The sequence below is a fragment of the Schistosoma haematobium genome (assembly GCF_000699445.3).
Source record: "Schistosoma haematobium chromosome Unknown HiC_scaffold_285, whole genome shotgun sequence".
In the NCBI taxonomy this organism is placed as follows: Eukaryota; Metazoa; Platyhelminthes; class Trematoda; order Strigeidida; family Schistosomatidae; genus Schistosoma; species Schistosoma haematobium.
In genome coordinates, this window is record NW_026137073.1 from 2,295 (window position 1) to 74,383 (window position 72,089).

A 72,089-nucleotide genomic window follows, 5' to 3' on the forward strand; every position below is an offset into this window, starting at 1 on the left:
GCTTGCCAACCAATCAGGATTTAGAATAGTTCTCTCTACCCCGATCGAACTCACGCGTATTAGACTCAAGGTTAAGCCACTCAGCCTAACGCGTCAAGGTCATAATTTAGACTAGACAGACCAAGGTCAAGTCATAACAAGTATCACGGGGTAAAAGCGATTCAAGGTCATAACAACTGGCGACGAAGAATTTTGTTTTTTCTTTCCTATATTGATTGATCCAGTACAAAATGCCTGTATCATTGGACGACCTTAAAACTATTCTTCAAATGCAGCAAGCACAAAATGATGCAAATCAGACGAAGCTTTTGGATGCATTGGCACGAATGTTCTCATTACAGTCGTCTTCAGCTTGTCAATCAGATAAGCATGAAAGCATCATAAATTCTATTTCTGAATTCCAGTATGATCCCGAAGCTAATGTCATTTTCAGTTCGTGGTTTCACCGTTGTGAAGATATTTTCCGCGTTGAATGCTCGCATCTTGATGACGCAGCGAAAGTCCACTTACTCTTAAGAAGACTGGGAACACAGGAATATAATAAATATGTGAATTTTATCTTACCGCAAAATCCAAGAGAGGTATCATTCAAAGACACAGTTCAGATTCTATCTGATATTTTCGATGAACAGTCCTCATTATTTAATACTCGCTATAAATGCTTCCAAATAACGAAATCTCCAGAGGACGATTATCTCACGTATGCCGGGAAGGTAAATCGACAGTGCGAACGCTTCAAAATAAACGAAATCACAGCGGACCATTTAAATGCTTGATTTTCATGTGGTCTAAAGAATGAAGAAGATGCAGATGTCCGTACCAGAATGTTGACACGCATTGAACAAGAACCAAATATGACATTACAAATGGTCACAACCGAATGTCAGCGGTTACTTCATCTCAAGCATGACACTGCGATGGTGCAACAGAGGGTTAAACCTTCCGGTTCTGATTCAATTAATGCGCTCCGATCCGTAAAATCATCGAAACAAAACTGTACAAGCATGAAACAACCTGCCAACCCCCCATCACCATGCTGGTTCTGTGGAGCATGGCATTTTGCAAAATTCTGTCCGTTTAAGAATCATAAATGCCGCAAATGTCATCGCATTGGCCACAAAGAAGGTCATTGTTCGTTAAATAAACGCAAGACTAAACATCGTAGTGAAAATTCAAAGCAACGATCAAACAGTCAAATTAAAACCACGTTTGCAACCTTTAAAGTTGAATTTAAAAGTAGGCGGAAATTTGTAAATTTATTAGTAAATGAAAAACTTATACGACTTCAGTTGGACACTGCTTCTGATGTCACGTTGATTTCAAAAACACATGGTACAAGTTAGGATGCCCATCCATCCGACCGACAGAACATGTCGCCCGAAATGCGTCAGGAGACATAGTAAAGTTGACAGGAGAGGTTCTATGCAATGTTCAACTTATGGGAAGTAAATTTACATATGTTTGTTATCTAACAAATCGACACGATTTAGATCTATTGGGATTAGATTGGATTGCACATGTTGATACTTTGAATAAATTATTAGATGAGGTATGTTCTCATGTTTCCTATGAGTCTATCCAAATCCCTAATGATATTTCTAAATCAAATGCCTCCGACGAATCATCCTCTCTGGATATTAACGAATTAAATGCTTCTGATGAAACATGTTCTTATGATCTTTCTGAGTCAAACAATTCAAATGTTATGTGTTCTCACCATGTCAAATCAAATCCCGCCGATTCATTACCTTCTCATAAAATTTCCAAATCGAATACTTCAGACAAAGTATGCGATGGTGAAACTTCGGAATCTCATGTACTTCTTTCTAATGTTATGTCTACATCAAAGTCTTCTGCTTCCTCTCAATTGTCGTCCGTATCTTACATAAATCATCTTCGACAAAAACATGCATGTGTATTTCAAAACAAACTGGGCTGTTGTAAATTCACCAAAGTATCCTTATCACTAAAGGAAAATGCAAAGCCCATTTTCAGACCGAAACGACCAGTGCCTTATGCTGCTCTGTCAGTCGTTGACCAAGAATTGGACAGGTTAGAAGCACTAGGTGTTATTGAGCCAGTAAATTGTTCATCGTGGGCTGCACCCATAGTGGTCGTGAGAAAAGCAAATGGGACTGTTCGCATATGTGCTGATTTTTCCACTGGTCTAAATAATGCTCTAGAAGATCACACGTATCCACTTCCCATACAGGAAGATTTATTCATCAAACTAAATGGAGGAAAGTATTTTGCTAAAATTGACCTGGCTGACGCATATCTCCAGATAGAAGTTGATCCAGCCTCCCAACCATTACTGACGATTAACACCCACAGAGGTCTTTACCAATATAAGCGTTTACCTTTTGGTGTGAAACCAGCACCAGCTATCTTTCAACAAATAATGGACACTATGTTGGCTAATTTGCCAGGAGTCGCTGTCTATTTGGATGATGTAATCGTTACAGGTTCCAGTAAGTCCGAGTTATTCAATCGACTCGATACTGTTTTAACCAAAATATCTGAGTGTGGATTCTATCTAAAAGAAGAGAAGTGTACATTTTTCATGAACTCGGTGAAATATCTTGGTTTTGTTTTCGACAAGAATGGACGACGCCCGGATCCGGAAAATGTACGAGCTATCCAAAATATGCCTCCCCCATCGAATGTAGCAACTCTGCGTTCCTTCCTTGGTCTTATCAGTTATTACAGTAATTTCTTGCCACAATTGCATCGCCTCCGGGCACCCATGAACCAATTATTATCCAGTAATGTAAAATGGAATTGGTCCACTAAGTGTCAAAAATGTTTTGACGAAGTGAAGTCATTATTAACGTCGGATCTACTTCTTACATATTTTGATCCCTCGCTGGAAATCGTTGTTGCTGCAGATGCTTCTGACTATGGTATCGGTGCCGTCATATCCCATAAGTTTCCAGATGGAAAAGAAAAGGCTATCGCACATGCTTCCAGAACATTGACTTCAGCAGAACGCAAGTACAGTCAAATTGAGAAAGAAGGATTGGCATTAATTTTCGCAGTAAAAAGTTTCACAAGATGCTGCATGGCAGAAAATTTACCTTAATCACTGATCATAAACCCTTATTATCAATTTTCGGATCTAAGAAAGGTATACCAGTTTATACCGCAAACCGCCTCCAACGATGGGCTACAATGCTATTGGGTTATGATTTCGTTATCAAATACAAATCTACCTCTGATTTTGGCCATGCTGATGCATTATCGCGCTTAATAAGCAATCATAAGCTTGAAAACGAAGATACTGTTATCGCTTCTATATCAGTGGAAGAAGATGTAAGCAGAATGTTGTTTAATTCAACACAAATTCTTCCAGTGACAGCTGCTCGAATCGCTGAACACACTCGCCGCGATCCTATCTTAAGACGATTATCTACATTTATCCAGCGTGGTTGACCCCACGTATAACATCTCATGAACTGAAACAGTATTATCAACGACGCCAATCTTTATCCATCGTAAATGACTGTATTATGGTTGCTGATCGCGTAGTGGTTCCGTATAACTTACGCTCACTCGTCCTGAAACAACTGCATACAGCCCATCCAGGTACTGGAAGAATGAAAGCTATTGCTCGAAGTTATGTATATTGGCCTAATATCGATGAATACATCGAAGATTTCGTGCGTGCGTGCGTGCAGAAAATGTGCTGAGGTTTCTAAGTGTCCACGAAAAGCTGAACTACATTCCTGGCCATCTCCAGAAGAACCTTGGTCGCGTATACATGTTGATTTTGCTGGCCCATTCCAGGGTACGTACTTTCTCGTTTGTGTTGATGCTTATTCAAAATGGCCGGAGATTTTTCCTATAAATCAAATCACTTCACAACAGACTATCATGAAGCTACGGCAGTTATTCTCCCGTTTTGGAGTTCCAGATGTTCTCGTGACAGATAACGGCACTCAGTTTATTTCTTCCATCTTCTCAGATTTCTGCAAGAGGTTTGGAGTCAAACATGTCCGTTCACCTCCGTACCATCCACAATCGAATGGTCAGGCCGAAAGGTTTGTAGATACTTTCAAAAGAGCGCTACTGAAGGCAAAAGGGGGGAAGATAGAGGAGATTCTTGATGACTTTCTCTTGGTCTATAGAACAACTCCAAACCCATCAACACCAAACCAAATGTCCCCAGCAGAAATTATGTTTGGTAGAAAAGTAAGAACTGCTCTCGATGCCATAAAACCACAGCAAATAGACATCGGAAAAGAAACAGAAAGATGGAAAACCAATTTGATCGCCATCATGGGGCAAAACGCAGAATTTTCCAAAGAAATCAAAAAGTATACGTCCGCGATTTCCGATATTCACCTCCACAATGGACCAGTGGACGCATACTTAAGAGACAAGGGAACGTAATGTATGTGGTGGAAGTTGAAGGACAGAAGTGGACACGCCATGTCAACCACATACTGGAAAATGCTGGCACTTCACAGAAAACCGAGAAATTAGACTCAATGTGGAGAATCATTCTGGACAGTTTCGACATAAAATGCTCAGCAACTCAGAAGACTGCGCAACATGAACAAGGTCCTATTAGGAAAGCATCACGGAAACGCAGAAGACCAGATATTCTACAGGTAGACCCAAAGAGGAGAACATACGTTTCCGAAGGAAGATATCAATGATGATATCTCAGCACTTACCTGTATATAGTAACTAACCATATTTTTTTTCTTTTTTTTAAAGGGGGAAGGTGTTATGAACGGGGAATTAAGAAGCCCAGACAATTACGAAAGCTATTTTCTTGGGACGTTATTGCATTTCATTCAAAACCTGTAAAACACTTATATTTATTTTTGTCCCTATCTTATTCTACATAACACGAGCTTTCGTTCTATGTATCATTCACTAGCATACCCTTTTTTGTTCCAAAATATTGTAATTTAAACATTATATTTTGCACTATATTTTCTACCCTAATTCCCTGTTTCGGGCATAACTGTATTTTTCCAAATTATCGTACGTCGTGGTCAAGATATGCACTTATTTATTCATGTACATTTTTGTAGTAATCGGAATTCAGAGAATCCAGAGTTTAGTGTTCCAACTGTCTTGTCTTCTTTCACTTGCGTGCTTGCCAACCAATCAGGATTTAGAATAGTTCTCTCTACCCCGATCGAACTCACGCGTATTAGACTCAAGGTTAAGCCACTCAGCCTAACGCGTCAAGGTCATAATTTAGACTAGACAGACCAAGGTCAAGTCATAACAAGTATCACGGGGTAAAAGCGATTCAAGGTCATAACAACTGGCGACGAAGAATTTTGTTTTTTCTTTCCTATATTGATTGATCCAGTACAAAATGCCTGTATCATTGGACGACCTTAAAACTATTCTTCAAATGCAGCAAGCACAAAATGATGCAAATCAGACGAAGCTTTTGGATGCATTGGCACGAATGTTCTCATTACAGTCGTCTTCAGCTTGTCAATCAGATAAGCATGAAAGCATCATAAATTCTATTTCTGAATTCCAGTATGATCCCGAAGCTAATGTCATTTTCAGTTCGTGGTTTCACCGTTGTGAAGATATTTTCCGCGTTGAATGCTCGCATCTTGATGACGCAGCGAAAGTCCACTTACTCTTAAGAAGACTGGGAACACAGGAATATAATAAATATGTGAATTTTATCTTACCGCAAAATCCAAGAGAGGTATCATTCAAAGACACAGTTCAGATTCTATCTGATATTTTCGATGAACAGTCCTCATTATTTAATACTCGCTATAAATGCTTCCAAATAACGAAATCTCCAGAGGACGATTATCTCACGTATGCCGGGAAGGTAAATCGACAGTGCGAACGCTTCAAAATAAACGAAATCACAGCGGACCAATTTAAATGCTTGATTTTCATGTGGTCTAAAGAATGAAGAAGATGCAGATGTCCGTACCAGAATGTTGGCACGCATTGAACAAGAACCAAATATGACATTACAAATGGTCACAACCGAATGTCAGCGGTTACTTAATCTCAAGCATGACACTGCGATGGTGCAACAGAGGTTAAACCTTCCGGTTCTGATTCAATTAATGCGCTCCGATCCGTAAAATCATCGAAACAAAACTGTACAAGCATGAAACAACCTGCCAACCCCCATCACCATGCTGGTTCTGTGGAGCATGGCATTTTGCAAAATTCTGTCCGTTTAAGAATCATAAATGCCGCAAATGTCATCGCATTGGCCACAAAGAAGGTCATTGTTCGTTAAATAAACGCAAGACTAAACATCGTAGTGAAAATTCAAAGCAACGATCAAACAGTCAAATTAAAACCACGTTTGCAACCTTTAAAGTTGAATTTAAAAGTAGGCGGAAATTTGTAAATTTATTAGTAAATGAAAAACTTATACGACTTCAGTTGGACACTGCTTCTGATGTCACGTTGATTTCAAAAAACACATGGTACAAGTTAGGATGCCCATCCATCCGACCGACGGAACATGTCGCCCGAAATGCGTCAGGAGACATAGTAAAGTTGACAGGAGAGGTTCTATGCAATGTTCAACTTATGGGAAGTAAATTTACAGATGTTTGTTATCTAACAAATCGACACGATTTAGATCTATTGGGATTAGATTGGATTGCACATGTTGATACTTTGAATAAATTATTAGATGAGGTATGTTCTCATGTTTCCTATGAGTCTATCCAAATCCCTAATGATATTTCTAAATCAAATGCCTCCGACGAATCATCCTCTCTGGATATTAACGAATTAAATGCTTCTGATGAAACATGTTCTTATGATCTTTCTGAGTCAAACAATTCAAATGTTATGTGTTCTCACCATGTCAAATCAAATACCGCCGATTCATTACCTTCTCATAAAATTTCCAAATCGAATACTTCAGACAAAGTATGCGATGGTGAAACTTCGGAATCTCATGTACTTCTTTCTAATGTTATGTCTACATCAAAGTCTTCTGCTTCCTCTCAATTGTCGTCCGTATCTTACATAAATCATCTTCGACAAAAACATGCATGTGTATTTCAAAACAAACTGGGCTGTTGTAAATTCACCAAAGTATCCTTATCACTAAAGGAAAATGCAAAGCCCATTTTCAGACCGAAACGACCAGTGCCTTATGCTGCTCTGTCAGTCGTTGACCAAGAATTGGACAGGTTAGAAGCACTAGGTGTTATTGAGCCAGTAAATTGTTCATCGTGGGCTGCACCCATAGTGGTCGTGAGAAAAGCAAATGGGACTGTTCGCATATGTGCTGATTTTTCCACTGGTCTAAATAATGCTCTAGAAGATCACACGTATCCACTTCCCATACAGGAAGATTTATTCATCAAACTAAATGGAGGAAAGTATTTTGCTAAAATTGACCTGGCTGACGCATATCTCCAGATAGAAGTTGATCCAGCCTCCCAACCATTACTGACGATTAACACCCACAGAGGTCTTTACCAATATAAGCGTTTACCTTTTGGTGTGAAACCAGCACCAGCTATCTTTCAACAAATAATGGACACTATGTCGGCTAATTTGCCAGGAGTCGCTGTCTATTTGGATGATGTAATCGTTACAGGTTCCAGTAAGTCCGAGTTATTCAATCGACTCGATACTGTTTTAACCAAAATATCTGAGTGTGGATTCTATCTAAAAGAAGAGAAGTGTACATTTTTCATGAACTCGGTGAAATATCTTGGTTTTGTTTTCGACAAGAATGGACGACGCCCGGATCCGGAAAATGTACGAGCTATCCAAAATATGCCTCCCCCATCGAATGTAGCAACTCTGCGTTCCTTCCTTGGTCTTATCAGTTATTACAGTAATTTCTTGCCACAATTGCATCGCCTCCGGGCACCCATGAACCAATTATTATCCAGTAATGTAAAATGGAATTGGTCCACTAAGTGTCAAAAATGTTTTGACGAAGTGAAGTCATTATTAACGTCGGATCTACTTCTTACATATTTTGATCCCTCGCTGGAAATCGTTGTTGCTGCAGATGCTTCTGACTATGGTATCGGTGCCGTCATATCCCATAAGTTTCCAGATGGAAAAGAAAAGGCTATCGCACATGCTTCCAGAACATTGACTTCAGCAGAACGCAAGTACAGTCAAATTGAGAAAGAAGGATTGGCATTAATTTTCGCAGTAAAAAGTTTCACAAGATGCTGCATGGCAGAAAATTTACCTTAATCACTGATCATAAACCCTTATTATCAATTTTCGGATCTAAGAAAGGTATACCAGTTTATACCGCAAACCGCCTCCAACGATGGGCTACAATGCTATTGGGTTATGATTTCGTTATCAAATACAAATCTACCTCTGATTTTGGCCATGCTGATGCATTATCGCGCTTAATAAGCAATCATAAGCTTGAAAACGAAGATACTGTTATCGCTTCTATATCAGTGGAAGAAGATGTAAGCAGAATGTTGTTTAATTCAACACAAATTCTTCCAGTGACAGCTGCTCGAATCGCTGAACACACTCGCCGCGATCCTATCTTAAGACGATTATCTACATTTATCCAGCGTGGTTGACCCCACGTATAACATCTCATGAACTGAAACAGTATTATCAACGACGCCAATCTTTATCCATCGTAAATGACTGTATTATGGTTGCTGATCGCGTAGTGGTTCCGTATAACTTACGCTCACTCGTCCTGAAACAACTGCATACAGCCCATCCAGGTACTGGAAGAATGAAAGCTATTGCTCGAAGTTATGTATATTGGCCTAATATCGATGAATACATCGAAGATTTCGTGCGTGCGTGCGTGCGTGCAGAAAATGTGCTGAGGTTTCTAAGTGTCCACGAAAAGCTGAACTACATTCCTGGCCATCTCCAGAAGAACCTTGGTCGCGTATACATGTTGATTTTGCTGGCCCATTCCAGGGTACGTACTTTCTCGTTTGTGTTGATGCTTATTCAAAATGGCCGGAGATTTTTCCTATAAATCAAATCACTTCACAACAGACTATCATGAAGCTACGGCAGTTATTCTCCCGTTTTGGAGTTCCAGATGTTCTCGTGACAGATAACGGCACTCAGTTTATTTCTTCCATCTTCTCAGATTTCTGCAAGAGGTTTGGAGTCAAACATGTCCGTTCACCTCCGTACCATCCACAATCGAATGGTCAGGCCGAAAGGTTTGTAGATACTTTCAAAAGAGCACTACTGAAGGCAAAAGGGGAGGGGAAGATAGAGGAGATTCTTGATGACTTTCTCTTGGTCTATAGAACAACTCCAAACCCATCAACACCAAACCAAATGTCCCCAGCAGAAATTATGTTTGGTAGAAAAGTAAGAACTGCTCTCGATGCCATAAAACCACAGCAAATAGACATCGGAAAAAGAAACAGAAAGATGGAAAACCAATTTGATCGCCATCATGGGGCAAAACGCAGAATTTTCCAAAGAAATCAAAAAGTATACGTCCGCGATTTCCGATATTCACCTCCACAATGGACCAGTGGACGCATACTTAAGAGACAAGGGAACGTAATGTATGTGGTGGAAGTTGAAGGACAGAAGTGGACACGCCATGTCAACCACATACTGGAAAATGCTGGCACTTCACAGAAAACCGAGAAATTAGACTCAATGTGGAGAATCATTCTGGACAGTTTCGACATAAAATGCTCAGCAACTCAGAAGACTGCGCAACATGAACAAGGTCCTATTAGGAAAGCATCACGGAAACGCAGAAGACCAGATATTCTACAGGTAGACCCAAAGAGGAGAACATACGTTTCCGAAGGAAGATATCAATGATGATATCTCAGCACTTACCTGTATATAGTAAGTAACCATATATTTTTTTTTTTTTTTAAAGGGGAAGGTGTTATGAACGGGGAATTAAGAAGCCCAGACAATTACGAAAGCTATTTTCTTGGGACGTTATTGCATTTCATTCAAAACCTGTAAAACACTTATATTTATTTTTGTCCCTATCTTATTCTACATAACACGAGCTTTCGCTCTATGTATCATTCACTAGCATACCCTTTTTTGTTCCAAAAATATTGTAATTTAAACATTATATTTTGCACTATATTTTCTACCCTAATTCCCTGTTTCGGGCATAACTGTATTTTTCCAAATTATCGTACGTCGTGGTCAAGATATGCACTTATTTATTCATGTACATTTTTGTAGTAATCGGAATTCAGAGAATCCAGAGTTTAGTGTTCCAACTGTCTTGTCTTCTTTCACTTGCGTGCTTGCCAACCAATCAGGATTTAGAATAGTTCTCTCTACCCCGATCGAACTCACGCGTATTAGACTCAAGGTTAAGCCACTCAGCCTAACGCGTCAAGGTCATAATTTAGACTAGACAGACCAAGGTCAAGTCATAACAAGTATCACGGGGTAAAAGCGATTCAAGGTCATAACAACTGGCGACGAAGAATTTTGTTTTTTCTTTCCTATATTGATTGATCCAGTACAAAATGCCTGTATCATTGGACGACCTTAAAACTATTCTTCAAATGCAGCAAGCACAAAATGATGCAAATCAGACGAAGCTTTTGGATGCATTGGCACGAATGTTCTCATTACAGTCGTCTTCAGCTTGTCAATCAGATAAGCATGAAAGCATCATAAATTCTATTTCTGAATTCCAGTATGATCCCGAAGCTAATGTCATTTTCAGTTCGTGGTTTCACCGTTGTGAAGATATTTTCCGCGTTGAATGCTCGCATCTTGATGACCCAGCGAAAGTCCGCTTACTCTTAAGAAGACTGGGAACACAGGAATATAATAAATATGTGAATTTTATCTTACCGCAAAATCCAAGAGAGGTATCATTCAAAGACACAGTTCAGATTCTATCTGATATTTTCGATGAACAGTCCTCATTATTTAATACTCGCTATAAATGCTTCCAAATAACGAAATCTCCAGAGGACGATTATCTCACGTATGCCGGGAAGGTAAATCGACAGTGCGAACGCTTCAAAATAAACGAAATCACAGCGGACCAATTTAAATGCTTGATTTTCATGTGGTCTAAAGAATGAAGAAGATGCAGATGTCCGTACCAGAATGTTGGCACGCATTGAACAAGAACCAAATATGACATTACAAATGGTCACAACCGAATGTCAGCGGTTACTTAATCTCAAGCATGACACTGCGATGGTGCAACAGAGGGTTAAACCTTCCGGTTCTGATTCAATTAATGCGCTCCGATCCGTAAAATCATCGAAACAAAACTGTACAAGCATGAAACAACCTGCCAACCCCCCATCACCATGCTGGTTCTGTGGAGCATGGCATTTTGCAAAATTCTGTCCGTTTAAGAATCATAAATGCCGCAAATGTCATCGCATTGGCCACAAAGAAGGTCATTGTTCGTTAAATAAACGCAAGACTAAACATCGTAGTGAAAATTCAAAGCAACGATCAAACAGTCAAATTAAAACCACGTTTGCAACCTTTAAAGTTGAATTTAAAAGTAGGCGGAAATTTGTAAATTTATTAGTAAATGAAAAACTTATACGACTTCAGTTGGACACTGCTTCTGATGTCACGTTGATTTCAAAAAACACATGGTACAAGTTAGGATGCCCATCCATCCGACCGACGGAACATGTCGCCCGAAATGCGTCAGGAGACATAGTAAAGTTGACAGGAGAGGTTCTATGCAATGTTCAACTTATGGGAAGTAAATTTACAGATGTTTGTTATCTAACAAATCGACACGATTTAGATCTATTGGGATTAGATTGGATTGCACATGTTGATACTTTGAATAAATTATTAGATGAGGTATGTTCTCATGTTTCCTATGAGTCTATCCAAATCCCTAATGATATTTCTAAATCAAATGCCTCCGACGAATCATCCTCTCTGGATATTAACGAATTAAATGCTTCTGATGAAACATGTTCTTATGATCTTTCTGAGTCAAACAATTCAAATGTTATGTGTTCTCACCATGTCAAATCAAATACCGCCGATTCATTACCTTCTCATAAAATTTCCAAATCGAATACTTCAGACAAAGTATGCGATGGTGAAACTTCGGAATCTCATGTACTTCTTTCTAATGTTATGTCTACATCAAAGTCTTCTGCTTCCTCTCAATTGTCGTCCGTATCTTACATAAATCATCTTCGACAAAAACATGCATGTGTATTTCAAAACAAACTGGGCTGTTGTAAATTCACCAAAGTATCCTTATCACTAAAGGAAAATGCAAAGCCCATTTTCAGACCGAAACGACCAGTGCCTTATGCTGCTCTGTCAGTCGTTGACCAAGAATTGGACAGGTTAGAAGCACTAGGTGTTATTGAGCCAGTAAATTGTTCATCGTGGGCTGCACCCATAGTGGTCGTGAGAAAAGCAAATGGGACTGTTCGCATATGTGCTGATTTTTCCACTGGTCTAAATAATGCTCTAGAAGATCACACGTATCCACTTCCCATACAGGAAGATTTATTCATCAAACTAAATGGAGGAAAGTATTTTGCTAAAATTGACCTGGCTGACGCATATCTCCAGATAGAAGTTGATCCAGCCTCCCAACCATTACTGACGATTAACACCCACAGAGGTCTTTACCAATATAAGCGTTTACCTTTTGGTGTGAAACCAGCACCAGCTATCTTTCAACAAATAATGGACACTATGTCGGCTAATTTGCCAGGAGTCGCTGTCTATTTGGATGATGTAATCGTTACAGGTTCCAGTAAGTCCGAGTTATTCAATCGACTCGATACTGTTTTAACCAAAATATCTGAGTGTGGATTCTATCTAAAAGAAGAGAAGTGTACATTTTTCATGAACTCGGTGAAATATCTTGGTTTTGTTTTCGACAAGAATGGACGACGCCCGGATCCGGAAAATGTACGAGCTATCCAAAATATGCCTCCCCCATCGAATGTAGCAACTCTGCGTTCCTTCCTTGGTCTTATCAGTTATTACAGTAATTTCTTGCCACAATTGCATCGCCTCCGGGCACCCATGAACCAATTATTATCCAGTAATGTAAAATGGAATTGGTCCACTAAGTGTCAAAAATGTTTTGACGAAGTGAAGTCATTATTAACGTCGGATCTACTTCTTACATATTTTGATCCCTCGCTGGAAATCGTTGTTGCTGCAGATGCTTCTGACTATGGTATCGGTGCCGTCATATCCCATAAGTTTCCAGATGGAAAAGAAAAGGCTATCGCACATGCTTCCAGAACATTGACTTCAGCAGAACGCAAGTACAGTCAAATTGAGAAAGAAGGATTGGCATTAATTTTCGCAGTAAAAAAGTTTCACAAGATGCTGCATGGCAGAAAATTTACCTTAATCACTGATCATAAACCCTTATTATCAATTTTCGGATCTAAGAAAGGTATACCAGTTTATACCGCAAACCGCCTCCAACGATGGGCTACAATGCTATTGGGTTATGATTTCGTTATCAAATACAAATCTACCTCTGATTTTGGCCATGCTGATGCATTATCGCGCTTAATAAGCAATCATAAGCTTGAAAACGAAGATACTGTTATCGCTTCTATATCAGTGGAAGAAGATGTAAGCAGAATGTTGTTTAATTCAACACAAATTCTTCCAGTGACAGCTGCTCGAATCGCTGAACACACTCGCCGCGATCCTATCTTAAGACGATTATCTACATTTATCCAGCGTGGTTGACCCCCACGTATAACATCTCATGAACTGAAACAGTATTATCAACGACGCCAATCTTTATCCATCGTAAATGACTGTATTATGGTTGCTGATCGCGTAGTGGTTCCGTATAACTTACGCTCACTCGTCCTGAAACAACTGCATACAGCCCATCCAGGTACTGGAAGAATGAAAGCTATTGCTCGAAGTTATGTATATTGGCCTAATATCGATGAATACATCGAAGATTTCGTGCGTGCGTGCGTGCGTGCAGAAAATGTGCTAAGGTTTCTAAGTGTCCACGAAAAGCTGAACTACATTCCTGGCCATCTCCAGAAGAACCTTGGTCGCGTATACATGTTGATTTTGCTGGCCCATTCCAGGGTACGTACTTTCTCGTTTGTGTTGATGCTTATTCAAAATGGCCGGAGATTTTTCCTATAAATCAAATCACTTCACAACAGACTATCATGAAGCTACGGCAGTTATTCTCCCGTTTTGGAGTTCCAGATGTTCTCGTGACAGATAACGGCACTCAGTTTATTTCTTCCATCTTCTCAGATTTCTGCAAGAGGTTTGGAGTCAAACATGTCCGTTCACCTCCGTACCATCCACAATCGAATGGTCAGGCCGAAAGGTTTGTAGATACTTTCAAAAGAGCGCTACTGAAGGCAAAAGGGGAGGGGAAGATAGAGGAGATTCTTGATGACTTTCTCTTGGTCTATAGAACAACTCCAAACCCATCAACACCAAACCAAATGTCCCCAGCAGAAATTATGTTTGGTAGAAAAGTAAGAACTGCTCTCGATGCCATAAAACCACAGCAAATAGACATCGGAAAAAGAAACAGAAAGATGGAAAACCAATTTGATCGCCATCATGGGGCAAAACGCAGAATTTTCCAAAGAAATCAAAAAGTATACGTCCGCGATTTCCGATATTCACCTCCACAATGGACCAGTGGACGCATACTTAAGAGACAAGGGAACGTAATGTATGTGGTGGAAGTTGAAGGACAGAAGTGGACACGCCATGTCAACCACATACTGGAAAATGCTGGCACTTCACAGAAAACCGAGAAATTAGACTCAATGTGGAGAATCATTCTGGACAGTTTCGACATAAAATGCTCAGCAACTCAGAAGACTGCGCAACATGAACAAGGTCCTATTAGGAAAGCATCACGGAAACGCAGAAGACCAGATATTCTACAGGTAGACCCAAAGAGGAGAACATACGTTTCCGAAGGAAGATATCAATGATGATATCTCAGCACTTACCTGTATATAGTAAGTAACCATATATTTTTTTTTTTTTTAAAGGGGGAAGGTGTTATGAACGGGGAATTAAGAAGCCCAGACAATTACGAAAGCTATTTTCTTGGGACGTTATTGCATTTCATTCAAAACCTGTAAAACACTTATATTTATTTTTGTCCCTATCTTATTCTACATAACACGAGCTTTCGCTCTATGTATCATTCACTAGCATACCCTTTTTTGTTCCAAAAATATTGTAATTTAAACATTATATTTTGCACTATATTTTCTACCCTAATTCCCTGTTTCGGGCATAACTGTATTTTTCCAAATTATCGTACGTCATGGTCAAGATATGCACTTATTTATTCATGTACATTTTTGTAGTAATCGGAATTCAGAGAATCCAGAGTTTAGTGTTCCAACTGTCTTGTCTTCTTTCACTTGCGTGCTTGCCAACCAATCAGGATTTAGAATAGTTCTCTCTACCCCGATCGAACTCACGCGTATTAGACTCAAGGTTAAGCCACTCAGCCTAACGCGTCAAGGTCATAATTTAGACTAGACAGACCAAGGTCAAGTCATAACAAGTATCACGGGGTAAAAGCGATTCAAGGTCATAACAACTGGCGACGAAGAATTTTGTTTTTCTTTCCTATATTGATTGATCCAGTACAAAATGCCTGTATCATTGGACGACCTTAAAACTATTCTTCAAATGCAGCAAGCACAAAATGATGCAAATCAGACGAAGCTTTTGGATGCATTGGCACGAATGTTCTCATTACAGTCGTCTTCAGCTTGTCAATCAGATAAGCATGAAAGCATCATAAATTCTATTTCTGAATTCCAGTATGATCCCGAAGCTAATGTCATTTTCAGTTCGTGGTTTCACCGTTGTGAAGATATTTTCCGCGTTGAATGCTCGCATCTTGATGACGCAGCGAAAGTCCACTTACTCTTAAGAAGACTGGGAACACAGGAATATAATAAATATGTGAATTTTATCTTACCGCAAAATCCAAGAGAGGTATCATTCAAAGACACAGTTCAGATTCTATCTGATATTTTCGATGAACAGTCCTCATTATTTAATACTCGCTATAAATGCTTCCAAATAACGAAATCTCCAGAGGACGATTATCTCACGTATGCCGGGAAGGTAAATCGACAGTGCGAACGCTTCAAAATAAACGAAATCACAGCGGACCAATTTAAATGCTTGATTTTCATGTGGTCTAAAGAATGAAGAAGATGCAGATGTCCGTACCAGAATGTTGGCACGCATTGAACAAGAACCAAATATGACATTACAAATGGTCACAACCGAATGTCAGCGGTTACTTAATCTCAAGCATGACACTGCGATGGTGCAACAGAGGGTTAAACCTTCCGGTTCTGATTCAATTAATGCGCTCCGATCCGTAAAATCATCGAAACAAAACTGTACAAGCATGAAACAACCTGCCAACCCCCATCACCATGCTGGTTCTGTGGAGCATGGCATTTTGCAAAATTCTGTCCGGTTAAGAATCATAAATGCCGCAAATGTCATCGCATTGGCCACAAAGAAGGTCATTGTTCGTTAAATAAACGCAAGACTAAACATCGTAGTGAAAATTCAAAGCAACGATCAAACAGTCAAATTAAAACCACGTTTGCAACCTTTAAAGTTGGATTTAAAAGTAGGCGGAAATTTGTAAATTTATTAGTAAATGAAAAACTTATACGACTTCAGTTGGACACTGCTTCTGATGTCACGTTGATTTCAAAAACACATGGTACAAGTTAGGATGCCCATCCATCCGACCGACGGAACATGTCGCCCGAAATGCGTCAGGAGACATAGTAAAGTTGACAGGAGAGGTTCTATGCAATGTTCAACTTATGGGAAGTAAATTTACAGATGTTTGTTATCTAACAAATCGACACGATTTAGATCTATTGGGATTAGATTGGATTGCACATGTTGATACTTTGAATAAATTATTAGATGAGGTATGTTCTCATGTTTCCTATGAGTCTATCCAAATCCCTAATGATATTTCTAAATCAAATGCCTCCGACGAATCATCCTCTCTGGATATTAACGAATTAAATGCTTCTGATGAAACATGTTCTTATGATCTTTCTGAGTCAAACAATTCAAATGTTATGTGTTCTCACCATGTCAAATCAAATACCGCCGATTCATTACCTTCTCATAAAATTTCCAAATCGAATACTTCAGACAAAGTATGCGATGGTGAAACTTCGGAATCTCATGTACTTCTTTCTAATGTTATGTCTACATCAAAGTCTTCTGCTTCCTCTCAATTGTCGTCCGTATCTTACATAAATCATCTTCGACAAAAACATGCATGTGTATTTCAAAACAAACTGGGCTGTTGTAAATTCACCAAAGTATCCTTATCACTAAAGGAAAATGCAAAGCCCATTTTCAGACCGAAACGACCAGTGCCTTATGCTGCTCTGTCAGTCGTTGACCAAGAATTGGACAGGTTAGAAGCACTAGGTGTTATTGAGCCAGTAAATTGTTCATCGTGGGCTGCACCCATAGTGGTCGTGAGAAAAGCAAATGGGACTGTTCGCATATGTGCTGATTTTTCCACTGGTCTAAATAATGCTCTAGAAGATCACACGTATCCACTTCCCATACAGGAAGATTTATTCATCAAACTAAATGGAGGAAAGTATTTTGCTAAAATTGACCTGGCTGACGCATATCTCCAGATAGAAGTTGATCCAGCCTCCCAACCATTACTGACGATTAACACCCACAGAGGTCTTTACCAATATAAGCGTTTACCTTTTGGTGTGAAACCAGCACCAGCTATCTTTCAACAAATAATGGACACTATGTCGGCTAATTTGCCAGGAGTCGCTGTCTATTTGGATGATGTAATCGTTACAGGTTCCAGTAAGTCCGAGTTATTCAATCGACTCGATACTGTTTTAACCAAAATATCTGAGTGTGGATTCTATCTAAAAGAAGAGAAGTGTACATTTTTCATGAACTCGGTGAAATATCTTGGTTTTGTTTTCGACAAGAATGGACGACGCCCGGATCCGGAAAATGTACGAGCTATCCAAAATATGCCTCCCCCATCGAATGTAGCAACTCTGCGTTCCTTCCTTGGTCTTATCAGTTATTACAGTAATTTCTTGCCACAATTGCATCGCCTCCGGGCACCCATGAACCAACTATTATCCAGTAATGTAAAATGGAATTGGTCCACTAAGTGTCAAAAATGTTTTGACGAAGTGAAGTCATTATTAACGTCGGATCTACTTCTTACATATTTTGATCCCTCGCTGGAAATCGTTGTTGCTGCAGATGCTTCTGACTATGGTATCGGTGCCGTCATATCCCATAAGTTTCCAGATGGAAAAGAAAAGGCTATCGCACATGCTTCCAGAACATTGACTTCAGCAGAACGCAAGTACAGTCAAATTGAGAAAGAAGGATTGGCATTAATTTTCGCAGTAAAAAGTTTCACAAGATGCTGCATGGCAGAAAATTTACCTTAATCACTGATCATAAACCCTTATTATCAATTTTCGGATCTAAGAAAGGTATACCAGTTTATACCGCAAACCGCCTCCAACGATGGGCTACAATGCTATTGGGTTATGATTTCGTTATCAAATACAAATCTACCTCTGATTTTGGCCATGCTGATGCATTATCGCGCTTAATAAGCAATCATAAGCTTGAAAACGAAGATACTGTTATCGCTTCTATATCAGTGGAAGAAGATGTAAGCAGAATGTTGTTTAATTCAACACAAATTCTTCCAGTGACAGCTGCTCGAATCGCTGAACACACTCGCCGCGATCCTATCTTAAGACGATTATCTACATTTATCCAGCGTGGTTGACCCCACGTATAACATCTCATGAACTGAAACAGTATTATCAACGACGCCAATCTTTATCCATCGTAAATGACTGTATTATGGTTGCTGATCGCGTAGTGGTTCCGTATAACTTACGCTCACTCGTCCTGAAACAACTGCATACAGCCCATCCAGGTACTGGAAGAATGAAAGCTATTGCTCGAAGTTATGTATATTGGCCTAATATCGATGAATACATCGAAGATTTCGTGCGTGCGTGCGTGCGTGCAGAAAATGTGCTGAGGTTTCTAAGTGTCCACGAAAAGCTGAACTACATTCCTGGCCATCTCCAGAAGAACCTTGGTCGCGTATACATGTTGATTTTGCTGGCCCATTCCAGGGTACGTACTTTCTCGTTTGTGTTGATGCTTATTCAAAATGGCCGGAGATTTTTCCTATAAATCAAATCACTTCACAACAGACTATCATGAAGCTACGGCAGTTATTCTCCCGTTTTGGAGTTCCAGATGTTCTCGTGACAGATAACGGCACTCAGTTTATTTCTTCCATCTTCTCAGATTTCTGCAAGAGGTTTGGAGTCAAACATGTCCGTTCACCTCCGTACCATCCACAATCGAATGGTCAGGCCGAAAGGTTTGTAGATACTTTCAAAAGAGCGCTACTGAAGGCAAAAGGGGAGGGGAAGATAGAGGAGATTCTTGATGACTTTCTCTTGGTCTATAGAACAACTCCAAACCCATCAACACCAAACCAAATGTCCCCAGCAGAAATTATGTTTGGTAGAAAAGTAAGAACTGCTCTCGATGCCATAAAACCACAGCAAATAGACATCGGAAAAAGAAACAGAAAGATGGAAAACCAATTTGATCGCCATCATGGGGCAAAACGCAGAATTTTCCAAAGAAATCAAAAAGTATACGTCCGCGATTTCCGATATTCACCTCCACAATGGACCAGTGGACGCATACTTAAGAGACAAGGGAACGTAATGTATGTGGTGGAAGTTGAAGGACAGAAGTGGACACGCCATGTCAACCACATACTGGAAAATGCTGGCACTTCACAGAAAACCGAGAAATTAGACTCAATGTGGAGAATCATTCTGGACAGTTTCGACATAAAATGCTCAGCAACTCAGAAGACTGCGCAACATGAACAAGGTCCTATTAGGAAAGCATCACGGAAACGCAGAAGACCAGATATTCTACAGGTAGACCCAAAGAGGAGAACATACGTTTCCGAAGGAAGATATCAATGATGATATCTCAGCACTTACCTGTATATAGTAACTAACCATATATTTTTTTCTTTTTTTTAAAGGGGGAAGGTGTTATGAACGGGGAATTAAGAAGCCCAGACAATTACGAAAGCTATTTTCTTGGGACGTTATTGCATTTCATTCAAAACCTGTAAAACACTTATATTTATTTTTGTCCCTATCTTATTCTACATAACACGAGCTTTCGCTCTATGTATCATTCACTAGCATACCCTTTTTTGTTCCAAAAATATTGTAATTTAAACATTATATTTTGCACTATATTTTCTACCCTAATTCCCTGTTTCGGGCATAACTGTATTTTTCCAAATTATCGTACGTCGTGGTCAAGATATGCACTTATTTATTCATGTACATTTTTGTAGTAATCGGAATTCAGAGAATCCAGAGTTTAGTGTTCCAACTGTCTTGTCTTCTTTCACTTGCGTGCTTGCCAACCAATCAGGATTTAGAATAGTTCTCTCTACCCCGATCGAACTCACGCGTATTAGACTCAAGGTTAAGCCACTCAGCCTAACGCGTCAAGGTCATAATTTAGACTAGACAGACCAAGGTCAAGTCATAACAAGTATCACGGGGTAAAAGCGATTCAAGGTCATAACAGATATCGAGCCCTGAACTGCTAAGATTTAATTGGGAGCCACTTAATATTTATCGCAAGAATCGATCAAGAAATAAGAAAAAGAAACATGTTGAAATAATTTGTGCTGAGAATTCTACAATGTACCCCATAAGTAGTCTGTTGACCCCAGTTGTTTGGTAAAAGTCCAATGACACCCAGTAAAATACATACAATTGACGAAAATAATTTATTTTTAAAAATTAATGATAATTGCACATAGAGAAGGGAGAAATGTAAGTAAAGAAAAAGAGTGGATTTTGTTTAATCAATCTGTATTATACACTGATATATGAACTCAGGCATGAAAGGATTCGTTTTTCATTATCATAATCATAATAATCACTGTTATATCGCACTCAACGGTTTGATTCCCATTAAACGTAAACTTGAAGCAAGTACATTTCTAGACGCTAGAAAGATGAACAGACGTATCTGAAGAAGTAGATAAAGACAAGATATATATATATATAATGAGTGCTGGTGGGCGGCCTTTGCTCCTCCACGAGGAGTAACAGGCGTAAGTAAAGTATATATATATATATATATATATATATGTAATGAGAAGAATCACAGTTAATTATAATTTAACAAAGCAAACTACAAATTAGAACAATCTATTACATTTATTTAAAGCGAAAAATAAGTCATTGAAGTTAAGGTCGTTCTCACAATGATTTAAATACTTAACTGATGTGTTATCTCTTTCTGTTCTTTTAGTCGATCAAGTGATACATATGAAAGAGTAATTTTAACTGAAGATTTCACTTCAACCCTTAACTTTATTTATGCTTTTCATCCAGTATGTTGAGTTGCACAACACTGACATGTTCATAGTTTTAAACGCTTAAAACATTTAGTGGAAATATTCAGCATACACACTCACTAAATCTATGAAAAAATGGTCAACAGCGCCTAGATACAATACAATTATTGAACATTGAAAATGATATTAAACAACCTCATCCTACATTTTATACATAATCCACCAGTTATTAATTGGTTAATTTGTATTGTTATGTCAAATGATAGGCGGTTACAGATATAACGTTTTCAAATATAAGTACCATTTTTATCTTAGAATCATATTAAATCCTTCACATATTGCGAAATTATTCACATCTAATTTCAATACTTATTATTATTATTATATAAACACATAAACATTGGTGCAAGGAGGCACCAAGTAGATACGCGCCACATAAATCATTCGATGTGTGAGAGCTGTGATACTGCCCGGGTGCCCAAACCGAACCAGGTGGTTTTCTTACAGGGCCACACACCGAGCCTCTGATCTAAAGGTCTAACCCACAAGGCAGTGGAGCATCGTGAGGAGATGCAGTCCCATAGTAGCCGGTGACCAACGATTGGTTCATACGCCATTTGTTCCATCAGGATACTGGAGACCATGTGCACCATTGGTTTGGAATCCAGTTAAAGCGCCGGACATTCGATTTTCATCCTCTCAATTTCGTAAACAACACCGGTGCCACGAGAAGGCAATGTGCAGGACTTCCTGGCAGAGGCTGTATAAGCGTGGCCGTATGAGAGCATTTAGAGAGGGAGTGCGGGCCCACCCCACTCTCGGCCATACCAGGGCATTTTATCTTGGAGACTTAGTAGTAAGTCAGTTACTAATCAGGAATTACGTTTCAGATATCATTACTTTTTTCCACATATATTATATTATGGTTAGCAAAAATATTCGTACTGTTCAGAATACTCTAAATAATCACCTTAGTGTGACGAATTACTGTTGTGACAATGAAAAGGAATCTCAGCATGTAACTTAAGTACACGTTTAATATATTTGTGGCTTTCTGAGATACATGAGAGTTAATTATACTTACTGGTTGTTAAAACTGAAGCCAATGAAGAGGAGTGTTGAAACTTATGATCTACTAACGTCAGTAGATGATTAAAACATTTTGTATTTCAGTTGTTATCCTAACGGTTGATAAGGAATTTAATTATTTTTAATAATAAACTATTTTCCGAAGTGATCTAAATACATTTATACATTCGTAAATGAGTATATGCGACTAGTTACAGCATCGCTTTGATTAATATGTCAATCATGCCTCCAAATGTCCTGGTACGGTAGAAAGTGGGAGAGTCAGCTCTCCATCGCGAAATGCTCTCCCATGGCCACGTGCATACACCCACTGTCCTACTTACTGCCTTATCGCGACATTACTGTTTGCGAAATTGAGAGGACGATAAACAAATGTCCGGCGCTTTAATCGGGTCGGTGGATATGAAGGATCCACCAAGGGAATTTGGAACACCCTAGTTCCAAACCAATGGTCACATGGGTTCCAGGATCCTTAAGGAATAAATGGCGTATGAACCACTTGTTGACCACCGGGACTGTATCTCTTTACGTTGCTCTACTGTCTTGTGGATCAGACCTCTAGGTCGAAGGCTCTGAGTGTAATTCCCTAAGAAAACCACCCGCTTCGGTTTGGGCAACTGAGCAGTATCCCAGTCCCCACACAAATCGAATGATTCATGTGGCGCATATCTACTTGGTGCCTCCTTGTATCAATGTTTATGTGTTTAAATAAATATAAATATGTCAATTATATAATGAAGATGAATTTGATTAAGTATGCATAAGCACTGAATATTTTCTAACTCTTACAGACTATGACTTTGAACCGATTGAACAGAATTACTATGAGGCAGTGTACCAATGTAAGTTTTGTTCGATTTGTTTCAATAGTGACGTTCTACCGTTGCTACAATCTTACGTATTCGATCAACATAGTAAACAGTATGTGAACGAAATGGACTAATTTCATACAAGATGAAATGAACTACCAGTATTGTAGATTTCTCTGCTGATTACCAAAATTTAATGATTTGTCTAACAATGATAAAGAATTAAATTGATTATTCTATTGATATTCATTTCTATCCTTTTGAAAACATTTGAACAAGTTATTTTATTCTAGTCGATTATTTTACTATTAAATTATTATGTACTCACTAGTGACTAACTTCAAGATGGATTTCCTGGAAATTTAATGAGAATCCGTGAGCAGTGTAGTTCAACTGTATCTGTTGTGAGACAGTTACTGACTGACGACAATCATGAACGGTCGCGTAATATCGTGGATTTGTGGAAGTCAGACATTAACACCGTTAGATGTCGGTTCAGTGTTCGCATGAGAGATCGAAGGTCCTGGATTCGTGTCCTGTGTACGGGATCCTGGATGTGCACTGCTCACCAGTCCCCTACTAGGAGGAAACGGCCATCCAGAGCTTCCACATTTTCAATGGTGGTCTAACATTAATCGACTTATGATATCAATCTGAAGTCAACAATCTCCACAACCCTATACTGATATTAAATATATGTTTAATGATGACTAGTACAGGTTCAGACATATGTCAAGACCCAAACAGTTGTCAACAATGATATTGATTGATTGTCAACGCTTTATCACGAATTGATTAAAGTTGAGAGTGTAACGTTGGACGCCAACCTAATGATTAATATTTCGCTACGAGAAGTGAAAGTTCTGGATTTGACCTGTGAAACAGTCGAGAATATGTACTGATGAAAAGTTCCTAACTATGATGAAACAGATGTTTAGTGTTTCCTGATTTTCAGTAATACTCTATGTGAAAACAATCTGTGACAAATATAACCTACATATATTTGGCCAACTGATTAGGGGTTTCGTCCGCAGAAATTTATTCATTTGATGGCTTAGATTTTAATTTCATGAGAAAATTGTCACAATTTAACGAGCTCTGTTACGTCACTAATGTTTTTTATACCAAGTTAATTGTTTCCTTAGTTCTAAAACAGTTCTATTAGAGGGGAGTAAAGAACATAGCAAAAGAAGAATTAAACAGATATCGATCACACTTACTAGTTGATCTTCTTTAGTTGTGCATGCCAAAACTGGTAAATGCTTCCAAGCTGAGTTTACATCAGAGCTGTAGAAAAATGGTATGAAATATGGACAAAAACAGTAAACAAACTTTAATTGAAGGAGGTTTGTGAAGATTAGTTAAAATTACAGGTTGTATTCGTCACAGACTAGCCTTTATTATAGTATTAATGAAAATCAGGGGAAATAGACAAGTGTTTTATCTTAGTATAGGTTAGACAACTGACGGAGCTATAGGTTCACGCTGTTAAGAAGTCTCATACTAAGACTAAAAAGCCATCCAGTCTCCATGATTTTCAATGATAACCCAACTGAGACCAGTTCACAAAGTATGTAACTCATAAATAAAAGGAATTGTTGTTGATAAAAAGCTGATTATTGATAAATTTTCCATGCACACTGAATGAAGCGGATAACTCTATGGGTTAGACCAACCTACTATATTACCCCGATAGTGTACACAAAGCAAAATCAAACGGTCTTTTGCTTGAAAGCTTTTACCGTATTTAACATAACAGAATATTCAGTCAGTCAATTGGCCATAAATAACACAGAACCTGACACATATGTTGACGGCCTTTAGCTGTCGAACAACATAAACACCGCGAACTGGGTAACGCGTTGACGTTCCAAACGAAATGTATTGGTTTTAAGTCCTGGGTAAGCATCAACATTGGTATGCAGGTATCCAAATGACCATTCTCAGATAGGTAGAAACGCACGTCCTAGGGTCTACTGCTAACCACATTCCACCCATTCTATCTATTTTAAAATATACTTTAAAAAATAGATATATTTTGACGTATGAGATATAGGAGACTTACGTAAGTTGTAATGCATATTGTAGTACGTAATGTGGCTCGTATTTTGAATAAGCAGTACGAAGCATAGTAGAAAATCTATCAATAAAGGATAGGTGATAATACAAATTAAAATGAATAGTATCTAGTCAAACAATTAACCTAGTAAATCATAAAGAACTGATGGATCTTTGAATCTGCCCTAGAATCTTCAGTCCATTAGTTTGCTTAAGTAGGCTAGAGGACTTTAATTATAAGTGTCTTCGGATCATTGGGCATGAATCATGGGATGATAAACTGAAGAATCCTAAGGTTAGGTATAGGGTAGTAGATGGAAATGGAAAATAGGCTGATAATATTGCGAATCTCCATCGACCGAGGTATTCGGAACATGTGTTACATATACCTGACAATCGCCTACTTTGACCGAAACGTTAGCTGATGTAAAGGTAAGTTGTAAGGAATCGAAGTGAGCAGCACAATAGATAGGATGACTGTATATGCACAAACAACTATTAAGTTTTATTGTGGATTTGTTGCTATCATGTTCGTTTGAGAAGAGGAATACAGTTGAGAAGGGATGATGAATAACAGATAAGTCCTATCAGCGTTTGTAAGGGTTCTACGTACAAAGGTTATAGCGATCAATTAATCATCATCGTAATAACAATTTAACAGCTTCATAGTTTTGTTACAATGAAATCAAGGTATCAGAGACCCTAACTACACAGCTGTTAGATTTTCGAAAGTGAAAATGAGGAATACCACTAATCACATACACACGTATCATATTCAGTCTTGTGGTATACTACTTTAAAATATAGTTAATGATAATATTGTTTACATTGTCAGCTTTTACTATCAACTAGATAACATTTAAAAGCAACCTGACCTGCACAAGTGATCAGCCAGTTTTACAAAAGATTTTTCATTAATTGTTGTTGAAGGCCACTCTTTAAATTGATCAAATTCATGAATAAGGTGATCCATGTCAAACACAATTGATGTTGGATCACTGCTATTAACCTTGAATGGGAATAGACCGGACGAAATTGAACGAGATTCTAGGCTTTAAATAAAAGGCAAGGAAGTCGAAGTAATAATAATAATAATCAAGCGAATATCACTTTTCATTAAATTATTGGAAATGAATGTATCTCTAGAATAATCTATGTTCAGTCGACTAATTTGGTCTATTATCATTTATTTATTCATTTAAACACAAACATTGGTACAAGGAAGCACCAAATATACATACGCAGCCTTTGAACTAGAAGTCGAATCCACGAGGTAGTGGAGCAATGTTGGGAGATGCAGTTTCATGGTAACCGATGACCAACTATAGGTTCATATGCCTTTAGCGACCCTATATCTGACCCCATCTACATCGTATGGACAGTTGTTGTCAAAATATACATCCTGGCTATTCTCGAATATAATCATCCACTTTGACCGCGTTAGAGAATAACGGAATTAAATAAGTCAAGTATGAGAATGAATTTCAAATAAATACATTTTGTACAACCATTGGTCCAGGTAGACGATCAAAGGTACGAAGCAAAACGAAATGATGCGCGGTGGAGAAGGCATGTGAGCCAACTCCATTTATTCAAGCGTCAATCAATATTTATAGCCAGATAAAAATAAGTTGCGGACATGAGATGAATAGAATAAAAAGTGCGCTCATATAAAAACAGTCAAGGTTGATAAGTGAATAATTAACAAAATCAAGACGTGACTCAAGAAGAAAGGATGAACTGGCCTATCCTGAAGGTAGAATAAGTTATGTGGGCTTAACATAGTAACGGACACTAGATGTCTTTTGTTCCATCAGGACCCTGGAGTTCATATGCACCATTGGTATGGAATCAGGGTTTTCCAACTCCCTAGATGGATCCTGCATATCCACTAAACCCGGTTAAAGCACCGAACATTCGCTTTTCATCCTCTCAATTTCATAAACAACAACGCCACGAGAAGGCACTAAATAAGACATCCCTGGCAGTGGCTGCGTACGCGTGGCCACGTGAGAGCATCTCGAGGAGCTGACACTCCCCACTCTCTGCCGTACCAGAGCATTTAGAGGTCTTTATCATTAGATAAAAACTTACTTTTTGTTGCAACGTGTGTGTGACTGCAGGTTATGCTAAGCAGCGTTTATTTATCGATCGCTTCTGTGACAGTGGACACGTTAACACGTAGCGAATGACCTAGTGCCCCGATTGGCCCTGCTTCGCTGTCTGTCCAGAACACAAGTCACAGCCTCTGAGTTATGAATCATTGTATTTCAAACATACTCTATTTATATACCAAACAAACAAACCACATCGTACCATAAAATACAGAACAACATTTACACAATATTTGACAAGTGAAATAAACATCGACCAATGGGAAATGTACATTTAAGGTCCAAGGCCACCGTAGACTTAACACGATAGTTATTGGTATATTTTCCCGACTATCCTAACACTTTTCTATAAGAGTTGCTATTGTATGTAAAAGTAAAGGTAATACTGATTGACTGAAATATTCCAGGGAATCCTGAGAGATCAAGTCAGCTACCAACGAAGTATGGTGTTGATGGGATTATCAAGATTAGTGGTAAACAAACACAACAACTCCACTTTCTATGGTCGGATTAAGAAGTGATTAAATAGTCCGCAATATGAAATGGTATAAGTAGACAAACATAAGGAGATTACACCAATGAAGTTTTATGTCAATCAGTTAGTTATAAATAGTGTAGAACCTGAGCAAATATGTGCATCAGTTGCTAAACCATATCAACACAGAAAGATGAAAATATCAAGAAAAATGCGAGAGTAGTAGAGAATTACCAATGTCATTAGAAAAGATATTAGGCATAGAAAATATGATTCGTGAAGAGAGAATGAATTTGTGGAGTCAAAAATATAATTTTGAAACTCAAGATATGAGAGAAGACAAAGAATGGATGTATGTTTGTGCGATTCAGACTGATTCTGAGTCACATAATCCAACGTCTGTAATCATTTGTTATGATAGTTCTGCGGACACTAACCAGGAAAACTAAACTCAGGTCAGTTGTCAACTTCTTTATGGATTTAGTCAATCATAACCAACGTAGATCTTAACACACATGTGACCTATTTTCCCATGACAAGAGTAGTGTACAAATGTGCTCAGTCTTTGATTGGAGCTATTATGCGGACTCCAACTACTTCATACACCGATGTCACGTCTGAGTTTAGCCATGCTCTTTTATTTACTAGTTTTCTATTCGGAGGTAATTATTAATCTTTTCACTTAAAATATATCGCATTAGATTAGTCAATTACACCAAATTTATTTTCGAATACATACCTGCATAGTCTTGCATGACAATATTGTAGAGTTAATCCGCATAATTCACTTACAGCTGACGATTTCAACAAATGACTATTTTTCATTGTTGTTGATGATGATGTTACTGGTAAACCAAGGAATGTCTGTAAATTAATTGGTTTTTGACGTGGATAAGCAAACATTGTTGTTACCAAACATGTTACACCTAAATGATCAGCTATTTCATTTTGACATAACAATGGTGGATTAACTGATTCATTTTGGGTTATTCGTGTATCTAACGAAGGGAAAGAAAAATCAAACAAAACAATACAAAACTAATAAGCAGAGATGGATGATGACTAGTAGTGGAAAACAGGACATCTAGAGAGACTATTATAAAATAAAATGAGGATGTTGACTATCGATCGTACAATGATTCATTTTTAATGGGGACAAATATTATTAGGCACTTACAACACGGTGGATTGGTGAGGACAACACTCATCAATGTGAACGTAAGAATGAAATGACTGTATAAGTGTAAGTGTAAAAGATTTATGAGATGGAATGATATTGCAGTTTTTGTTAAAGTTAGAACTTAGGTTGGGATTTGTAATAACTGTATAAATGAATTCATCAGCACATTTGTGAGTGGGTAGTCGGATGTGTCCCCACTGTTATATTTGGAGAGTCTTTTGTGCTATGTAAGTATCCACTTTGTTGAGTACGCAGCCTCACTGCTTTACGTGATAATCGGGAAACACTGCAATTCCTCGACCTTACTGTTTATACCGAGGAAACAAGATCCACTACAATTCTCATAACGTGAAGTTAAAACACAGAAGACTGGTGCGATGAAGATTTCTTGACTCTCCAAACAAGTCCCTAAAATTACGTAATCATTACGTGACCGAAACAAGATTACTTCTATACTAATTTTTACACACACGTTTAAATCACACACATATAGGTGGAAATGCATAGGCTTACGATAAAACCACACTGAATATAGTTCACCTAAATTGATACACAGAATATAATTGTTACACTGAACGAGTTCACATTTCTTACATTGAATAAAAGTTGTACTGAATTGATGATACAGGAAAATATTGATTTAAGGTTAGGTTGGAATTAGAATTAGAGTTTGGTGTTGAAGAGTTAGGATCAGGATATAAGATTAGGATTCAAGGTATGGATTTAGAATTAGAATTGAGGTTCCAGTTTAGGGTTAGTGTTTGATGTTAGCGTTAGAGTTAGGATGTGTTTTAACTAATCTCGAATCCTAACCTTAAACTATAACAGTTACAAACCTACAATCAACTTGGAGATGTCCAACAATCATTCAAAATATTCAAAGCAAATTCTTTAATTTCATAAGATAGTTCATTCATTTAATCATATTTGCTGCTTTCGAATTAGCTGAATTTTACCGTAAATCACTGTACAAGTTGTACAAATTCGGTATTCTAATTAAACATTACTGCAATGAACAAATAACATTATAGCCTTTTAATATGATTGAGAAGAATTATAAGGGCCCTAAACATTTCGATTTTAATTTTATTGGAGAATGAGTGACGTAAAAAAGGGGATTTTCGTCAGTTACTTATAATATCAAATCAACTTTACAAAAGTACTTTGTATAGAAGTATGTCAATTAATCTAAGAGTTTAAGACAATTATCATCCAGCCACATTAGCAATTATCACACGATCAAATCTTGTTGATTCATTCATCTACCGATTAACATTCTACTCATATTTGTTTTATTAACTCTAAACTGGTTCATCATTAAGCATTCATCCTAACCTATAACATCATTTCATTAGAGCCGAAATTAATTAAACAATCAGTGAAAACAAGGAAACAATGAATAATTGTGTTACGTTTAAATTAGGAAAACTTTTTAATATTATACTGTTGATGAGAAGTTTCCGACGAGGATGGAAGTGTAATTGCGGCATACTACTTAAAATTGAATGTTTTCACTGTTAAAGATACTGTTTAACAATTAGGAGGGGAGGGGGAAGAAACTTATTCCATGAGTTATCTTGGGTTTATACAACAGTTTGCAATGAAACCTAACCACTTAAATCAATAATTGAAAGATAATCTGTCACATATACTAGCGAATAACTTACTCTGTTTAATAATACTTTACTAATAATGGTATGTATGTCTAACCACTACCAGTGATAGTGTAGAAGTTAGTAGAAAGCTGTGAGTAACAAATCAAAACAGTTCAAGAATTCATAAGATATGTACGTAGGTGTAAACCATCAATTTAAGGGGTACATGAAAATTGGTGATTGGAAACGTCGAGTTAAATGGCTTAGAACCATTCAGTTGACAGATGGGCACACTTATTATGTTGCTCTAGGTCTTGAGTCACGATATCCTTTTATGCATATCTTCTCACGCTTTCTTTTCAAGCCATATTTTCAATTTGAAATAGAGATGAATGGTGGCTAACAGTGGGATTCAGAACGCGCGTTTGGTCCTATTTGGGAATAAATGTACCTTAATGTTCACTCTAGAACTCGAACCCAGTACCTTTCGCTTCAAATGCCATCGGGTTATCCACTAAGCTACTGATTTGTGCAAGTGGGTGAATTTCGATTCATATTTGTTAGTTGTTTGAATCTTCCCACTGATATTTTAAGACTGCAATTGATTAGTCTCTTTTGGTATATGTGCATTCTGTGTGGACAGCCTCGATATTGCAAGTAAGTCATAAGCATTTGAAGGAGAAACGGGTCTTTAATCTTTGTTATTGCCAATACCACTACATTGTTTCAATTAATTTGGCATTCATCTAGTAAATTATACTGTCGTGTTAATATGATTGTAACTAACTTAGTGATAAGTGGGTAAGACGATTACATTGCTACAACCGTATATATTTTCTCCTATTTACGAAGACTAAAAATAAAAGTATAGTTTGAATGTATAAACACAGATGATTGTTTGCTTACTTTGGGAAGATTTCATTCGATTCAGCATAAATTGTTGAGCATTATTTAAAATATCCAATAGAAATAAACCTTCACCTTTTCTAGTACTCATTCCCATAATTCGACCGAATGGAATATGTAAAAGATTACGAGCACATTGACTACACTGATCATTATCAGTATTATCATCAGCATCATCACCGACCATAGATCTAAGAGCAAAACAAAAACAAGTAACTTTACTTTGACTAAGTAGAAACGTTACTTTTCTGTGACTTATTTAATTATACTGCTTGTAAGTGAACAATTATAGACGTTCTCTGTAAGCTTACATTTCATTCTAATTGATGATTGAAAAATAAGATACCAAAAACTGGTTGTATGTAGTAAGTTACAAAACATAATCTAATCTACAATCACTAAATAATGACTATTGTTATGTTTGTCTAGTCATTAAGTGCTGGTCCAATTCTATAAATTAAGTTGCAAAGCGATCAACGAATCTAAGTGACTTGATATTACATGTTCTACGTTGAAATATTAAGTGGTGTTTGAAGGTAGTTGGTAGGAAACTCGAATCTACTTAGGCTTCGTGTCAATCAGAACCAGTGATGAATATTTTTTGAAAACATTACTCTAGACAAATTTTTAAACGATCTATATATTCATAGGATACAGCCTTTACTAGTGCACGGCGACTGGTTTATTTTCCGACTAATCAGCTCCAGTGAGTATAGTGATACTAAATACCCAAAGCTTCCTATGAGAATATTATACAAACAATAATGCTTTTATCATTTTGTATCTTATACTGGTTGAATCTTCAGGATATACTTCCATCAACTTCCAACTATTGTTCTGACTGGTAACTAGTCGAATCAAAAGACGGGTCCTGTGGTAACTGAAGTGAGTTGATGAACACTAAACATTTCAACTGATTATCCATCAAGGAACGTAAATTGAGATATTCACACTTAAGGTTGACATCAGATGCTGGCGTACCGTAATCACCAGCTCCACTTTATATTATATCAAGACATTTATGTAGAATACTAAACAGTGAAGCTGAGTTCCCGAACATCTCGGACTTGTTACTGTCCCCTTGAATCTAAATTCTAGAAGTACCTTCCGTATAATCAAGTCAACGTAGCATGCATGTTCGTTGTTTGCAAGTTCACATCAACAAGCGAGTCTTCCAAGTATCCACCTGCCTACAGAATACTATACTGAACATATTTCCCAACACTCGGACCACATCGAAAGGGTATTCCCATATTCAGACCCATATATAAATTTAGGGATGCTGTTAAAAACTACATCATTAGAAGTAGATGGAACACTGGATGTCAAACCGAGTCTGTTTTTGTCCTTATTAGAGAATTCGACTAACTTAATCTGCTGACACCCAGTCGAGTAAAATGTTGTGTTCAGGTAATCTGTAGAATTAAGACAGTAACAATGAGAACAAAGAAAACGAATCAAACACATAGATATCGACGGATTAGTTTAATCGAATTCTTTAACGCAGTTGACCGCGACTATAACTCATCAGCTCAATAGCCAGTGTTCCAGTTCAGTATATTTAATAACTACGTAAAATCTACTTACGCTCTGTAATGTTATTATTTTCTTATACATAAACTATCCATTTACGAAAACTATTTTGTGACTGGTCAGGAATTGGTTGAAAATTCCCCAAAATTATTTTAAGCGCTCTTTTATACTAACACATTACCAGAAAATTTACTACACCACCGAGCAATGGGATAAAATGTTTGATTTATAATTCAACCACTAATTGACATTAACAAGGTTTATATAGAAATGAACTTAGGATTAATCAGTCATTATCATTACTAATACCTTACTTATTCGTTGAATAAACCACATTTATTAAAATGCAACATCTATCAACTCGGAATCATCCAAGCACATTTTATTTCTGGTAATCATCAAATCGGACAAACATGATATTGGTCACTACTCAGTTGCACAGAAATTGCAACTATCTGATTCCTACGGGAGGTCGTTCGGCGCCAGAATCTTTTATTCGTAACGTCTCAGATTTTAAGATTAAGCGACGTAGTTCAAAATGATATGGGGAGTATCAATGCTCTTAAGACTGTAGATACATTGATGACAAGCGACAGGTGGTACGGAACGTAAGAACAGTGTATCCTGCTGACTACTTTTAACCACCTAATAGTTGGATATTTGGACTGAATGACCACCCAGAATTAGTCAATTTTTCCGTTATATAATTCTCAGTATGCTGATCAACTTCAATAGAATAAGAAGTGAAACACATCCATATATCTGAAACCAACCGCAGCTTCTACATTGAAGAAAATTCATTTGAATACAAAAACATTGATACTTACAAAACTGGCCAATTATAACCCATTTTTAGGAGAACATAGTTGAGTTGTTGAAAGTGTAAACGCTGTCCGATTTCAACCTTTAAATAAAGTAATAAACAGGATTATGCTGGCTAATAGATAATATAACAAGAATAATTTGGATTACAGAAAACATAATAAAAATCACAAAAAGAGCCATTTTACTTGGCGTTTTAGCATGACATTGAAACATCTGCCAGCCAAAACGTCACATCACAATATGGCCTGTTGATGTAGGCAGTGACTAATGATACGTAAATGAAGTGGTTAATGGATTCAACTATTCTAGCCAGACCAGTACTGAAACAAACTTTAAATTTAGAAGGAGAGAAACTCACACTAAACACGCTTGAATTGCTAATCAAAGTATTCAGAAGACTAAGAACTATGTCAGCGTCTTCACTAAATAAGACCATACCATCTGAGTATTTCCAGTCGACAAGTGGAATTCATGAAGTGTGATTTCTAGACCATTTATAGTGAAATTAACTAAGAAACAGGATATCGGGTAACCCTGATGAACAACATTATGAGACTGATAGTTCTGACGATAGTTCACCATAAGCCTTAACTTGAAAAATAGTACTGGAATGGATAACCTTTACAAGGTTCAAGAACTTCATTAGTACGCCCTTTTAATGACAAATGCTGCTACGAGAATTCTCAGTAGTCAACTGAGTTAACTGGAGTCCTAAAGTCGAGAAACACAACTATAGTCAAGGATCGAAAAATTATATCCAAAATATAAGAGATGAACACATAATTAACAGAGAGTATGAGCTATTCACATGTAGCATAATACTGAAATAATCTTGAAATTTAAGTTATTAACCAAATTCCGACTTACGCACTTAAACTTCAGCAACACAGTACTTGGACATGGGATAGTAATGCCATCCGACCACATGAAGCAAATTAGGTGAAGCGGTGGTCGAACTTATGGATTAATACGTAAGTGTCTTTTAGCCACATAACGTAGTCATGTCAAAAAGTCACCGAACACTACCAAAAATTTAGGTGCTCCGGTCAACCAGTTTTACGGGTTTTGTGAAGATTCGTCAAATTTGTAGCTTCTATTCGTCACAGATTAATCTCAATTGAGGTATCATTGAAAACTATGGAGTGCTAAACAGCTGTTTCGTCCTATTATGTAACTCCTCATGAATGAATATTTATGACGTCACTAAAGGGTATCGCAAGTGATATTAATTATTGGTGAATAAAACCTACTTTGGCCGATTGTCCATTGATTATAGAAATAAAATATAAAAGGTAATCATTTGTTGGACACATGAAACCAGAGTGAGAGAGAGAGCTGTCTGGTGACGAAATTTTTATTTTCAGCAACTTTCGAACTTCCAAGTTGTACTTATGATTGTAAATATAATGGCCGAGGAAAAATGAATTTTACCACTGAATTAATCTTTTGTTGCATAGTGACAAAACCATTAGTACATAAATACATGCATATATATAACAAATATATTACATACCACATAATGTATCCTATCGAAATGGTATTTTTCGTAACGAGAAATTGCCGCCGCTATATCCCTGTGAGTTAAAAAGAAAACTATGCATTATAAAAAAAAGCAAGCTACATATATACTCTTTCAATAACATCTTCAAACCCTAATCTTTCCTATTACTGCTTATACTTTTACTACCTCTACCACTACGAGATTTGAACCGACAACTGCATCTCTGTACTAATATGGTATGGCGACTCGAGCTGATGTACGTAAGTACGAAGTTCTACGTTGTTACTGACTGACTGACACATAAAAGAGATCCTAGTAACAATATGATGAAGTATAGATAAGCAAGCCTAATTATAAAGAAGTGTTAAAAAATTAATTGTTTAAGTTATTTACCTGGTTAAATATAAAGTTGACTTATCACTTTTTAATAGGATAATATTTTGATTCGAAAAATTCACATCATTATTGTTTGCTGTCGACATACAAGTCAGTCCATCACTGAAAACAAAAATACAATAACACAAAAATGAAATAGATAACCAGTATAACAATGAATTATAGAGTGAAAGTACATTCTACTATTTACCTTACCGTACTTGATCAAATAACTTAATAATAATACAATACATAGTGCATCCTATATGTTGTTGGATTACCACAAATCAGTAATTAAATGGTGAAAACAGTGGAGTTGTAAAAAGATAAGTCTGGAATAAATGAATAGTGTTGACGCCTATGAACGAAACGATGGGTAATACAGGTTAGAATACCTAAGGGTATTATGACGTTTGCCCCTGTCAATTATCACATAATAAAACCACCAGTCAGAAAACCGACTTCTGTGACCTAGGCCTTGTGATAAGTTACCAGCACGAGCAGAAATACAAGCGAGCAGTCAACCGACCATTATAAATTCTCAAAGTCCAATGATCAGATATTATACGTAACAAATCCAGGTATCTACGTGTGTCTATCTCAAATTAAAACGTCTGAGAAAAGTCAAATTTTGACTAAGGATGGAATCTACGATGCGTTTCATCCCAGATGGGACTTGTTAAATGTAAATGAATCCATGTTAATTTTCACACCGATACTCGAGTCCACTGTGTATTCCATCAAATACTGACGCTTTATCTACTGAGATACGGAGTCGGGATGGCCACTAGCTTATGCAACAGCTATACGTTTTGTTTGTAAGGGTTTGCGTTTTCCAATTTTCTGTAACAGTGAGGTTATTTGCTCTGGATATACATATAGTAATAGAGATTTTTCAGATACAATCATCAATATCATCAACGAGAAAATACAAACCTTTACAAATACTATACAGGAAGATTTTTGGTAAAATTATATTATACTATCAACTCTGAATAAACTAATCAGAACCAAGATAAAACCACATATATCTTTCGCACAATTAAAGGCACAGTGCTAGTTAGCTTGTATATTGGAATTAACTAAATAAAAATTAATATCGGAAGGGTTTTTGTTGATATTATAGTAATTTCAATGGTTAAGATCATGAGTTAATTGAAGCTATACCACCGTGGAAAACATGGAAGCACTGGACGGCCATTTCGTCCTATTATGAGACGACTCAGCAGTGCATATCCATGATCCCGCCCGCGAGATTCGAACCCAGGACCTATCAGTCTCACGTGCGCTGAGGAGTCCCACAATAGGATGAAACGGCCGTCCAGTGCTTCTAGATTTTCCATGATGGTTTAGCTTCAATTGACTCATGATCTCAACCATTGAATTTAAATAAAAATTGGCAATAGTTGATTAATAAAATACTTGAAATTGATAAGAAAAAATAGCTACTATACAACCAGACAATGAATGTGATATAGTGCTCAATTCTAATTACAAGAAACACCTGTTCCTGACGTAGATTGTGCAGTAAAGTACTTTTTGTGATTCAGTGCACAGTTAAGAGTGTTTGTGTCTCTAGATAATATTCCTGTACTTCAACTCCCAACTCCGAACTTCAAACCAATGGCTTTTAAGCTTGTAAAACAAAGTGTGTTAATGACACATTGAATTAAAGCTCATGACAGTTGTTGACAAGTATCCTAAGCTTAATTCGTAATCCCAGTACGTAATAACACTGGTTTAATTCTTATTATCTAACTCTAACGTTTTTCGAATTATATTTAATGTCACTTGGTAAAAAAGACCCTATAGGGTCATAAATTCAACTCACAGACTCCTGATCGTGTCAAGTTCACTACTTAACTGCAGACTTATTTCATTTTATTGTTCATTGTTTTATAACTAGGCATTGCTTTCTGATTGGGTGATAAGAAGACTAAGGTCGTTAGTGTGAAATACTTTTGTTTAATTTTCTTTAGAAATTATCCCTCATCCAAAACAATGACTAAATTATAAATTATTTGGCAATATATTAAAGTCAAAGCAACTTACGAACTTTTGTAAGCTAACCCATTGGCTAGTAACATGTTAGCAAGTGAATAAGCCTTCTCCACATAATCGGATTCATATTCGTAACTTGTAAATTGAATATTCATACGCTATTAGGATAGTTAGGAAAAACAAAGTTTAAAATGATCAACTCATTGGTATAATTGGAGAATATTGAGACAAGAACAAATGAATTTAGAAAAGGATAAATGTTAACCTCGTTTGCATCATCCGTCTTTTCCCACTCAACTCATTTTTGTGTATTCACGTATACTACTTTTATTATTCAGTAACCCGTTTCATTTCTAATAATTTCTGAATGTATGATGCAGCGTACGTTTATTTCTTGTGTAATATTCTTAACTAAACTAATAATATGCTTTTTTTGTCAGAGTAATTATACTCTCTTAACCCTTGTCACAGTTATTTGCAGTTTTTTTCATTCTTCGAATCTTCCAGAGTTGTTGGAGATCTTGTTAAATTAGTGACTATCGATCCACAACTGATTCAGATAATCAACGGATGCTAGGGCGAACAGATTTTGGGATGATGAAAACTACTAGTGGTTATAAAAGCATCTTAGTGAATGACGCCAAGATCGATACTGTTGATACAAAAACTTATGAAATTTGTTTATCCTGTTTTGTAGTTGAATACCTTCCTATTTTTAGTTCATATGGATTACTTTTATTTAAGATACTGTTGTAACTACAAAAATAATAAACACTTTGTCGATACGACAGTAGATAATACACCACTAAACGAGAGATCATAATATACAACGATACAGAATTCAAGAACAACACAATTGAGAACCAGATCATAGGTTAGACAAGTTTCATTAACACAAATACAAGTAGCTCATACACAATGAAACCTAGAGTACATAACAACCGTAAAAATTAATATTCAACTTGAAACTGTCCCATAAATTTAACACACTTGTGTGTCTATTTGTTTACACCCACTAGCCGATCACATATAATTTTACTGACTGCACATTAAAGTTAACTTTTGCAATCAAGAGAAGTATGACGTAATAACAAATAGACCTATAAATATACCACGTATTATTCTGTTCTGCTGGTATGTTGTTTGATGTAATAAAATGAAATGACATTCACTAACCTTAAGGAGATTCGAACCTATGACTTAACCGATTGCAGTTAGCCGTTAAAACTACTTAGTTTCCCTGAACCTAGTTAATTAAAATTCCTTATAGGTTTCCTTATTAAAAGTGTTATTGTTGTTATTGATAAATTAATTATATTTTTCATTGTGAAAAATCAGCTCAAAAGGCAATGAGGTATCTAGAATTAATAATCAAAGATTAATATGACGCCATGTGAATTGATCTTGATTTTATTGAAAAGTGAATGACCTATAATTATCATATTCTCTAGTTATTCACATATGTTGAATAACTTCCAATTACGTCTGATCTGTACATTGATGTGTTCCTTTTTTAGAAGAAAAATCCTGTTTTATTTAATAGCTACCCTCCTAACTGATATTAATTTATTGTGATAGAAGATTAGAATAAAGATACATAGTTGAAGCATTTTTAATTATTTTTACGTAATAAACACAGAAATATATCAGTCAGCTAAAACGAACGACCAGGCATACATATAGATCAGTTCGAGTTGCTACACCTCATCAGCACAACAACATGAACACCAAATTCATAGAACCAGACACTTCAACGGTATTAATGTGTAAAAGAAAGACTGTATATAAGGATATGATACAGGGATAGAAATCTGTTTGTAGAAAGAAAGGTAAGGCACTTTAATCTCGCGGTTTGAGAGAAGACAAAGATTGTATACACCTACGCAATTGTGATCGATTCTGAACCATGTCACCCAGAGTCTCCAACGATTGGTTACGATAGTCCCGCGGATCCCAGCCAAGTGGTCTGTATCTACCAACATAGCTAAAATCAGAAGTTAATGACTTTGTGGACTGACGCCAAGTTTTTGTTTGACCGCTCCTATATAGCTGAGTAAGGGTTCTATCAACAAGCTTTAATTACAACTACTGAACAGTAACAGGAAACAAGATAATGTGAAGAAGATGACGACAATAATAACATGTATAATGAAATAGTAATACTTTTCTTTTTTTACCTGGTAATTTGATTGCAATTGTTCACAAGTTACTTCACGAATATATCGCCAGAATTCAGTATCACGAGATTGTATTTCAGTTGTATTATTGAGCATCGGTTTGAAAAAGTTAACTGATTGATTTCCAAGATCAATTCCATATGGTAGATTTTTTTCATTTGATGATTGAATATCACGATTCGCTTGTACATAGACCTGTTGTAGTAAAATAAAATGGTAGAAGACCTATTCTTCATAACGGATATTATTTCCTTATTGTTGATGTTAACGATTATAATTGATCAGTGTCTGTTGGCTATGTGTATCCTCAGAGCATTATTTCGATGTTGCTGTTTGTCGTCAGTTTTAATAAATTTGGACTATGGCTAGTAGCAATAGAATTGAAGAAAGGCGATTTATTCCATCTGAAACTTGTCAGCAGAAAATGCCTGCATCCAATGTTGATGTTCAAAATTGTGAACTGAACCTAGTACCCATAGTTCTAATTGCTAATGTGTTATTCACATTTAATACTTGTGATTAATGTTGAGGCAATCTACTCAGCAAACACGTATTTCAGTAGAGATTGGTAAATTGAAGTCTTTAACATCAACAAAGGAAAAGTATAAACCCTTATGAATAAGTTCACAGCCGTTGAACAAGTTAAAGTCTACTTGAACTCAGTGGTTAACGACTTGATATTCCCTGTTTTCCAGCAGATGTCATTTAATGTTAGGGGCTTAGTCCTGACCATAGTATTCGCTGACAAAGCTCAAACCGCAATACAGTGACTGGTCGATTTGCACCTAATCGGTGGAAGAATCGAAAATATGCTACAAGATTCTCATGTGAATCCTATCGTAACTATAACTTTACTATTCAGATTTACTGAAATATATGTTGTTTTCTTTCAATTTTTGTTTGGATTTTCGAAGAGTGAAATGCAGTATCGTAGCCACAGCTATTAGACGACATTAGCGAAAATACTTCATGGAAAACGTCTGCTTCGCACTATATATCTAACAACCTAACGAGTCGTCCATTTATGTAGTAAGCAGTAACACCAGAGGGGGTCTATGTATTGATTCATTTATTACTCTTATGTCGTTTTAACATTAATTTGACATCGCCCATCTCACTATTAAAAGTTGAAAAAACTGATCAATTCAAAACGACAGTGTTATGAGTGAAATATTCTGAATATAGGTTTGTAAGTCGACAATAAAACACAGATATTTCTAACTAACACATACTTACTTTATATAAATGTTCAATGGGATTTCTTCGCAATTCAACCTGATCCCCATATTTTGAAAATCCCGATGCTAAGATATCTAGGGGTTATTTTTTTATTTATGAAAGTTTATATTATTAAATAGAATGACTTTAAAGAAATTATATAATGCTTAGTTTTAGATAAACTGTCTCACTAAGAACTAAACTATTTAGGTTTTTAGGTGGGGTTTTTGACTAAGAGAGGGTGAAATTCATATGTCGCATAATAAGCAACTCGGTGCCGTACAATGTAACCACAGACATTTGTACGATATTACTTAAATCAGTCGCTAAATTTTTATTGGCATATTTGGCAGTTTTGAATTAAATCTATCGACGAAATAATGCGTTTAGTTACTGGACAATGTAGCACTAGTTATAACCGGATGATTGATTTATGTAACCCATTTCGTTTTCGTTACTTTAAGAATTCTTGCGATTCAGAACCATAAACACACACTGCCTAACATGTTACGGGGATGAAACTAGGTAGAATATATGCTTTTGTCCTTTTACTGGCGGTAAGGTAAGGATATATAAGCTAAGACCTTTGTTAAGTTTAATACCAGGTTGATCCGGTAGTATGGATTTACTTTTCGTCCTATACTTATCGTTTGGCTTTGTGAGCTTAGGTACATGATAAACCTGAATGTTCCCAACTCATCAAATTTATAGAGATGAAAGTTAGTGACGAGATCCACTCATTATCTCATTAGGTTACCCAAGATTGTAACCGCGTTATAACTAAGGATGTTCAATTGCATAATATGAATGTGCAGGTTGAGGCATCAAATTGAAATATTAGCAAACCAATAAGAACCTAATATTTTAAAGCTAGATTACTCGGTTATCGTTTACAGATTTGCATATAACACAATGTACTTTAGCGTTCTTCATCTACGGCTTAATTAAGGATTTAAATAGATGGTATAAACGTATAAAAGTCTGCTGCCTTTTCTGAGTGCTAGTTACCCTATGGTGCATACAAACTCAATTTATGTAGAAGCAGGCGCAGATATCTCGAATGGTGATGAGTTTCAAAACTAAATTATATAGCTCAGATAATACATAACCGACAAAACAAAAAATAGCAGCTGGAATTCTCTTCACCTATAGCATTTATAAACAGGCTCAATACATTTAGAAAGGTCAAATAAATTAGAAAAAGTGTCCAGAAAGCATACAAAATAGTTACCGAATTGAGTACCCCAATCACCAATGTAATTTATTCCAATTACTTTATTTCCAAAAGCTTCATTGATGTTTTTAACAAAATTTCCTGTTACAGTAGCTCGGAAATGCCCCAGGTGAAATGGTTTAGCAATATTTGGGGAGCTTATGTTAATGAAGGCAGAACGAAGGGAAAAGAGATTGATGAAAATGATAGTTCACTTAAAGAAAAAGTACCTGAAGTCTACAACAACAGTTTCACAGTGATTCGAACTTCCTTCACTACCCATTAGTACTCTTGTAACGGGATTAGTGGACAAAAGGTTTCTCAAACAATTTTTTGATTCTGTAGATGTGAAGAAACAATTAAAATATAAAAAACTCACTTTCCATTACAATGGTTCTGATTGATTAGGATTGAAAGTGAACCACAACATAATTGGTACAAATGGTCATGAGGATGATGGTAAAACGTATAACTGTGTCGAAAGTCTAAAACCCAGGAAAAAACTGCTTAGATAAACAGACATAAGAATCCTGATGAATCTTATATTTATTTGTAAAATTAGTTTTCAACAAATAATGATAGATCATAAGGCCAGGTTTTTGTTTGAAGCCGTAAAATATTTTTGAAGGGAAACTAAATGAAAACGCTACATGTAACGGTTCATGCTCTTTAAAATATACCAAACATAATGCTTAATATTGATTAGGAAAGAAATTTTAAAACCAAGTACATCAGCTGATAACTGCACAGGTGTACAGTATACTTTGACCCGTATATGTGTTACGATTTGGTCACTGCTCACACTGATGTGGTGTTGGATAAACCAGGAATGAGGTAACGGTAAAAACACAATGTCGACACAAATAAGCATCACTTTAACTTACCTCATTCTAAATTAGGACACCGAGTAGATACAAAAAAACAAATTAAATTCTCGCCAATAAAATCAGGATTCATAAGAAACTAAGTTAAAATGAAACCCTGTTTAACATCAACAGAATGTTAATATACATATTAACCACCACATTTATAATTTTGTTAGTTACCATTTTCCGAGCAAACTGAGTCGTCAAGCTTCTATCGATGTACAAAATTCGAGTTTATACAGAAAGAACCTCGTTTCTCTGGACTGGTACATCCACGAAAAGAAGGACAGTAAATTACTCGTGGTGTAACGCACACGTTGAACAATTGGCAGAGTATTGGTAACGGTGTACAAAAGCCAATATTTAGTCGACCTACTATCTTAGCGACATGTGTACAACGATTAGCTTCTTTGCTATTGCTTCTCGTTATTTTGTTACGATTTTAGATTTTAGTGATAGCCAATGGACAGTGAGTGCGTTTTTTCAGGAAGATAGGGATTCAAGGCTCTAGTGGTTATTCAATTACTAGGCAGGAGGTCGACCAAATACAGTGTGAAAAGTAATCAATTATTAATTGGTCTTCAAACAGATGATTAGTTCAAACAATAGACAAATAAGTTTGTTGGTTGATCAGTAACTAAGACTGTGAGCAGATGAAATCGAAAGAATAAGGGGGAACCCGAGGTGATTATGATCGAGATAGAGGACAGTTAATGATATGTTTTAGTGATAACCGTTGTATAACATGTGACATACATTGGATAGTTGTTCAAAGGGGAAGATGTTAATCCATGGGCGAGTACATTTTGATCAAGTAAGATGGTGGTTGGAGGTAGTCGACAGGAAACTCTGGACACGGGTTTCGTGCTACTTGGCACCCGTCAGCAAGACGCACCTGTAATATTGAGGGAACTGATGCTCCCTGACGAATTCGATCCCGTGTCACCCAATTTCACAGTCAGAAACGTTGCCACTGAGCTATTCGAGCCGTGACCGACCTCCTGAAGGACTGAGATGTAATCACAGTTGATTGATCACTGGATGATGATCAATGTCATGTGTGTCAAGTCCTTCTTAGTGCAGATCGAATGCTATCAGGTATCCGCCTTAAGCCTTCAACTAAAGGGGCTGTGGTCATTTCGGCTTAGTGACTATTCCAAATAAGGGCAACTCCTAATGACAAAAAGTGGGGCACCGCGGAGAAGGTTTGTAAGGCAACTCATTTAACCAAAGTGTGGATCGATACTTATAGCCAGCAAAAATGAGTTACAGACATGTAATGAGTAAGATAGGAAATTTACACAGATACGCTCACACAGAGACAGTCAAGGCCAATAAACGAATAAATGACAAGGTTTAAATGTGGTTTCAGAAGAATGAATTGATCGGTCTGTCCAGGGGCTAGAATAACCTATGTGTACGGTAGATTAGTTGTGAGCAATAATCTATGGTTCATGTTATGCGCGTTCACAAACCGAAATTGTACAAATCGTAAGAATTGATAAAAAACGCAAATAGCAACAAAATTAACTATAAGAAGCTCTACTTTAACTTTTCCCCACACATTTGTTGAGGTTACAGCTTCAATGTAGTTTTAGTTGTTGTCCAAGCTCGCTATAGTTACTAGCTTAAGGTATTCCTCTGCGGAGAGTTCAGGAGTGGATTTCCATGGAGGGTGTACGTCTTCTGCGTCAAACGAGAGAGTGATCAGAACATGTCTTTTGGTCAGTTAAATTTAAACACACTGTCAACTACTCTTGTCTAGTTTTTTTGAATCTTGTGGCAAGCCCATTTGGCCACTGTATCATCTGTCTATTCATTGTAACTCAGACTCTTAATTTACGATGTTAATTTCGGTGTGTATGATCGAATGCATGTCTGTACATTAACTCTTAAGCTATCCTCCTATTGGTTTCAATGTGCAGATAATCGATAATTTATCCACACCCGATTAACTCTCAAAAATATATACGGGTTTTAAACACACACACTCACTCTGTTTCATCGTGTGCTTGCTCACCGTACGCTTGTGGATTTTTATTACTCATTAACAATAAACTATCTCTATAACTGGTGTTCAGGCTTCTCAATAATCTCGAGTAAATTCGCAATTCTACTAGGAGATAAAGCCTACCTAAAATACTCAGTTACGGGATATTATTTATCGGAGTCAGATATTGAGGACATTAGCCTCCACATATTGGTGACCCGCCTTTAGAACGTGAACCATTTTCCTCCAAAGTCTACTGCATTCTCCTAAAGCGTATCATAGACAACTTCATATTGGAATTATTATTATAAATAATAACAATTCATTGACAGTCATAATAAATTCACTCATAGCATTTTCCCTTTGGAATTATTACTGTATATTCTCATATATATACCCAAAGTGACAATTTTTCTTTTCGGTGAGTCTTATATATATTTTTTTGTTGTTATTTTTGATTTCTTCATATTGTATATTTCAAACCTCAGTTTATTATTATTATTGCTCCTTCGTACCATGTCAGTTGATAATTCGCTAAGCCTTTCATCTAAATCTATTTCCGTGGGTGCCATTTCTGTACCTTTACCTATTTTTAATCCACGAAAGGCTGAACTCTGGTTTGCTCGCTTAGAAGGCTTTTTGTTGCAAACAAAATCACAAATCAGAGTACGAAATTTAGTTACGCAAACTCACTGCTGCCGGACGACGTCATTGAACAAGTGCCTGATGTCATTTTTAAGCCGGATCCTGACTCACCATTCGATTGTCTAAAAAGAGAGGTCATTCGTGTCACATCTCTCACCGACCAACAGACAATTGATCAACTTTTAGCCAACGTGGAGCTAGGTGACAATACACCACCACAGTTAAAACGCCACATGACAAACTTATTAGGAAATCGTACAGTAGACGAACGTCTACTATATCAATTGTGGCTCAGACGTCTCCCTCAAGACATTCAACAGATACTTGCAATTGGAGACGAAGACGTCGATTTTAATAGGCTAGCAGACATAGCCGACAGAATTTACGAACGGTCCAAGACTCACCTTGTATCTCAAATCCAATCAAGCTCAGCTGACGAGATCGCCGAGTTACGACGATCAGTTGATACCCTTACGAAACAGATAGCTCAGATCCAATTATTGAATGCCTCCCACAGTAAGCGTAGAGGAACATCCACAAGCCGTAGACAACGTAGTCCAAGCACTGCTAGACACAACATTTGTTGGTACCATAGAACATATGGCAAACAAGCTAGAAAATGTACTCCGCCTTGTAACTTTGCAAGCACACAGAAAAAGGAACGTCAAGACCGCAGGTTAATGACGACTGCACTCACTGACCACAACTTTCAAGACAGTCGTCTATTATATGTTACAGACAAAAGGACCGGCACAGTTTTTAGTCGATACTGGGGCAGAAGTTAGTGTAGTACCACCTACTGCACTCGAGAAAAACACACCTGACCCCAAACTAAAACTACAAGCTGCAAACAGGTCTGACATCAAGACGTACGGCAGAAGGCGGTTACAATTAAATTTCAGTCCTAAATCTAATTTTTCATGGAGTTTCATCATAGCGGATGACCTCGTTCCTATAATCGGCATTGATTTTCTGCAATTCCACAAAATACTGTTAGGCGTCAGAAATAGGAAACTTGTCCTTGCCGAAAAGAGTAAGGAAATTTGAGGAATTATATCAAATGAGACTTCGATACATTTATTAGACAAACCTCATGACGATAACGACAAATACGTCAATTTACCTAATCAGTTTTCGGACTTATTACGACAGAGTTTCAAACATAACAAACCGACGCAGACCGTCGTACAGCACATAAAGACAGGGGGTCCACCAGCGTCCGCACGTCCGTTCGTTCGCCATATGCGGTACTCAAAATCTGGTCACCCTCAACGCCCACAGCAGACATCTGGCACCCCTGTAGCAGCAGCGCACCATGGCATACCTGGCCCCAAAAATTCAGAAAAAATGTACTCTCCAACCAACTTGTGGGGTCCAACTGACATCAGTCAGGCTACAAACTTGGGTCCCATGACAACTCATGATCATTCGGCCACAGGGAAGCTTAACAACATGCCTTACACGATTCCTATTCCACTCTATGGGTCAGTAACCCAGACTTATCAACAATCGACGTCATTTCTAACACCGGTTAGATATCCGCACTTCACGATATGATAAAACCAAACTTCGGTTTGGATGTTGAAGAATAGCCGACCGGGGACTTTAGACACACGCCCTTTCCCGTCGAAATCAAAACAAGTAATCGGGTAAATAGCGGTTCTATAATTCATCATAAATTTAAATGTAAATCGTTACCTAAACAAATATTACCACCCGGCTATTCAACCAATAATTGTTCAATCAATCAAATCTAAATTACAATAAATAAAGAAGTTGATAGAAGATGAGGGAAAATTACCAGTCAAAACAAATGAACGTTATTCTATCCTGACTGGATAGAACACACACAGGAAAGGAGGAGCAAATCAATATGGCTACCGCCAAGAACAAGTGTCAAGTAAAACAACACAGATGCAGTTCAGGAAGAAACACAAACTTAGTGAATGCGTAAGAAAACAAAAACTATAATAAAAAATACAAGTATTAACAATTCAAATGTAATCAAAATACAACAATGTACAACTAAGGGGATCAATAGGAACAAAGTACAAGTATATACATGGAGGGATTTTCACCAGCACACAAAACCTTCGAAATGGATCTTACACCGGCCCCCAAAATCCCTCCATACCACACAAGCTACCTTGATGCCTACGGTCATGGTTCATTATATAACATATCACACCATAGGAACGAGTAGGACTTACAACAGTACGCCTACTCGACCTAACTACATTAATAACAACAAAGACTAATCTAAAGCTTCAAGGAGACCTGCTTCACCTGTTCTCTGGTGATCAACAATAACAGTCGTGATATAGACCTAATCACTCTTCCCCAAACTCCACCCATGCTGTTGGATGAGGGCCTCGCTGACAATTCAATGTTCATCTTCTGATTCGACTGCTGCACAAACCTGCTTAACTCAGAAACTGTCACCACGAAGCTTGACGCACTGTCACTGTAAATCTCCAGAGGTTTCCTTCTTCTTCCAACAAAACGTAATAGAGCCATTAAAATTGAATCAGTAATCAAACTACACATCATTTCAATATGTACTGCCTGTAAGATTAATTTCGAAGGTTTTGTGTGCTGGTGAAAATCCCTCCATGTATATACTTGTACTTTGTTCCTATTGATCCCCTTAGTTGTACATTGTTGTATTTTGATTACATTTGAATTGTTAATACTTGTATTTTTTATTATAGTTTTTGTTTTCTTACGCATTCACTAAGTTTGTGTTTCTTCCTGAACTGCATCTGTGTTGTTTTACTTGACACTTGTTCTTGGCGGTAGCCATATTGATTTGCTCCTCCTTTCCTGTGTGTGTTCTATCCAGTCAGGATAGAATAACGTTCATTTGTTTTGACTGGTAATTTTCCCTCATCTTCTATCAACTTCTTTATTTATTGTAATTTAGATTTGATTGATTGAACAATTATTGGTTGAATAGCCGGGTGGTAATATTTGTTTAGGTAACGATTTACATTTAAATTTATGATGAATTATAGAACCGCTATTTACCCGATTACTTGTTTTGATTTCGACGGGAAAGGGCGTGTGTCTAAAGTCCCCGGTCGGCTATTCTTCAACATCCAAACCGAAGTTTGGATTTTACAGTTCTAAACAATTATTACTTGGCCGAAGTCCTTTGGTAATCGTTCGCGGATTTTCTGGAAATAATTGGTCGTTTCGTTTATAATGCCAGTTAATCGTCGAAGGAAATCAAGCTCAAAGTTCGTCGATGTTAATGAAGAATCCCCTATTGTCAAGCAAGTGCCTTTTGACGTCCTTAAGGGTCATGGTTCAGACTCAAATAGGGTTGATTATCATGGTAGTGATTCTAGTCTTAATTCGATGTCAGATGACGTAAAAATCTTAGTTTAAAGGAGAAGCAAAGGCCTGAATTACCAGGAAAGAGCATGTTGCCTATAGTTCATGTTGTTTGCCCAGAACTACCAAAGGTTGAACTGAGTTATTTCGATGGAGAGCCAAGAGGATACTGGAAGTTTATAAGGCAATTCGAGACGTATGTAGCATCAAGAGTCACGGATGATAACCAGCGCTTGCTCTATTTGATACACTATTGTAAGGGCAAGGCTAAAACAGCTATTGAAGGTTGTGTCATGATGGAGGCATCCTCTGGCTATAAAAGAGCAAGGGAGATTTTAAAACGTTTTTTCGGACAGTCTCACGTAATTGCTCGAGAAACACTAGAGGACTCATTCAGTGCTGTGAATTTTGAGTATATTGACGGGGACCAACTATCAAACTTGGCCATTAAAATGGAAAACTGTGCTATGGTCTTGGAACAGATGAATTATACTTCTGATCTAAATTCCTTAGTTACTTTGGAAAGAATAGTGAGACTCTTGCCTCAACCTATGCAAGCCCAGTGGGCGGACTGGGTGGATAAATTGACTGAAGATAACAGGGAACCGACCTTCGACGAGCTCACTCAGTTTATCGCATCGCGTGCGAGAGTGGCTTGTAGTAGATTTGGACGGTTAGCAAACCGTTCAAGAAAAGGGCATAACGTAAAGACGAACTGTCACGTGCAATCAGAGCAAGGGAATAGTTCGACAACGAAAACTAAATGCAGTATGTGTTACTACGACCATGCCATTGATAAATGTCCACAGTTCTTAGCGCTTACAGTTCAAGACCGATGGTCTTACGCTAAAAGCAAGGGTATCTGTTTCGTCTGTCTTAGACAAGGACATAGAGTTAAGGAATGTAAGCTGACGAAGCGTTGTAACGTTGAGGGTTGTGAAAAGAAACACCATTCTCTGTTGCACAGCGAGAGTGAGAAACCTAGTATCTCGAATTGTTGCGGATATACTAAATCACTAATCAGTCAAGTGTGTTTAGGCATGATTCCCGTACGGTTGAAATCGCGAAAGGCCGAGATTGTGGGTTATGCTCTGTTGGACAACGGTTCTGATGTGACACTGATAAAATCAAACTGTTTGAGGTCTCTCGGGCTGAGCAAAGACGAAGCATCAGTGGTAGTTGAGACTGTGGGCAGTAATAGAACAATGAAGGTCACGAGTGCGCCTTTTGAGGTATATTCTTTAGATCGATCTGAACATGTTACGATTGAAGGAGCTCTGATTGTGGCAGGTATACCAGGTCATAAGCCAACAAAGTCAGCGATGAACAACCTAGTTAAGTGGCCGCATTTAAGTGATGTGCCAATAGATAGCCTAGATTCTGAAGAAGTTTTACTGTTGATTGGTTGCGACGTACCAGAAGCACATTGGGTGTTAGACCAACGGTTGGGTGGAAGGAAGAACCCGTACGCTGTGGAAACGTTGCTGGGGTGGACGGTTTTCGGACCTGCGTCGTATTCGGAATATAGGAAAAGAGTTGTTAATCATACCAGTAAATTACAGACTTTGGAGAACGAAATACGTAAACTTTATGATGTAGAGTTTTCAGATGCTTATTCAAGTGATAAATCATTATCAGTAGACGACAAGGCGGCTATAAAGATTGTGGAAGTTGGCACGCGCTTCGACAACGGTCATTTTGTAGTTTCTATACCGTGGAAAAAGAATCCAGATATGAAAGTGGATAATTATGAAGTAGCAAACCGTAGATTACAAAGTTTGAAGGGTATGTTGTCGAAGGATGTCAGTCTGCACATCAAGTATATCAAAAGTACTGAAAGTGATTTTACTAAGACTTATGCGAAGAGGGTCTTTGAAATATATCTGCAGTCTTATCGCCCTCGATGGTATTTACCTCATCATGCAGTATTAAACATGAAAAACCAGATCTTAGAGTGGTCCTTGATTGTGCCGCCCAGTTTGCAGGGGTTCCCCCAAATGATATGATTTATCAAGAACCCGATACCACCGCTGAGTTAAGGTGTATATTAATAAGTTTTCGCAAGGAGGCAGTTGCAATCCCTGCAGATGTTGAAGAAATGTTCATGTAAGTGAAGGTCCCTGAGTCTGATCGAGGAGCTTCAAGATTTCTGTGGTGGCAGGAGGGAGACATGTCGAGGGAACCATCCGAGTTTCAAATGACATCCCATCCATTTGATGCCACATCATCGCCATTTTGCGCGAACTTTGCCCTGAATAAGACGGCCCAAATATTCTCTGACGGTTGTGATGGTTATGTTGTAGATGATGTCAAGAATAATTTCTATGTTGATGATTGCTTGATATCCGTTCCCACTTGTGATCAAACAAAGAGTTTCGTTAAGCATATAAGTGAATTATTATGTAGAGGAAGTATACAGAAAATGACCGATCTTGAATCTTGGTTCAAATGTCCTACTTTATTGCATGGCGAATTTTATATAACAATCACTGACTGTCCGGAACCTACTCTTGACGATATTGAGTTTAGAAAAACTGCTGTGGTTAACTTGAGTAGTATAAAGTACAGCAAGACACCTGTTCTCTCTTATTATTCCGAGTGGTTGAAATTGGTCAGAGTTGTAACCTGGTTTAGAAGGTTCATCGAATTCCTGATGGTACTTCGTTTACCGAGTTGCGAAGGATCCGTTCATCTAGGATGTTTAAAGGTCAAAGAGCTTGAGATTGCCAAGCGTAAGATTTTATTGATGGTTCAGAGAGAAGTGTATGGAGAATTACTTAGTGAATTTAAAAACAGCAGTAAAGTAGTAAGCCATGATGATCTGAAAGGTTTATCGTTGATAATGCTTGATGGGTTACTCTGCGTTGGAGGTCGACTAAGATACTCAGATTTCCCAAATGCTTTTAAATATCCAGTAATTTTACCCAGTCGACACTTAGTGACGGAACTGATGATTAGACATTGTCATAAAGAACAAGGACACAGGAAGATCATTAGAAAAAGGGTATGGATATGTGTTTACTTGTTTGCAAACATGGGCAGTACATATTGAAATGATGTGTAGTTTGATTACTGATTCATTTTTAATGGCTCTATTACGTTTTATTGGAAGAAGAAGGAAACCTCTGGAGATTTACAGTGACAGTGCGTCAAGCTTCGTGGTGACAGTTTCTGAGTTAAGCAGGTTTGTGCAGCAGTCGAATCAGAAGATGAACATTGAATTGTCAGCGAGGCCCTCATCCAACAGCATGGGTGGAGTTTGGGGAAGAGTGATTAGGTCTATATCACGACTGTTATTGTTGATCACCAGAGAACAGGTGAAGCAGGTCTCCTTGAAGCTTTAGATTAGTCTTTGTTGTTATTAATGTAGTTAGGTCGAGTAGGCGTACTGTTGTAAGTCCTACTCGTTCCTATGGTGTGATATGTTATATAATGAACCATGACCGTAGGCATCAAGGTAGCTTGTGTGGTATGGAGGGATTTTGGGGGCCGGTGTAAGATCCATTTCGAAGGTTTTGTGTGTTGGTGAAAATCCCTCCATGTATATACTTGTACTTTGTTCCTATTGATCCCCTTAGTTGTACATTGTTGTATTTTGATTACATTTGAATTGTTAATACTTGTATTTTTTATTATAGTTTTTGTTTTCTTACGCATTCACTAAGTTTGTGTTTCTTCCTGAACTGCATCTGTGTTGTTTTACTTGACACTTGTTCTTGGCGGTAGCCATATTGATTTGCTCCTCCTTTCCTGTGTGTGTTCTATCCAGTCAGGATAGAATAACGTTCATTTGTTTTGACTGGTAATTTTCCCTCATCTTCTATCAACTTCTTTATTTATTGTAATTTAGATTTGATTGATTGAACAATTATTGGTTGAATAGCCGGGTGGTAATATTTGTTTAGGTAACGATTTACATTTAAATTTATGATGAATTATAGAACCGCTATTTACCCGATTACTTGTTTTGATTTCGACGGGAAAGGGCGTGTGTCTAAAGTCCCCGGTCGGCTATTCTTCAACATCCAAACCGAAGTTTGGATTTTACAGTTCTAAACAATTATTACTTGGCCGAAGTCCTTTGGTAATCGTTCGCGGATTTTCTGGAAATAATTGGTCGTTTCGTTTATAATGCCAGTTAATCGTCGAAGGAGATCAAGCTCAAAGTTCGTCGATGTTAATGAAGAATCCCCTATTGTCAAGCAAGTGCCTTTTGACGTCCTTAAGGGTCATGATTCAGACTCAAATAGGGTTGATTATCATGGTAGTGATTCTAGTCTTAATTCGATGTCAGATGACGTAAAAAATCTTAGTTTAAAGGAGAAGCAAAGGCCTGAATTACCAGGAAAGAGCATGTTGCCTATAGTTCATGTTGTTTGCCCAGAACTACCAAAGGTTGAACTGAGTTATTTCGATGGAGAGCCAAGAGGATACTGGAAGTTTATAAGGCAATTCGAGACGTATGTAGCATCAAGAGTCACGGATGATAACCAGCGCTTGCTCTATTTGATACACTATTGTAAGGGCAAGGCTAAAACAGCTATTGAAGGTTGTGTCATGATGGAGGCATCCTCTGGCTATAAAAGAGCAAGGGAGATTTTAAAACGTTTTTCGGACAGTCTCACGTAATTGCTCGAGAAACACTAGAGGACTTATTCAGTGCTGTGAATTTTGAGTATATTGACGGGGACCAACTATCAAACTTGGCTATTAAAATGGAAAACTGTGCTATGGTCTTGGAACAGATGAATTATACTTCTGATCTAAATTCCTTAGTTACTTTGGAAAGAATAGTGAGACTCTTGCCTCAACCTATGCAAGCCCAGTGGGCGGACTGGGTGGATAAATTGACTGAAGATAACAGGGAACCGACCTTCGACGAGCTCACTCAGTTTATCGCATCGCGTGCGAGAGTGGCTTGTAGTAGATTTGGACGGTTAGCAAACCGTTCAAGAAAAGGGCATAACGTAAAGACGAACTGTCACGTGCAATCAGAGCAAGGGAATAGTTCGACAACGAAAACTAAATGCAGTATGTGTTACTACGACCATGCCATTGATAAATGTCCACAGTTCTTAGCGCTTACAGTTCAAGACCGATGGTCTTACGCTAAAAGCAAGGGTATCTGTTTCGTCTGTCTTAGACAAGGACATAGAGTTAAGGAATGTAAGCTGACGAAGCGTTGTAACGTTGAGGGTTGTGAAAAGAAACACCATTCTCTGTTGCACAGCGAGAGTGAGAAACCTAGTATCTCGAATTGTTGCGGATATACTAAATCACTAATCAGTCAAGTGTGTTTAGGCATGATTCCCGTACGGTTGAAATCGCGAAAGGCCGAGATTGTGGGTTATGCTCTGTTGGACAACGGTTCTGATGTGACACTGATAAAATCAAACTGTTTGAGGTCTCTCGGGCTGAGCAAAGACGAAGCATCAGTGGTAGTTGAGACTGTGGGCAGTAATAGAACAATGAAGGTCACGAGTGCGCCTTTTGAGGTATATTCTTTAGATCGATCTGAACATGTTACGATTGAAGGAGCTCTGATTGTGGCAGGTATACCAGGTCATAAGCCAACAAAGTCAGCGATGAACAACCTAGTTAAGTGGCCGCATTTAAGTGATGTGCCAATAGATAGCCTAGATTCTGAAGAAGTTTTACTGTTGATTGGTTGCGACGTACCAGAAGCACATTGGGTGTTAGACCAACGGTTGGGTGGAAGGAAGAACCCGTACGCTGTGGAAACGTTGCTGGGGTGGACGGTTTTCGGACCTGCGTCGTATTCGGAATATAGGAAAAGAGTTGTTAATCATACCAGTAAATTACAGACTTTGGAGAACGAAATACGTAAACTTTATGATGTAGAGTTTTCAGATGCTTATTCAAGTGATAAATCATTATCAGTAGACGACAAGGCGGCTATAAAGATTGTGGAAGTTGGCACGCGCTTCGACAACGGTCATTTTGTAGTTTCTATACCGTGGAAAAAGAATCCAGATATGAAAGTGGATAATTATGAAGTAGCAAACCGTAGATTACAAAGTTTGAAGGGTATGTTGTCGAAGGATGTCAGTCTGCACATCAAGTATATCAAAAGTACTGAAAGTGATTTTACTAAGACTTATGCGAAGAGGGTCTTTGAAATATATCTGCAGTCTTATCGCCCTCGATGGTATTTACCTCATCATGCAGTATTAAACATGAAAAACCAGATCTTAGAGTGGTCCTTGATTGTGCCGCCCAGTTTGCAGGGGTTCCCCAAATGATATGATTTATCAAGAACCCGATACCACCGCTGAGTTAAGGTGTATATTAATAAGTTTTCGCAAGGAGGCAGTTGCAATCCCTGCAGATGTTGAAGAAATGTTCATGTAAGTGAAGGTCCCTGAGTCTGATCGAGGAGCTTCAAGATTTCTGTGGTGGCAGGAGGGAGACATGTCGAGGGAACCATCCGAGTTTCAAATGACATCCCATCCATTTGATGCCACATCATCGCCATTTTGCGCGAACTTTGCCCTGAATAAGACGGCCCAAATATTCTCTGACGGTTGTGATGGTTATGTTGTAGATGATGTCAAGAATAATTTCTATGTTGATGATTGCTTGATATCCGTTCCCACTTGTGATCAAACAAAGAGTTTCGTTAAGCATATAAGTGAATTATTATGTAGAGGAAGTATACAAAAAATGACCGATCTTGAATCTTGGTTCAAATGTCCTACTTTATTGCATGGCGAATTTTATATAACAATCACTGACTGTCCGGAACCTACTCTTGACGATATTGAGTTTAGAAAAACTGCTGTGGTTAACTTGAGTAGTATAAAGTACAGCAAGACACCTGTTCTCTCTTATTATTCCGAGTGGTTGAAATTGGTCAGAGTTGTAACCTGGTTTAGAAGGTTCATCGAATTCCTGATGGTACTTCGTTTACCGAGTTGCGAAGGATCCGTTCATCTAGGATGTTTAAAGGTCAAAGAGCTTGAGATTGCCAAGCGTAAGATTTTATTGATGGTTCAGAGAGAAGTGTATGGAGAATTACTTAGTGAATTTAAAAACAGCAGTAAAGTAGTAAGCCATGATGATCTGAAAGGTTTATCGTTGATAATGCTTGATGGGTTACTCTGCGTTGGAGGTCGACTAAGATACTCAGATTTCCCAAATGCTTTTAAATATCCAGTAATTTTACCCAGTCGACACTTAGTGACGGAACTGATGATTAGACATTGTCATAAAGAACAAGGACACAGGAAGATCATTAGAAAAAGGGTATGGATATGTGTTTACTTGTTTGCAAACATGGGCAGTACATATTGAAATGATGTGTAGTTTGATTACTGATTCATTTTTAATGGCTCTATTACGTTTTATTGGAAGAAGAAGGAAACCTCTGGAGATTTACAGTGACAGTGCGTCAAGCTTCGTGGTGACAGTTTCTGAGTTAAGCAGGTTTGTGCAGCAGTCGAATCAGAAGATGAACATTGAATTGTCAGCGAGGCCCTCATCCAACAGCATGGGTGGAGTTTGGGGAAGAGTGATTAGGTCTATATCACGACTGTTATTGTTGATCACCAGAGAACAGGTGAAGCAGGTCTCCTTGAAGCTTTAGATTAGTCTTTGTTGTTATTAATGTAGTTAGGTCGAGTAGGCGTACTGTTGTAAGTCCTACTCGTTCCTATGGTGTGATATGTTATATAATGAACCATGACCGTAGGCATCAAGGTAGCTTGTGTGGTATGGAGGGATTTTGGGGGCCGGTGTAAGATCCATTTCGAAGGTTTTGTGTGTTGGTGAAAATCCCTCCATGTATATACTTGTACTTTGTTCCTATTGATCCCCTTAGTTGTACATTGTTGTATTTTGATTACATTTGAATTGTTAATACTTGTATTTTTTATTATAGTTTTTGTTTTCTTACGCATTCACTAAGTTTGTGTTTCTTCCTGAACTGCATCTGTGTTGTTTTACTTGACACTTGTTCTTGGCGGTAGCCATATTGATTTGCTCCTCCTTTCCTGTGTGTGTTCTATCCAGTCAGGATAGAATAACGTTCATTTGTTTTGACTGGTAATTTTCCCTCATCTTCTATCAACTTCTTTATTTATTGTAATTTAGATTTGATTGATTGAACAATTATTGGTTGAATAGCCGGGTGGTAATATTTGTTTAGGTAACGATTTACATTTAAATTTATGATGAATTATAGAACCGCTATTTACCCGATTACTTGTTTTGATTTCGACGGGAAAGGGCGTGTGTCTAAAGTCCCCGGTCGGCTATTCTTCAACATCCAAACCGAAGTTTGGATTTTACAGTTCTAAACAATTATTACTTGGCCGAAGTCCTTTGGTAATCGTTCGCGGATTTTCTGGAAATAATTGGTCGTTTCGTTTATAATGCCAGTTAATCGTCGAAGGAGATCAAGCTCAAAGTTCGTCGATGTTAATGAAGAATCCCCTATTGTCAAGCAAGTGCCTTTTGACGTCCTTAAGGGTCATGATTCAGACTCAAATAGGGTTGATTATCATGGTAGTGATTCTAGTCTTAATTCGATGTCAGATGACGTAAAAAATCTTAGTTTAAAGGAGAAGCAAAGGCCTGAATTACCAGGAAAGAGCATGTTGCCTATAGTTCATGTTGTTTGCCCAGAACTACCAAAGGTTGAACTGAGTTATTTCGATGGAGAGCCAAGAGGATACTGGAAGTTTATAAGGCAATTCGAGACGTATGTAGCATCAAGAGTCACGGATGATAACCAGCGCTTGCTCTATTTGATACACTATTGTAAGGGCAAGGCTAAAACAGCTATTGAAGGTTGTGTCATGATGGAGGCATCCTCTGGCTATAAAAGAGCAAGGGAGATTTTAAAACGTTTTTTCGGACAGTCTCACGTAATTGCTCGAGAAACACTAGAGGACTCATTCAGTGCTGTGAATTTTGAGTATATTGACGGGGACCAACTATCAAACTTGGCTATTAAAATGGAAAACTGTGCTATGGTCTTGGAACAGATGAATTATACTTCTGATCTAAATTCCTTAGTTACTTTGGAAAGAATAGTGAGACTCTTGCCTCAACCTATGCAAGCCCAGTGGGCGGACTGGGTGGATAAATTGACTGAAGATAACAGGGAACCGACCTTCGACGAGCTCACTCAGTTTATCGCATCGCGTGCGAGAGTGGCTTGTAGTAGATTTGGACGGTTAGCAAACCGTTCAAGAAAAGGGCATAACGTAAAGACGAACTGTCACGTGCAATCAGAGCAAGGGAATAGTTCGACAACGAAAACTAAATGCAGTATGTGTTACTACGACCATGCCATTGATAAATGTCCACAGTTCTTAGCGCTTACAGTTCAAGACCGATGGTCTTACGCTAAAAGCAAGGGTATCTGTTTCGTCTGTCTTAGACAAGGACATAGAGTTAAGGAATGTAAGCTGACGAAGCGTTGTAACGTTGAGGGTTGTGAAAAGAAACACCATTCTCTGTTGCACAGCGAGAGTGAGAAACCTAGTATCTCGAATTGTTGCGGATATACTAAATCACTAATCAGTCAAGTGTGTTTAGGCATGATTCCCGTACGGTTGAAATCGCGAAAGGCCGAGATTGTGGGTTATGCTCTGTTGGACAACGGTTCTGATGTGACACTGATAAAATCAAACTGTTTGAGGTCTCTCGGGCTGAGCAAAGACGAAGCATCAGTGGTAGTTGAGACTGTGGGCAGTAATAGAACAATGAAGGTCACGAGTGCGCCTTTTGAGGTATATTCTTTAGATCGATCTGAACATGTTACGATTGAAGGAGCTCTGATTGTGGCAGGTATACCAGGTCATAAGCCAACAAAGTCAGCGATGAACAACCTAGTTAAGTGGCCGCATTTAAGTGATGTGCCAATAGATAGCCTAGATTCTGAAGAAGTTTTACTGTTGATTGGTTGCGACGTACCAGAAGCACATTGGGTGTTAGACCAACGGTTGGGTGGAAGGAAGAACCCGTACGCTGTGGAAACGTTGCTGGGGTGGACGGTTTTCGGACCTGCGTCGTATTCGGAATATAGGAAAAGAGTTGTTAATCATACCAGTAAATTACAGACTTTGGAGAACGAAATACGTAAACTTTATGATGTAGAGTTTTCAGATGCTTATTCAAGTGATAAATCATTATCAGTAGACGACAAGGCGGCTATAAAGATTGTGGAAGTTGGCACGCGCTTCGACAACGGTCATTTTGTAGTTTCTATACCGTGGAAAAAGAATCCAGATATGAAAGTGGATAATTATGAAGTAGCAAACCGTAGATTACAAAGTTTGAAGGGTATGTTGTCGAAGGATGTCAGTCTGCACATCAAGTATATCAAAAGTACTGAAAGTGATTTTACTAAGACTTATGCGAAGAGGGTCTTTGAAATATATCTGCAGTCTTATCGCCCTCGATGGTATTTACCTCATCATGCAGTATTAAACATGAAAAACCAGATCTTAGAGTGGTCCTTGATTGTGCCGCCCAGTTTGCAGGGGTTCCCCAAATGATATGATTTATCAAGAACCCGATACCACCGCTGAGTTAAGGTGTATATTAATAAGTTTTCGCAAGGAGGCAGTTGCAATCCCTGCAGATGTTGAAGAAATGTTCATGTAAGTGAAGGTCCCTGAGTCTGATCGAGGAGCTTCAAGATTTCTGTGGTGGCAGGAGGGAGACATGTCGAGGGAACCATCCGAGTTTCAAATGACATCCCATCCATTTGATGCCACATCATCGCCATTTTGCGCGAACTTTGCCCTGAATAAGACGGCCCAAATATTCTCTGACGGTTGTGATGGTTATGTTGTAGATGATGTCAAGAATAATTTCTATGTTGATGATTGCTTGATATCCGTTCCCACTTGTGATCAAACAAAGAGTTTCGTTAAGCATATAAGTGAATTATTATGTAGAGGAAGTATACAAAAAATGACCGATCTTGAATCTTGGTTCAAATGTCCTACTTTATTGCATGGCGAATTTTATATAACAATCACTGACTGTCCGGAACCTACTCTTGACGATATTGAGTTTAGAAAAACTGCTGTGGTTAACTTGAGTAGTATAAAGTACAGCAAGACACCTGTTCTCTCTTATTATTCCGAGTGGTTGAAATTGGTCAGAGTTGTAACCTGGTTTAGAAGGTTCATCGAATTCCTGATGGTACTTCGTTTACCGAGTTGCGAAGGATCCGTTCATCTAGGATGTTTAAAGGTCAAAGAGCTTGAGATTGCCAAGCGTAAGATTTTATTGATGGTTCAGAGAGAAGTGTATGGAGAATTACTTAGTGAATTTAAAAACAGCAGTAAAGTAGTAAGCCATGATGATCTGAAAGGTTTATCGTTGATAATGCTTGATGGGTTACTCTGCGTTGGAGGTCGACTAAGATACTCAGATTTCCCAAATGCTTTTAAATATCCAGTAATTTTACCCAGTCGACACTTAGTGAGGGAACTGATGATTAGACATTGTCATAAAGAACAAGGACACAGGAAGATCATTAGAAAAAGGGTATGGATATGTGTTTACTTGTTTGCAAACATGGGCAGTACATATTGAAATGATGTGTAGTTTGATTACTGATTCATTTTTAATGGCTCTATTACGTTTTATTGGAAGAAGAAGGAAACCTCTGGAGATTTACAGTGACAGTGCGTCAAGCTTCGTGGTGACAGTTTCTGAGTTAAGCAGGTTTGTGCAGCAGTCGAATCAGAAGATGAACATTGAATTGTCAGCGAGGCCCTCATCCAACAGCATGGGTGGAGTTTGGGGAAGAGTGATTAGGTCTATATCACGACTGTTATTGTTGATCACCAGAGAACAGGTGAAGCAGGTCTCCTTGAAGCTTTAGATTAGTCTTTGTTGTTATTAATGTAGTTAGGTCGAGTAGGCGTACTGTTGTAAGTCCTACTCGTTCCTATGGTGTGATATGTTATATAATGAACCATGACCATAGGCATCAAGGTAGCTTGTGTGGTATGGAGGGATTTTGGGGGCCGGTGTAAGATCCATTTCGAAGGTTTTGTGTGTTGGTGAAAATCCCTCCATGTATATACTTGTACTTTGTTCCTATTGATCCCCTTAGTTGTACATTGTTGTATTTTGATTACATTTGAATTGTTAATACTTGTATTTTTTATTATAGTTTTTGTTTTCTTACGCATTCACTAAGTTTGTGTTTCTTCCTGAACTGCATCTGTGTTGTTTTACTTGACACTTGTTCTTGGCGGTAGCCATATTGATTTGCTCCTCCTTTCCTGTGTGTGTTCTATCCAGTCAGGATAGAATAACGTTCATTTGTTTTGACTGGTAATTTTCCCTCATCTTCTATCAACTTCTTTATTTATTGTAATTTAGATTTGATTGATTGAACAATTATTGGTTGAATAGCCGGGTGGTAATATTTGTTTAGGTAACGATTTACATTTAAATTTATGATGAATTATAGAACCGCTATTTACCCGATTACTTGTTTTGATTTCGACGGGAAAGGGCGTGTGTCTAAAGTCCCCGGTCGGCTATTCTTCAACATCCAAACCGAAGTTTGGATTTTACAGTTCTAAACAATTATTACTTGGCCGAAGTCCTTTGGTAATCGTTCGCGGATTTTCTGGAAATAATTGGTCGTTTCGTTTATAATGCCAGTTAATCGTCGAAGGAGATCAAGCTCAAAGTTCGTCGATGTTAATGAAGAATCCCCTATTGTCAAGCAAGTGCCTTTTGACGTCCTTAAGGGTCATGATTCAGACTCAAATAGGGTTGATTATCATGGTAGTGATTCTAGTCTTAATTCGATGTCAGATGACGTAAAAAATCTTAGTTTAAAGGAGAAGCAAAGGCCTGAATTACCAGGAAAGAGCATGTTGCCTATAGTTCATGTTGTTTGCCCAGAACTACCAAAGGTTGAACTGAGTTATTTCGATGGAGAGCCAAGAGGATACTGGAAGTTTATAAGGCAATTCGAGACGTATGTAGCATCAAGAGTCACGGATGATAACCAGCGCTTGCTCTATTTGATACACTATTGTAAGGGCAAGGCTAAAACAGCTATTGAAGGTTGTGTCATGATGGAGGCATCCTCTGGCTATAAAAGAGCAAGGGAGATTTTAAAACGTTTTTTCGGACAGTCTCACGTAATTGCTCGAGAAACACTAGAGGACTTATTCAGTGCTGTGAATTTTGAGTATATTGACGGGGACCAACTATCAAACTTGGCTATTAAAATGGAAAACTGTGCTATGGTCTTGGAACAGATGAATTATACTTCTGATCTAAATTCCTTAGTTACTTTGGAAAGAATAGTGAGACTCTTGCCTCAACCTATGCAAGCCCAGTGGGCGGACTGGGTGGATAAATTGACTGAAGATAACAGGGAACCGACCTTCGACGAGCTCACTCAGTTTATCGCATCGCGTGCGAGAGTGGCTTGTAGTAGATTTGGACGGTTAGCAAACCGTTCAAGAAAAGGGCATAACGTAAAGACGAACTGTCACGTGCAATCAGAGCAAGGGAATAGTTCGACAACGAAAACTAAATGCAGTATGTGTTACTACGACCATGCCATTGATAAATGTCCACAGTTCTTAGCGCTTACAGTTCAAGACCGATGGTCTTACGCTAAAAGCAAGGGTATCTGTTTCGTCTGTCTTAGACAAGGACATAGAGTTAAGGAATGTAAGCTGACGAAGCGTTGTAACGTTGAGGGTTGTGAAAAGAAACACCATTCTCTGTTGCACAGCGAGAGTGAGAAACCTAGTATCTCGAATTGTTGCGGATATACTAAATCACTAATCAGTCAAGTGTGTTTAGGCATGATTCCCGTACGGTTGAAATCGCGAAAGGCCGAGATTGTGGGTTATGCTCTGTTGGACAACGGTTCTGATGTGACACTGATAAAATCAAACTGTTTGAGGTCTCTCGGGCTGAGCAAAGACGAAGCATCAGTGGTAGTTGAGACTGTGGGCAGTAATAGAACAATGAAGGTCACGAGTGCGCCTTTTGAGGTATATTCTTTAGATCGATCTGAACATGTTACGATTGAAGGAGCTCTGATTGTGGCAGGTATACCAGGTCATAAGCCAACAAAGTCAGCGATGAACAACCTAGTTAAGTGGCCGCATTTAAGTGATGTGCCAATAGATAGCCTAGATTCTGAAGAAGTTTTACTGTTGATTGGTTGCGACGTACCAGAAGCACATTGGGTGTTAGACCAACGGTTGGGTGGAAGGAAGAACCCGTACGCTGTGGAAACGTTGCTGGGGTGGACGGTTTTCGGACCTGCGTCGTATTCGGAATATAGGAAAAGAGTTGTTAATCATACCAGTAAATTACAGACTTTGGAGAACGAAATACGTAAACTTTATGATGTAGAGTTTTCAGATGCTTATTCAAGTGATAAATCATTATCAGTAGACGACAAGGCGGCTATAAAGATTGTGGAAGTTGGCACGCGCTTCGACAACGGTCATTTTGTAGTTTCTATACCGTGGAAAAAGAATCCAGATATGAAAGTGGATAATTATGAAGTAGCAAACCGTAGATTACAAAGTTTGAAGGGTATGTTGTCGAAGGATGTCAGTCTGCACATCAAGTATATCAAAAGTACTGAAAGTGATTTTACTAAGACTTATGCGAAGAGGGTCTTTGAAATATATCTGCAGTCTTATCGCCCTCGATGGTATTTACCTCATCATGCAGTATTAAACATGAAAAACCAGATCTTAGAGTGGTCCTTGATTGTGCCGCCCAGTTTGCAGGGGTTCCCCCAAATGATATGATTTATCAAGAACCCGATACCACCGCTGAGTTAAGGTGTATATTAATAAGTTTTCGCAAGGAGGCAGTTGTAATCCCTGCAGATGTTGAAGAAATGTTCATGTAAGTGAAGGTCCCTGAGTCTGATCGAGGAGCTTCAAGATTTCTGTGGTGGCAGGAGGGAGACATGTCGAGGGAACCATCCGAGTTTCAAATGACATCCCATCCATTTGATGCCACATCATCGCCATTTTGCGCGAACTTTGCCCTGAATAAGACGGCCCAAATATTCTCTGACGGTTGTGATGGTTATGTTGTAGATGATGTCAAGAATAATTTCTATGTTGATGATTGCTTGATATCCGTTCCCACTTGTGATCAAACAAAGAGTTTCGTTAAGCATATAAGTGAATTATTATGTAGAGGAAGTATACAAAAAATGACCGATCTTGAATCTTGGTTCAAATGTCCTACTTTATTGCATGGCGAATTTTATATAACAATCACTGACTGTCCGGAACCTACTCTTGACGATATTGAGTTTAGAAAAACTGCTGTGGTTAACTTGAGTAGTATAAAGTACAGCAAGACACCTGTTCTCTCTTATTATTCCGAGTGGTTGAAATTGGTCAGAGTTGTAACCTGGTTTAGAAGGTTCATCGAATTCCTGATGGTACTTCGTTTACCGAGTTGTGGAGGATCCGTTCATCTAGGATGTTTAAAGGTCAAAGAGCTTGAGATTGCCAAGCGTAAGATTTTATTGATGGTTCAGAGAGAAGTGTATGGAGAATTAGTGAATTTAAAAACAGCAGTAAAGTAGTAAGCCATGATGATCTGAAAGGTTTATCGTTGATAATGCTTGATGGGTTACTCTGCGTTGGAGGTCGACTAAGATACTCAGATTTCCCAAATGCTTTTAAATATCCAGTAATTTTACCCAGTCGACACTTAGTGAGGGAACTGATGATTAGACATTGTCATAAAGAACAAGGACACAGGAAGATCATTAGAAAAAGGGTATGGATATGTGTTTACTTGTTTGCAAACATGGGCAGTACATATTGAAATGATGTGTAGTTTGATTACTGATTCATTTTTAATGGCTCTATTACGTTTTATTGGAAGAAGAAGGAAACCTCTGGAGATTTACAGTGACAGTGCGTCAAGCTTCGTGGTGACAGTTTCTGAGTTAAGCAGGTTTGTGCAGCAGTCGAATCAGAAGATGAACATTGAATTGTCAGCGAGGCCCTCATCCAACAGCATGGGTGGAGTTTGGGGAAGAGTGATTAGGTCTATATCACGACTGTTATTGTTGATCACCAGAGAACAGGTGAAGCAGGTCTCCTTGAAGCTTTAGATTAGTCTTTGTTGTTATTAATGTAGTTAGGTCGAGTAGGCGTACTGTTGTAAGTCCTACTCGTTCCTATGGTGTGATATGTTATATAATGAACCATGACCATAGGCATCAAGGTAGCTTGTGTGGTATGGAGGGATTTTGGGGGCCGGTGTAAGATCCATTTCGAAGGTTTTGTGTGTTGGTGAAAATCCCTCCATGTATATACTTGTACTTTGTTCCTATTGATCCCCTTAGTTGTACATTGTTGTATTTTGATTACATTTGAATTGTTAATACTTGTATTTTTTATTATAGTTTTTGTTTTCTTACGCATTCACTAAGTTTGTGTTTCTTCCTGAACTGCATCTGTGTTGTTTTACTTGACACTTGTTCTTGGCGGTAGCCATATTGATTTGCTCCTCCTTTCCTGTGTGTGTTCTATCCAGTCAGGATAGAATAACGTTCATTTGTTTTGACTGGTAATTTTCCCTCATCTTCTATCAACTTCTTTATTTATTGTAATTTAGATTTGATTGATTGAACAATTATTGGTTGAATAGCCGGGTGGTAATATTTGTTTAGGTAACGATTTACATTTAAATTTATGATGAATTATAGAACCGCTATTTACCCGATTACTTGTTTTGATTTCGACGGGAAAGGGCGTGTGTCTAAAGTCCCCGGTCGGCTATTCTTCAACATCCAAACCGAAGTTTGGATTTTACAGTTCTAAACAATTATTACTTGGCCGAAGTCCTTTGGTAATCGTTCGCGGATTTTCTGGAAATAATTGGTCGTTTCGTTTATAATGCCAGTTAATCGTCGAAGGAGATCAAGCTCAAAGTTCGTCGATGTTAATGAAGAATCCCCTATTGTCAAGCAAGTGCCTTTTGACGTCCTTAAGGGTCATGATTCAGACTCAAATAGGGTTGATTATCATGGTAGTGATTCTAGTCTTAATTCGATGTCAGATGACGTAAAAATCTTAGTTTAAAGGAGAAGCAAAGGCCTGAATTACCAGGAAAGAGCATGTTGCCTATAGTTCATGTTGTTTGCCCAGAACTACCAAAGGTTGAACTGAGTTATTTCGATGGAGAGCCAAGAGGATACTGGAAGTTTATAAGGCAATTCGAGACGTATGTAGCATCAAGAGTCACGGATGATAACCAGCGCTTGCTCTATTTGATACACTATTGTAAGGGCAAGGCTAAAACAGCTATTGAAGGTTGTGTCATGATGGAGGCATCCTCTGGCTATAAAAGAGCAAGGGAGATTTTGAAACGTTTTTTCGGACAGTCTCACGTAATTGCTCGAGAAACACTAGAGGACTTATTCAGTGCTGTGAATTTTGAGTATATTGACGGGGACCAACTATCAAACTTGGCTATTAAAATGGAAAACTGTGCTATGGTCTTGGAACAGATGAATTATACTTCTGATCTAAATTCCTTAGTTACTTTGGAAAGAATAGTGAGACTCTTGCCTCAACCTATGCAAGCCCAGTGGGCGGACTGGGTGGATAAATTGACTGAAGATAACAGGGAACCGACCTTCGACGAGCTCACTCAGTTTATCGCATCGCGTGCGAGAGTGGCTTGTAGTAGATTTGGACGGTTAGCAAACCGTTCAAGAAAAGGGCATAACGTAAAGACGAACTGTCACGTGCAATCAGAGCAAGGGAATAGTTCGACAACGAAAACTAAATGCAGTATGTGTTACTACGACCATGCCATTGATAAATGTCCACAGTTCTTAGCGCTTACAGTTCAAGACCGATGGTCTTACGCTAAAAGCAAGGGTATCTGTTTCGTCTGTCTTAGACAAGGACATAGAGTTAAGGAATGTAAGCTGACGAAGCGTTGTAACGTTGAGGGTTGTGAAAAGAAACACCATTCTCTGTTGCACAGCGAGAGTGAGAAACCTAGTATCTCGAATTGTTGCGGATATACTAAATCACTAATCAGTCAAGTGTGTTTAGGCATGATTCCCGTACGGTTGAAATCGCGAAAGGCCGAGATTGTGGGTTATGCTCTGTTGGACAACGGTTCTGATGTGACACTGATAAAATCAAACTGTTTGAGGTCTCTCGGGCTGAGCAAAGACGAAGCATCAGTGGTAGTTGAGACTGTGGGCAGTAATAGAACAATGAAGGTCACGAGTGCGCCTTTTGAGGTATATTCTTTAGATCGATCTGAACATGTTACGATTGAAGGAGCTCTGATTGTGGCAGGTATACCAGGTCATAAGCCAACAAAGTCAGCGATGAACAACCTAGTTAAGTGGCCGCATTTAAGTGATGTGCCAATAGATAGCCTAGATTCTGAAGAAGTTTTACTGTTGATTGGTTGCGACGTACCAGAAGCACATTGGGTGTTAGACCAACGGTTGGGTGGAAGGAAGAACCCGTACGCTGTGGAAACGTTGCTGGGGTGGACGGTTTTCGGACCTGCGTCGTATTCGGAATATAGGAAAAGAGTTGTTAATCATACCAGTAAATTACAGACTTTGGAGAACGAAATACGTAAACTTTATGATGTAGAGTTTTCAGATGCTTATTCAAGTGATAAATCATTATCAGTAGACGACAAGGCGGCTATAAAGATTGTGGAAGTTGGCACGCGCTTCGACAACGGTCATTTTGTAGTTTCTATACCGTGGAAAAAGAATCCAGATATGAAAGTGGATAATTATGAAGTAGCAAACCGTAGATTACAAAGTTTGAAGGGTATGTTGTCGAAGGATGTCAGTCTGCACATCAAGTATATCAAAAGTACTGAAAGTGATTTTACTAAGACTTATGCGAAGAGGGTCTTTGAAATATATCTGCAGTCTTATCGCCCTCGATGGTATTTACCTCATCATGCAGTATTAAACATGAAAAAACCAGATCTTAGAGTGGTCCTTGATTGTGCCGCCCAGTTTGCAGGGGTTCCCCCAAATGATATGATTTATCAAGAACCCGATACCACCGCTGAGTTAAGGTGTATATTAATAAGTTTTCGCAAGGAGGCAGTTGCAATCCCTGCAGATGTTGAAGAAATGTTCATGTAAGTGAAGGTCCCTGAGTCTGATCGAGGAGCTTCAAGATTTCTGTGGTGGCAGGAGGGAGACATGTCGAGGGAACCATCCGAGTTTCAAATGACATCCCATCCATTTGATGCCACATCATCGCCATTTTGCGCGAACTTTGCCCTGAATAAGACGGCCCAAATATTCTCTGACGGTTGTGATGGTTATGTTGTAGATGATGTCAAGAATAATTTCTATGTTGATGATTGCTTGATATCCGTTCCCACTTGTGATCAAACAAAGAGTTTCGTTAAGCATATAAGTGAATTATTATGTAGAGGAAGTATACAAAAATGACCGATCTTGAATCTTGGTTCAAATGTCCTACTTTATTGCATGGCGAATTTTATATAACAATCACTGACTGTCCGGAACCTACTCTTGACGATATTGAGTTTAGAAAAACTGCTGTGGTTAACTTGAGTAGTATAAAGTACAGCAAGACACCTGTTCTCTCTTATTATTCCGAGTGGTTGAAATTGGTCAGAGTTGTAACCTGGTTTAGAAGGTTCATCGAATTCCTGATGGTACTTCGTTTACCGAGTTGCGAAGGATCCGTTCATCTAGGATGTTTAAAGGTCAAAGAGCTTGAGATTGCCAAGCGTAAGATTTTATTGATGGTTCAGAGAGAAGTGTATGGAGAATTACTTAGTGAATTTAAAAACAGCAGTAAAGTAGTAAGCCATGATGATCTGAAAGGTTTATCGTTGATAATGCTTGATGGGTTACTCTGCGTTGGAGGTCGACTAAGATACTCAGATTTCCCAAATGCTTTTAAATATCCAGTAATTTTACCCAGTCGACACTTAGTGAGGGAACTGATGATTAGACATTGTCATAAAGAACAAGGACACAGGAAGATCATTAGAAAAAGGGTATGGATATGTGTTTACTTGTTTGCAAACATGGGCAGTACATATTGAAATGATGTGTAGTTTGATTACTGATTCATTTTTAATGGCTCTATTACGTTTTATTGGAAGAAGAAGGAAACCTCTGGAGATTTACAGTGACAGTGCGTCAAGCTTCGTGGTGACAGTTTCTGAGTTAAGCAGGTTTGTGCAGCAGTCGAATCAGAAGATGAACATTGAATTGTCAGCGAGGCCCTCATCCAACAGCATGGGTGGAGTTTGGGGAAGAGTGATTAGGTCTATATCACGACTGTTATTGTTGATCACCAGAGAACAGGTGAAGCAGGTCTCCTTGAAGCTTTAGATTAGTCTTTGTTGTTATTAATGTAGTTAGGTCGAGTAGGCGTACTGTTGTAAGTCCTACTCGTTCCTATGGTGTGATATGTTATATAATGAACCATGACCATAGGCATCAAGGTAGCTTGTGTGGTATGGAGGGATTTTGGGGGCCGGTGTAAGATCCATTTCGAAGGTTTTGTGTGTTGGTGAAAATCCCTCCATGTATATACTTGTACTTTGTTCCTATTGATCCCCTTAGTTGTACATTGTTGTATTTTGATTACATTTGAATTGTTAATACTTGTATTTTTTATTATAGTTTTTGTTTTCTTACGCATTCACTAAGTTTGTGTTTCTTCCTGAACTGCATCTGTGTTGTTTTACTTGACACTTGTTCTTGGCGGTAGCCATATTGATTTGCTCCTCCTTTCCTGTGTGTGTTCTATCCAGTCAGGATAGAATAACGTTCATTTGTTTTGACTGGTAATTTTCCCTCATCTTCTATCAACTTCTTTATTTATTGTAATTTAGATTTGATTGATTGAACAATTATTGGTTGAATAGCCGGGTGGTAATATTTGTTTAGGTAACGATTTACATTTAAATTTATGATGAATTATAGAACCGCTATTTACCCGATTACTTGTTTTGATTTCGACGGGAAAGGGCGTGTGTCTAAAGTCCCCGGTCGGCTATTCTTCAACATCCAAACCGAAGTTTGGATTTTACAGTTCTAAACAATTATTACTTGGCCGAAGTCCTTTGGTAATCGTTCGCGGATTTTCTGGAAATAATTGGTCGTTTCGTTTATAATGCCAGTTAATCGTCGAAGGAGATCAAGCTCAAAGTTCGTCGATGTTAATGAAGAATCCCCTATTGTCAAGCAAGTGCCTTTTGACGTCCTTAAGGGTCATGATTCAGACTCAAATAGGGTTGATTATCATGGTAGTGATTCTAGTCTTAATTCGATGTCAGATGACGTAAAAAATCTTAGTTTAAAGGAGAAGCAAAGGCCTGAATTACCAGGAAAGAGCATGTTGCCTATAGTTCATGTTGTTTGCCCAGAACTACCAAAGGTTGAACTGAGTTATTTCGATGGAGAGCCAAGAGGATACTGGAAGTTTATAAGGCAATTCGAGACGTATGTAGCATCAAGAGTCACGGATGATAACCAGCGCTTGCTCTATTTGATACACTATTGTAAGGGCAAGGCTAAAACAGCTATTGAAGGTTGTGTCATGATGGAGGCATCCTCTGGCTATAAAAGAGCAAGGGAGATTTTAAAACGTTTTTTCGGACAGTCTCACGTAATTGCTCGAGAAACACTAGAGGACTTATTCAGTGCTGTGAATTTTGAGTATATTGACGGGGACCAACTATCAAACTTGGCTATTAAAATGGAAAACTGTGCTATGGTCTTGGAACAGATGAATTATACTTCTGATCTAAATTCCTTAGTTACTTTGGAAAGAATAGTGAGACTCTTGCCTCAACCTATGCAAGCCCAGTGGGCGGACTGGGTGGATAAATTGACTGAAGATAACAGGGAACCGACCTTCGACGAGCTCACTCAGTTTATCGCATCGCGTGCGAGAGTGGCTTGTAGTAGATTTGGACGGTTAGCAAACCGTTCAAGAAAAGGGCATAACGTAAAGACGAACTGTCACGTGCAATCAGAGCAAGGGAATAGTTCGACAACGAAAACTAAATGCAGTATGTGTTACTACGACCATGCCATTGATAAATGTCCACAGTTCTTAGCGCTTACAGTTCAAGACCGATGGTCTTACGCTAAAAGCAAGGGTATCTGTTTCGTCTGTCTTAGACAAGGACATAGAGTTAAGGAATGTAAGCTGACGAAGCGTTGTAACGTTGAGGGTTGTGAAAAGAAACACCATTCTCTGTTGCACAGCGAGAGTGAGAAACCTAGTATCTCGAATTGTTGCGGATATACTAAATCACTAATCAGTCAAGTGTGTTTAGGCATGATTCCCGTACGGTTGAAATCGCGAAAGGCCGAGATTGTGGGTTATGCTCTGTTGGACAACGGTTCTGATGTGACACTGATAAAATCAAACTGTTTGAGGTCTCTCGGGCTGAGCAAAGACGAAGCATCAGTGGTAGTTGAGACTGTGGGCAGTAATAGAACAATGAAGGTCACGAGTGCGCCTTTTGAGGTATATTCTTTAGATCGATCTGAACATGTTACGATTGAAGGAGCTCTGATTGTGGCAGGTATACCAGGTCATAAGCCAACAAAGTCAGCGATGAACAACCTAGTTAAGTGGCCGCATTTAAGTGATGTGCCAATAGATAGCCTAGATTCTGAAGAAGTTTTACTGTTGATTGGTTGCGACGTACCAGAAGCACATTGGGTGTTAGACCAACGGTTGGGTGG

The 72,089-nt window shown here is 38.2% G+C and overlaps 2 protein-coding genes across 4 annotated transcripts; one reads left to right on the forward strand and one right to left on the reverse strand.

Moving 5' to 3' along the window:
* Positions 1-20,670: 20,670 nt before the first annotated feature.
* RARS2_3 (Arginyl-tRNA synthetase) lies at positions 20,671-43,692 on the reverse strand (the record flags this gene model as incomplete). Of its 3 annotated transcripts, XM_051212699.1 has the most annotated exons (16): positions 20,671-21,087; positions 24,537-24,603; positions 25,382-25,456; positions 26,250-26,426; positions 28,703-28,961; positions 31,645-31,835; positions 34,005-34,081; positions 35,516-35,576; positions 35,897-36,001; positions 37,931-38,037; positions 40,057-40,251; positions 41,293-41,369; positions 42,506-42,645; positions 42,718-42,826; positions 42,867-42,972; positions 43,534-43,692. In XM_051212699.1, 15 exons carry the CDS (start codon positions 42,871-42,873, stop codon positions 21,001-21,003), a joined length of 1,734 nt encoding a protein of 577 aa, XP_051064026.1. In that variant the 3' UTR covers positions 20,671-21,000. The 3 variants fall into 3 exon arrangements, with proteins under 3 accessions (XP_051064026.1, XP_051064028.1, XP_051064027.1); XM_051212701.1 differs by lacking the exons at positions 28,703-28,961; positions 31,645-31,835; positions 34,005-34,081; ... (7 more) ...; positions 42,867-42,972; positions 43,534-43,692 and adding an exon at positions 26,883-26,947 and having other exon boundaries at positions 20,829-21,087; XM_051212700.1 differs by lacking the exons at positions 28,703-28,961; positions 31,645-31,835; positions 34,005-34,081; ... (7 more) ...; positions 42,867-42,972; positions 43,534-43,692 and adding an exon at positions 26,871-26,947 and having other exon boundaries at positions 20,829-21,087.
* Positions 43,693-55,153: 11,461 nt separating this feature from the next.
* On the forward strand, positions 55,154-57,541 carry MS3_00004735 (uncharacterized protein). Its single transcript, XM_051212703.1, has one exon. It carries the CDS (start codon positions 55,757-55,759, stop codon positions 56,636-56,638), a length of 882 nt encoding a protein of 293 aa, XP_051064029.1. The 5' UTR covers positions 55,154-55,756; the 3' UTR covers positions 56,639-57,541.
* The last annotated feature ends 14,548 nt before the right edge of the window (positions 57,542-72,089 follow it).

What these genes read in the sequence shown, in the direction of transcription:
- MS3_00004735 (XM_051212703.1), top strand. Translation starts at nt 55,757, where the DNA reads ATGTCGAGGGAACCATCCGAGTTTCAAATGACATCCCATCCATTTGAT.